Consider the following 72,089-nt stretch of genomic DNA (forward strand, 5'->3'; position numbering starts at 1 on the left):
GGATTTGAGCAGACCGTATGTCTCTGAACATCTCAGAATTCGGCTGTTTCTGTCCTGTGCCACATAATGGATAAACACTAGTGTCCCAGTGCCACTGGCAGCCATGCACTCCCAAACCATCACACTGCCTCCGCCATGTTTTACAGATGATGTGGTATGCTTTGGATCATGAGCTGTTTCACGCCTTCTCTATACTTTTTTTCTTGCCATCATTCTGGTAGAGGTTGATCTTGGTTTCATCTGTCCAAAGAATTTTTTTTCCAAAACTGTGCTGGTTTTTTAGATTTTTTTTTATTTATTTTTTAGCAAAGTCCAATCTAGCCTTTCTATTCTTGATGCTTATGAGTGGCTTGCACGTTGCAGTGCACCCACTGTATTTACTTGCAGTCTTCTCTTTATGGTAGACTTGGATATCGATACGACTACCTCCTGGAGAGTGTTATTCACTTGTTTGGCTGTTGTGAAGGGGTTTCTCTTCACCATGGAAATGATTCTAATCATCCACCACTGTTGTCTTCCGTGTACATCCAGGTCTTTTTGTATTGCTGAGTTCACCAGTGCTTTCTTTCTTTCTCGGGATGTACCAAACTGTAGATTTTGCCACTCCTAATATTTTAGCAATTTCTCAGATGGGTTTTTTCTGTTTTTGCAGCTTAAGGATGGCTTGTTTCACCTGCATGGAGAGCCCCTTTGACCACATGTTGTCTGTTCACAGCAAAATCTTCCACATACAAGCACCCCCCCCCCCTCAAATCAACTCCAGGGCTTTTATCTGCTTCATTGATACTGACATAACAAAGAAATTGCCCACACCTGCCCATGAAATAGCCTTTGAGTCAATGGTCCAATTACTTCTGAACCCATGAAATGAAGTAATTGTGTTAAAAAAGGCTTTAGTTCCTCACATTTTTATGCAATCTTTTTGTTCAACCCACTGAATTACAGCTGAAAGTCTGCATTTGTTTAATTTAAAATTCATTGTCGTAATGTAAAGAACCAAAATTAGAAAAAAGTTAGATTTATGGGCCTAACTGTATATGTATATAATACTGTATGTGGATATCATTCTCTTTTATAGAACAAACAAGATAAAAAGGAGTGAAGTGATCCTACGGAGATGACCTTTTACCAAGAAATCTACAGTCCCAGTGTATCTGTCCATGTGCTGTCACGCCGAGTACAGCAGCATGCAGCAAAACATGTTTTAGAACAATACAAGCTAGGCTAAACAACGTGTGAGCACTGCGTTATGGGGCTGGGGCGAGCAGCATGCAACCTATTCTTTCTTCCAACAGGTTATTTGTTCTAAAGAAAAGGTTTTTCCAGGAATAATAAAAAATCTCTATATCTAAGTGCAAATTGAATGCACATAGAACATCCAAAAGCTTATTACTGAGAAATTCATATCATAAAAAATAGGTTTTTCACTGTTGAGAGCAGTGTTTTTTTATGGAATAAATTAGGGTAGTTCTAGGAAAACCCATTTGTTTAAGTCCATTAATGGGAGTTTTAAATAATCTGCCCCATAATGTCCAGCAGCTACTTATGTTTATGATATGCTCTATATAAGCAAAAGTCAGTATTTATTTTAACATCTGTTTCCTTTGTTTTTTATATTTTCTGTAGTAGTTGTTTTTGTTTTTTATAGTACTGTAGGACAGGCCATAGAGGTTATGGTAAAAAGGTTCATTTTCTCTCTTTGTAATCACCATTAGTGATGAGTGAATCCATTTTGCTTTGGTGAAAAATTTGTGAAACAGCAAAAATTTTAAGAAATGTTAAGGGACGTTTTTTCATGGTGACATTTTTTGTGGCGTCTATTTGGACTTTTTTTTTCCAGACAAAAAAAAATTATTTGGTGTACAAATTTCACCTGTCACTAATCACCATTACAAATGGTAACAAAACCTTAGAAAACACAGTTGATTGCTTCTCTATAGTCAATGCTGTATTGCCAAATTTTATTGGAGCTCAAGGTCCAGCACCTTGCCAGCCTTACCACCACTCAATTTCACTGCTGCTGGAGGAGACTTGTGGCTAGCACATATTGGCACACTGAAGGGGCAAAGGAGAACAGTCTAAAGGCTTAAAGTCAGCACTTACCAGAGTTTATTTTATTAGGTGCATGTCTAAGGATGGCCATTGTAAAGCTTTTATTGAAAAAAAGACTGTAATCTGAACAGCAGCAACTTTTTAGACCTCTTAGGCCTTTTGTCAAGCTTGCCCATGCACTCTAGAATGAGGAGTAGGTTGAGGGTAGTTGGAAGAGCAGCCAGAAACTCCAATGAGGAGACCAGGAGAGTTAATACCCTGTGGTGTCGCCCACCATTATAGGAACTCAAGTTGATAGGCTCAGGAATAGGAGAGTTTTAACAGCCTCCACTAGCACTTGAAACTAGTTCACCTATAAATGAGTACTACCTCTGTTGCCAACACTGTGCCTGTGTAACATCATCAAGTGAATGAAATTGTCTGAACAAGGAAGGTTCTAGGTACAAGAGAGTACCTCACCTTCAGTGTTAAAAAATGAAAGAGGAAAAAGTTAAAATAGCGTTGCCTCTTACCTTAATCAATGTGACTGCCCAAGGACCTCTGAACCTACACTGAGGGGTGGGATGAAAAGGAGTTTATCAGGGGTAAAGGTTCTGCTTTCTCCTTAGTGTGATGACATCAAGATTTGTGATGCCGACTACTTTTAGTGTAGGGACACACTGGGCGATTTGGGGAGATTTAGTCGCCTGGCGACTAATCGCCACGACTTTCCACGACCAATCTTCCCCGAATGCCTCCCCTCACTCTGCGCCTGGATAAAATGAAAAATCGCCTGCGCTAATCACACGCGGCGATTTGTTTTCCGAAGTCGCCCGAAGTTTCCTCGTGAGGCAACTTCGGGCGATTTCGGAAAACGAATCGCCGTGTGTGATTAGCGCCGGCGACTTTTCATTTTATCCAGGCGCAGAGTGAGGGGAGGCATTCGGGGAGAAAAGTCGCTGCGATTAGTCGCCAGGCGACTAAATCTCCCCAAATCGCCCAGTGTGTCCCTACCCTTAACTTCAGAGGTCTATAACAGGAGTCGGAGATGATAGAGAGGATAAGGGCTAAGTAACGATTAGGAAGGAATTTGGAATTCATTTGACTAAAAAATTTAAAAAAAAAAATGCATTCCTATTGAAAAAAAAGTTGTTTTAATCTAAATAGAAGTTTGGGAGAACCCGGAGTTTCCCTTTAACTAACAGAAAGTTATCTGTTGCCACCATTTTGTGATGGTCTCTTTGCTGCCTCAGAGATCACCTGATCAGAAATAATGCAGATCTAACTGTAACAGGAAGAAGTGTTGAAGCAAAAGATAGAACTTTGTCTGTTAATTGGCTCATGTGACCAAACATGTATGTGTGCCCCTGGTTTGCTTGTGTGAACAGTGAATCATATGATCTCAGGGGGCGGCCCATGGTACTTAAAATGTCAATTTTCTATACATAGTTTAGAAAGTATAGTACAGGTATGAGATACATTATCCGGAGACCCATTATCCAGAAAGTTCCGCATTACGGAAAGGCCGTCGCCCATAGACGCCATTTTATCCAAATAATTCAAATTTTTAATAATTAATCATTTTTAAAAATGATTTCCTTTGTATTATTAAAACAGTACCTTGTACTTGACCCCAACTAAGATATAATTAATCCTTATTGGAAGCAATTGGGTTTATTTCTTGTTTACATGATTTTCTAGTAGACTTAAGGTATGAAGATTCACATTACAGAAAGACCTGTTATCCAGAAACCCCCAGGTCCTGTGCATTCTGGATAACAGGTCCCATACCTGTACAAGGAAGTATTGTGCCCACAGTGCTATGTTTTCTATTAAATGTCATGCAATATGCAAAGAGCAGACTGTTCTACAATTCCCCTCAGACCCAAATATTCTCTAAGCACAGCTTTGTGCCCTTTAGTGCTCTAGCACTTGCACTGTGTCCTGTGCATTCATAAATGACTCCTAAGATGTGTTCCCATTTCATCAAAGGCCTGCTGTGCTAATAACAATGTAGATTTATATTCCTGTGAGTGTTAAAATCGGTAGATGCTTTTGTGTCATGCCCTGTTTGCTTCAGGGACTGACATATTCCCAGCACATGATGCACATCTTTCCACTGAGCTCATACAAGGTCAGGAACACATGACACTATTCTATGTCTATTTTCTGTTTGTGACTTATAACACATTCTTCCCCATCAAACCTTGGAACACTAGTCATTCTACATTCAGTCAGTTGTTGCTGATTCATGTTTATTTCATAGGTCCAAATGCAGGGTTAACATGTTGAACAAATAAAAATATATATCACAAGGGATCAAGTTCTTCAATTATGGCAGGCTGGTTTTGTGACTTTAGGGTGTTGGGTCACCTGATCTAATATTTTCATGTGGGATTTGTCATTTCAGTGTAATTGCAACTACAGTGATTAAATAGAAAGCAGTCTTTTTATATACAAAAAAAAAAGCCAAAAGGAAATATTTACTTCCCAGTGGTATAACTGCATATATGGCAGGCAATGGAACTCACATACAGCTTGCAGTGGAAATCCAATTTTATTCACATTTTCCACTGCTAGATATTACACTACTCACTAAAGGCACTTGTGGCCAAACATGCTCCTTGAATGCAAATGTGCCTACCCAGACTGCTATGATACAAGTGTGCCTATTAATGGTGAGCATATTTGTTTAGATATTTTATTAAGATATTTGTGACAAAACATACTTCTGCATGTCAATGAGTTTGCCAATGGGTCCATCCTGCCTTTTCTGATGAATGGTATGCAACTGTACCTTCTGATTTTGGGACCTTGGCACTACCATCACTCAAGGGGGTAGCAGTGGCATGCACCAGGCTTGTCCCAGTGAATCAGATGCTGTTTTAAAGGTGTGCTCCAGAAGTGATGTAACCCCTGCTCTGAAGATGCCAAATGAAACTGGCAACCAATATGGGTTGTAAAAAAAAGTGCAACTGCATCTATTTTGACACAAATGCCCGGGCACAAATGCAGTGGGCATAACTCAGAGAGTGGCCACGATTGAATAATAGAGAAAGTGCTGCATTATGGGTAGAAAATATGCTGATTTGCAAGCAAAATTACACTATGTACTATGCACTTGCATTTGTAAAATGGGCCCTGATATGTTTTTTTCCTGACGACCCCCTATGATTTGCATTTGTAAAGAATGCCTGATATGTGTATAAAAAATGGCACACTTTGCCACAAACCTTTCAGCCTAGACGAATAGCTATACTTCGACCATCGAATGGGCTATTTCGACCTTCGACTACGACTTCGAATCGAACGATTCGAACTAAAAATCATTAGACTATTCGACCATTCAATAGTAGAAGTACTGTCTCTTTAAGAAAAAACTTTGACCCCCTAGTTCGCCACCTAAAAGCTACCGAAGTCAATGTTAGCCTATGGGGAAGGTCCCCATAGGCTTAGGTAGCTTTTTTAGGTTTAAGAAAAATCATTCGATCGATGGATTAAAATCCTTCGAATCGAACGATTCAAAGGATTTAATCAAACGTTTTTTCGAATAGCGCTAAATCCTTCGACTTCGATAGTCGAAGGATTTAACTTCGACAGATGTAAATTTGCCCCCAAATGTGTATAATTATGGTACAACATTACTAACCCCACTACTCTGCTTTTTCTGCACAGCTAAGGCAGTTTGGTAGGGAATCATGTAAATGCCTTTTTTTCGACTATAGGACAATAAATTAGGATTTTAATATGTATAATACAAGCACACAAAGCATTTTAAGCCCATTTAAATGTTGTCAGAGGTTGTTAAACGCTGTTGATATAAAGATTGAAGCTCTGATATTTACTAATAACTAATAACATAAGCACCTTCTCATATAACAATGACGTTTGCTATCTATACCTGTATTGTTTGGTAAGTTCCAGGATATGGTTTATTCAGCTGCCACCCATAGAAATAGTTTCCTACAAAAATCAAACACAAGGTTATATTTGCTATTGTAACAGGAAAGTGCTTAAATAAAAGTTGGGATTGCATGTTAAATATTGACAGAGTACTGGGAAAAGTTTTCTAAATTATTTTCATTGTTTTGCTATCAGGGCCAACTTGCTTGCATTAAATTTACCATTGTAGTCAGATAAAAAATACAGCTCATTACGGAGGCCTTTTTTTAATTCATGAAGTATCAATATGTATCTTGTATGAGAGAAAATAGAGTAAAAAGTCTTTCTTGTGCCAATGCTATCTGACTTTCAAGAAGATAAATAGTGGGAAATGACAAACCCGGATTTAGCAGCTGAAACACAAAATAGTTACAATTACAAATTAATAAGTAATCATAAACTGAGTTGCACAGAGATTATCATCTGAAAGTGTGTTCCTCTACCCCTTCAAGTAAAACTACAGTTTACCAGCCCTGGTGATGTCCACGCATTTCCTATGATAAGGATCAGTTTCTGAAACTAAACCCTAAAGTTAAAAAACCCCTACCCTCCTACCCTACATAGACCCCCCTCCCTCCTCCCCTCCCTCCTCCCCCCCAGCCTATTTGCCCCCGGGCAAATGCCCCTAACTCTTTACTTACCCCTCCATGCAGATTCTGTCCAGTGGAGCACATGGGCTCCATCTTCAGCCACTTTGGTAATCTTCGTAATAAGACCAGTGCTTCGGCAAGTTTCGGCGCATGTGCCGCTACACCGGTCTCATTCCAAAGATTACTGAAGAGAAGAAAATGGCTGCCGAAAACTCCGCTGGACAGAATCTGCACGGAGGGGTAAGTAAAGAGTCAGGGGCATTTGCCCGGGGTAGCAGCTAGGCTGGGGAGGCGGAGGGAGGGGGGTCTATGTAGTGTAGGGGGTAGGTGGTTTTTCACTTTAGGGCTTGCTTCACATTTAAGGAGAGTGAGTATTTTTGTTAGAAGTTACAATTAATTGCTGGTGACCATTTTTCGAATTATCTATTCGTTTTGTAATATATTCCTGGAATTGCTGAATGGAAAACAAACACAGTGTTCTCTATTAAAATAGTTTACTTCTCATTACACACAAAAGAAAAGCAGCATGCATCTGATTACATTACAGGTTATTATTTACTAATGCACTGTAAACTAAGATGCATGAATAGAATAGAATCAATTTGTTAGATGTTCAGCTAGTACAAAGATAATTTTGCAGTTACAATTGTAACAGAATTAAATCTGGATGTCAGTTTATCATGTGTATAATAACACAAAGCAACGCTACAGCAGTTAGCGTAGATGGACAAAAGTATCCAGATACTATTTCTAATCAGTGGAATTGGCTATTTAAACCACACCCATTGTTACCCATTGTTAACTGATAGCAGATCATATCACTGTACGGTATCTTACTAAGAAGTTGTACAGCCGACAAGACACCTAGAATCAGAGGGTAATCTAGTTAAATAGGCAAAGTAACAGCACAGGATAGCTAAGTAAAAGTCCCAGATCACACCTGTCCTTTAAGTAGCACCTTATAATTAGTACTATTGTTATTTGTTTTACAGCAATATTACATTCAGACAGATCCTGACTGGGATTCAAAATAGGCCTGAAGCACTCAATGACAGAATATATAATAGTTAGGTACATGGCCTACACTTTGCACTTAAACCGGAATGCTGTAAAACACTAATCACAGTTGACTATGAAGGTTTGCATTCATCCAGGTCATGGCATACCTAGTAGAAGTACATTTAGATCAACTGGATTTGTGGAGTAATCCAGTTTATATGCTGAGGACTTCCCGTACCAGTCAGTTGAACTGAAGAAGCTGATCGGATGAGATATTCAATAATTACTCCAGTCCAATTGCACTATATTTACTTCTACTAGATATACTAATCACAATAATTTACAGAGGGCAGAAAATGAAGCTCAGCTACATTTGTCCAGCAAAAGAGAAGGTGAAAGTCATGATTGAAAGAGCTCTCAATTTAGGTGAGGTAGTGGTGGGTAAAATTAAGTACGTAGGAAGGAGATGCAGTCATAATATTTAGGGGTCCGTTTACTAAAGTGCGGTAAAAATATTCGCACAAAATATAGACAAATTTGTCTCAGAATATGTTTTCGCCAGTTTACTAATCTGCGGTAAATATAAATTTTCTTGAGCAAGAATATGTTTTTGCCAGTTATCGCATTTGCAGAAAATAACGCTATGTATACATTAACGCCTGGTTTACTAAATAGCAAAATGTGCAAAAGACAAAATTTATGCAAGAATATTTGCAAAATTTTACCGCCACCTTTGTAGTGGCATAAAAGTATTTTTTTGCCAGAAAATTCTCAAGGGGCAGGAAATGTTCCAAAATACTTTTTTTTTTACCCATCATTCTTTGCTGATAGGAGAGAGATCTGTAGCTATTGCTGACAGGATGTTTTGGCTTCTCCTTCTATCTGCAGCAATTTCAGCTCAGAGGCGTATTATTATCAGATGGCATCACAGTCCAAGGCTTCGTCAGCCTCTACACTTTTTTGGTTTCATTGTGATTGGCTACATTAAACTGTGCATTTCTATGAAGCAAAGAGATTGACTGGTATGATTTCTTGTCCATATGATTCTCTTGGCAGAAGGGTTTATATGATGCATAAATGTTTGATTGGTGTTACTCTGGTGATGTTGTTGGATGGTATAATCATCAGTCAATAAAGTTTATGAGTTTTAAAGATGCATTTCTGGCCATAAATATCACAGTAAAAATTGCCATAATAACCGCCATAAAAAAAGACTATTTTATAGCATAAATATTCGCAAAAACGTAATTTGACACCAGAAAGTTTGCAACTCGCTAAAATTACCACTAACGTAAGCTGGTTCGTTAACATAGTTACTGCAAGTGATCGCTTTTTAGTAAACTTAGTCGCTGCAAATATTCTGGTGGAAAAATATTTTCAACGATAACATGCAGAAACGTAAAGTCAAATTTACCACACTTTAGTAAACGGACCTCTAAGTGCTAAAATCTTCACTTTGTCTCTATCCATATGAGGGGGTGGTAGGACAATAAAGTTTGTTTTAGGTTTAGTAACCCATAACGTTTCTAGGGTTTTGAGTAGGAAAGCACTGAATCCACTGCTTTAGGATTTGGCCGAATCCCTAAACCTCTGTAAAAGATTTGGCAGAATACTGAATCTGAACCCTAATTTGTATATGTAAATGAGGGAAATGGTGGGGGGAAAGAACCGCATGCGGTTAACACATTTTTTACTTCGCTGTTATTTGTGTGGTAAAAAGTCACGTGTTTTTTTTTAATTGGATTCTGGCCAGGCATTTGGATTAGGCCGAATACTGCTGAAAAAATATATTTTCCCAACTCCTTCATGGAATGTTAAAGGGGTAGTTCAACTTTACCTTAACTTTCAGTATCATGTAGGCAGTATATGCTGAGACAGTTTGCAACTGGTCTACATTAGTGATGGGTGAATTTGGGGCATTTCGCCTAGAAATTCACGAATTTCCCATGAAATTCGTGAAACCGCGAGAAATTTGTGAAATGGCGTTTTTTTGGATGCCGGCCCACATTCCCTTGCGAAAATCGTGGGAATTCGCTGTGAATTCGCACCTGCCGAATAAATTCGCCCATCACTAGTCTACATTTTTTATTTAAGAGAAGAATATCAGTAGCTGTTTGCTCAGGTCACTCTAGCAACCAGGCAGTGGTGTGAATGAGAGACAGAGATGAATAATTGCTGGTCTAAAAAGATAGGTTGTCTTGCGAAGAAATAATAGGTTGCCTAGCGAGGAATCTTGGTGAGGAAAAACCACTGGTGATTTACATTATTGGTTGTGAGAAAGCATTTGCATGTGATTAGTTGCCCATGGTAGTGAAGATCTATTGCGGGCAACTTATTGCCTAATGAATATTAAAGAGACAGAGAAGTAGATGCACTGAAATAAGCACTTCCTTTAAATGAACAGTTTCCGCTTGTGTGCGTCTACACCGAACCAAGCGGGGTGGAGATCCACATGACACAAAAACAGGCATTTTGAAGCTGATCTCTGCTCCATTCGTCTCTGTGTATGCACACACACGTAGAGAGTTTATTTTAAAGAAAATGCTGATGTTATCTCATCCACCTCTCTCCACCTCATTAATACTCTTTAGCTGGAGGGAAGCGGGCAATATGCTTATGTGACAAGTGGCCAATCAGATGAGCTTCTGTAAAAGTCCATACATAAAACTTGCAGATTCTATTTGACATTACAATATAGATATAATGTTTTATTATATATTATTATTATTAGCATGTATTTATAAAACACCAACATATTCCACAGCATTGTACAATAAATGGGTGTATACATACAACATTCAGGAAACATATCAAAAACACCAAAAAAACATAAAATGAGGTAAAGTGGGCCCTGCCTAAAAGAGTTTACAATCTAAAAATACATTGCTTCATTCCATTTTTAACATAATCCCAATCATTGCACTTTCTTTCACCTACTAATAGCATGGATCATTGTAGCAAGATAAACAAAATGTATAAACAGACACATACCAACACTATAGTGTAAATATTTGTTTCTATAAATAACCTCCTTTATTTACGTCAAAAAAAATAATTTGCTTTGAACTGATGTCTATAATATATAGGAATGCTGACGAAAACTACAGTAGAATGTCACTTGCTTGCTATCGAAAAAGCAACTATGTCATACTGAGAGAATGCTAATGCTATGCTTGGTTCAAATAAATGCACATACTGTAAGAGCACCTGTCTGTGAATTCATTCCACAGCTGTTGTGTTAGTTGATGAGCTAAATTTAAGCCATGCAAGTGATCATTTTCTAAAGCAAACAGTTCATTTCCTATTCGGTGGGGAGGCTCTTGCTTGCAAATTTGGGATTATTTTCAAAGAGCAGGACACAAAGCAAACTGGTAGTTTGGTAAACAGGGCCGGGCCAGGCCAGACAGGCGCCCCAGCCAATGTGGCCGGCGGCATGCGTGGATCGGCGCTCGAGGAGGAGCAATAGCCGAAGAGAGGGAGAGAAAGGGACTGGATATGGCCCTGTTGGTAAGACAGGTGAAACCATTAGGAACAAAAAACCCATTGGTATGGGATCCATTATCCAGAAACCCATTATCCATAAAGCTCTGAATTACAGAAAGGCCATCTCCCATAGACTCCATTATAAATATATATTATATTTTTAAAAATGATTCCTTTTTTCTCTGTAATAATAAAACAGTAACTTGCACTTGCACTTGATTCCAACTGAGATATAATTAATCATTATTGTAGGCAAAACAGTACTATTGGGTTTTTATATGATATTTAAATTATAAATTAGTAGAATTAAAGTATGGTGATCTAAATTACAGAAAAAATCTTTATCCAGAAAACACCAGGTCCCGAGCATTCTGCATAACAGATCCCATACCTGTACTAAACAGTTGATGTCTTTGCCTAGCTTCAGTGTACCTATTTTACCCTTTAATGTGAACAATGTAATGCACTCAACATGCATTGCACAAAGGTCCAAGGGTGCATTGTATTTTACAGTCACCACTGTCTAGGTGCAACGTAAATGCTTTCTCTGGAGATTGATTATAAAAATAATCACCTTTTCTGCATGAACTTTTTTTTACCTTCAAGAGTAAATAAAAATATATAAATACACACACACACACACACACATATACACATACATTTATATATATATATATATAAAAATCTCTAAGTGCCTGTACTCTAATGAGAACAAAAAACTGGGTGCACAGTCAAATCTTGTATACTCCAAATAAGGAATCACTAATTCCAGGACCAGCACTCCCTATGTGATTCTATTATGCACATTTTACATGAGTACGACGTTCAGAACTTTATCAAGGATAATGTATATAATGTTCTTTGGTGCACATTATCATAAAAAACGTATGCAAAGTTATCTTACCCCCAATAGAGGTAACCAACATATTGCTAATGATTCTCAACCAATAAAGTCCATCTCAAACTCTTGTAAAATATGTTCATAATAAAATCACTAAATTGCATAGCGAGTGCTGGTCCTGGAACTGGTGATTTTTTATTTGATATATATATATATATATATATATATTTTTTTTTTTTATTTATTTATTTATTTTTTTCCACAGAGCTGATTCCATGTTTGAAAGTAAACCTTGGGTTGGATTTCTCATGTAAGTCCACTACATACCGATTAAAATCACTGGTCCCAGACATGCAATACGTAGTATTTTTGACTTAAAATAAGTAAATTGTAACAGTGTTTGAAAGACGCGTAGATTGATCTGCTTCAGAAGCTACTGTATGTTACTGTATTTTAATATCATGTATATTCCTGTAGTATATATTTATATATGCATACCTATTTAAGATCTATATATTTATTCCAGGAATATACCTGTATTTCTCCAACTATTTTCAGGCATCCCAAACCAAGTCAGGCTCCACATTATAGTGATCACATTTCCTGTAAGTACATCCATTTAATCATATTTAACATTATGTAAGTGCTTTTCACACGATTCACTTCTGGGATCCCCCTCACCTCCCCATTCCTGTCAGGTTAAGATATAGAATATATCAGCTTCCATTCCTCCCCTGACTTTGGGTGGGAGAGTAAAAGGCACAACTTATCCCTCTCAAATATTTCAAGTATCTGTAACAACTGCTAAATGTGGGATATTAATCACTGCTGAACCAGAGAGATTGTGGATCTGGTCCACATGCCTATGCTTTGACTTCTTGTCAGCCCTACAAAAAGATAATTTGCATTTCTGAAGTGCTCAAGAGGAGGCTCATCTTACCCGGCCTAGAACATAACAGTGCTACATTGCTAGCGTCTGCCCTTTAAATCTAGACTTATATGGCTCAACAGACTATAAGAATGGCTGTTTTAAAACATATGGCATGTGGAGAACAAGAATCTTCCAATCAGAAACTATAGCTATTTGTTTAAATATGTATATGTATTTATACATGTAATTTTATTTCATTTCAGAACAAGCCTTTACAGGATGCCAGGATGGCTGCAAAGGAAAAGTAAACATCCTGTATAGGTATAAATGAAAAGGATCTTTGCAGTGAAACAGTAGAACAGATTTCTTGTAAAATTGCATAGAGCATTAAAGGAGTTGTTCACCTTCAAACACTTTTTCCAGTTCGGTTGGTTTCAGATAGTTCACCAGAATTTTTTTTCCAATTACTTTCTATTTTCTCAGATAGTTCACCAGAATTTTTTTTTCCAATTACTTTCTATTTTCTATTTGTGACCGTGTATCTAATATTGAAGTGTAAAGTTTCATTTTTCTTCAATAGCAGATCTGGAAGAGCGGGGGGGGGGGGTCGCCGTCTCTTCGCTAAATTGATACATTTAGTTGATACATTTGTTATCTTTGTCCCCGCTGAGCAGAATCCCTGAGTTTCATTACAGGCAGCTTTTAGAATTGATACAATAGTTGCTAATATTCCACAGCTATTGCTGAGAAATGTATCAATTAATTGTATCAACTAAATATAGCAAAATTGTAACAGTTAAATTATGGGAAAACAAAAAATAAAAGATGGAAATCAATTGAAAAAAGTCTTTGTTAATGGAAAACAATCTGAAAACAACTGAACTGAATAAAGTTTTGGAAGCAGCAATAGTTTGGAAGGACTAACTAGCCAACACCGGTGTGAGACGTGAGATCTGCTCCCTTGGCAAGCTTTATGCCTTGGATAAGCTGTTTTATCCTATTTCTTAAGGGGACCTGTCACCTTAAGAAATAATTCCAAATAATATATTTTTTAGTCTTGGAATTCACAATCACAGCAAGCAGGCAGGTGCCATTTTGTAGACACTGTTATTAAGACAAGCTTTGCATCTTGCCAAAATCTCGTTTATGTGCCAGAATGGGGGACCTGATACCCCTTTACATGCACTCAGGGCCGCCATCAGAAAACTCTGGGCACCATACGATAAAATTTCCTGGGCCCCCTGGGCTTGCGCCCACCACAAGCCCCACCTACAGGTCTGCCCTCCCCGCCCCACAGGTCCACCCCCCACCAAATTAAAAAAAAACATTGGTGGCTAGGGCCCCACCACACAATAGGGACCGCAAAGGGTTACCTTTAGGGGGGCCCTGCAAAGTTACACTTACTTCATTAGTGTGGCCCACCTGCTGTAAGTGAGCAGCCAACTAGAGAAGGGAGGAGGGGAGCACATGTGGCTGCATCTTCTTCCAGTGACAGCATTTCTTCCCTTATTGGTCACAGAAGTCCCAGGAAAGCTGCATGGTGATTGGATGAGCTGGAGGGGAAGTTCAAACCTCAGCTATCCAATCCCCGAGCAGCTAAACCGGGACTTAAACTCAGTGACCAATAAGGGGAAGTAATGGACAGAAGATACCTCCCCCTGTGCTCCTGCCCTGCCTTCCCAAAGTCGGCAGCTCTCAGAAAGCAGGGGGGCCCGGCTAATCAAGTAAGTGTGGTGTGGCCGGGCCCCCTTAAACTTGGGCCCCCTACAACTCTCCCCCCTGTCCCCCCTTGATGGCGGCCCTGCATGCACTGGCTACACAAATAGGTGGTTAGACGGGAATGGGAATGCGAGGAGTGCAGCGGCATCTAGGAAGTGCTGAATGGAAAGTGAAAGTAATTGCCTGCACCATCCCATGCCTAAGGCATAGAGGAGAAACAGGAAATATATGACTGATTGACTTATATATGATTGACAGCTGAGACTTTTAAATTAGTTTGTAACAGGCATGGATGATTTAAAAAAAAAAATTGGGTTTCATGTTTATTATAGAACTTTTTATGTCTGGGTGACAGGTCCCCTTTAAATCACAAACATATAGTCCATATATAAAAAACTATCATAGGTATGTGGATGATATTTTCTTTACTTGGCATGGGGATAAAAAGACATTGGAAGATATGAGTAAAATTATTAACACCTTGCATCCTACATTGAAATTCACGTTGACATTCCATGATGAGAGCATCAGCTTTTTGGATGTATTGGTATCCAAAAGTGATGGAATACTTAAAACTGATTTATTTCGTAAAGAAACAGATAGGAATAACCTGATGTTAAATTCCAGCTTTCACCCTAGAAGTGTAAGTAAAGGTCTTCCCTATAGTCAATTCTTGAGGGTGAGGAGGATTGTTTCTGATGACCGACTGTGTCACAAGAGAATGATGGAAATGGTACAGAGATTTGAGGATAGAGGGTACTCACGGGATTTTCTGGTCAAACAGATGCAGAAGGCGATGGGAGTAGAAAGGGTAAATCTTTTGGTGAGTACAGAGAACAAAAAGAAACGGAATACGGGGAAGAGATTACCATTCGTTAGTACGTACAATGCACACTCTGATAGAATAAAATCTATTGTATATAGACACTGGGGAATCCTAGAGAAGGATAGACACTATGGGACCCTATTTAGGGAGAAACCGTTGTTTTCATATAAAAGGGCTAGAAGCGTGGGAGATCAACTCACTAGGACAGATATAGGGGTGAGGTGTAGTCGCCAGCCCACATTTTTTGGTACACCACAAAAAGGTACATACCCCTGCTTAACATGTCAATGCTGTAGTAGCATTATAAAGGGCAATAAGTTTAACCACCCGTCTAAGGGGTATGAAATTGGTTTGAAAGATTTTGCCACATGTACAACTATGGGTGTGATATACATGATAAAATGTCCTTGTGGTAAAGCCTACGTTGGAAAGACAAAGAGACAGATTAGAGTGCGTATTGGTGAACACAAAAGGTCGATTGATAACTGTGATTTGGATAGAATGAAATATGTCACTCCGGTTAGTAGACATTTTAAAACCCATGGACATAACAGCAAACAACTGCGATGGTTGGTACTCCAGGTAGTTAATTTCCCTATGAGGGGCGGTAACCAAGACAAAATACTATTGCAACAAGAGGTTCTGTGGATAGAAAGATTGAACACACTAGCTCCCATGGGACTCAATGAGGATTTAAATTATTCCTGTTTCTATTAGTGGGGGAATATGTTTGTGCCTGTTTTTGTAAAATTGAGATTTTTTAGTGCATTTTTTGACTCTTTATATAAAATCTTTTGTATATTTTTATCTACAGTCTTAACACAAAGGGATCACGTGATTGTATGGATTATGAGCACCAAAGGACTATCAATAGTATTGAAAAATCACCTTATTAAGGTATTACGGATCCTTTTTTTATAATATATTTATATATGAAAAGAAGTTTTTTCTATCACTATGTTAATTAACTTGATGATGTCAAATGTGTGGTTAAGGAAGGTGGGGCTTGCAGTTCACCTCCCTTTAAAAGTCTTGTTTGCACAGTTTGTAAGTAGCACTGGCTGAAGGGGCACGTCCCCGAAACGTTTGCTGGGATCTCATAAATAAAAGAAGTTTTCTTCAAAAGATTGTCTGCAGAAGCATTATGTGGAGTGTGCCCATGTTCTACGCATTTTGGAATTTGAGGAGGCTTTTTGTTTGCAGCAGGGCCTACGTGGAGCACCACCTGTGAGTAATTAAACAGTTTTGCATACGAAACAAGTAATTACAGGGAATGAGTTTACAAGTTTGGACCCCTTTAAATCACACCTATGGGACTAATGCACTGAAACATAACACATTATTATTTTAACTTTTAACCCTTTAACCGCCAAGCACGTACGGCGTACGTGCTGGCGGTTCAGGGCTCAGGCTGCCAAGAACGTACCTCGTACGTTCTTTTGCAGCTGAGCCCTTCTCTCTGCATCGGCGGCTTTTGCCGCCTCTGCAGAGAGTCAGGAGGGTAGACAGCCCCCTGGGCAACGTGGCTGGGGGGCTGTCAAGTCGGATCTGCGACGCGATTGTCGCAGATCCGACTTCAAAGTAGCAGAAGCGCAATGTAAGCGCTGCTGCTGCTGGCTTACCTCCTCCTCGTCGCACCACGCGCCCAGTCACTTCCTGCTGCGCAGTAACTCTGCAGACACGCTGCCAGGAGTCGTCCTTCGGTTCCAGCGATCCTCCTGCTACAAAAACGGTAAGTGCACTTTTTTTACACACTTACCTGCACTTACACATACCTACAGTACATTTATACACTTACATGAACATTTTAGTAAAAATTTGTGTTTTTTTATTTTTTATTTTTTTATTTTAGCACACTTAGTCGATTTTGTACACTTATTTACACTTAATTACATGTATTTGCACACTCAGACAACTTTTATTAGTGCACAAATATGTATACACAAAAACTCACAAACAGGGTTTTTTTTTTTTTTTTTACTTATTCATTGTACTGTTTGTTTTGCCTAAAAGCATGTTATTTTGACAGCGTGACTATTGGATAATCGATTTCGGCCACTAATTACGCTGCCGGATCAATTATTTTGTTATTTCATTGATTTACGCTATTTTTGTGGTTTTATTGCAATTTTATCCATGCATTATTGTTCCTTATGTATCTTTAGTATAGTTTTGCTGTTTGGTGCTTTGGTATAGAAAGATTTATTTTACTTAGTTTGATTCGCCAGAATATATGCTTTCCAAAAATATATGGGTTTCTGGGGGTCTTTTTACAGTTTTGGGGTCTTATGGCACATAACGCACAGTTGGGGCTCTCTTTTCTGCAGCTTAGTTGGCTAGCGTGAAAATTCATAGGCATGTTTTTCATTTGGGGTCTGTACACGCCACATACTTTGGTAAATCTATGCATATTGGGCATCAAACTATTTAGTAGACCTCTGACGTCCATATTTAGGGTGATTTTTCTTTATACGTAAAACAGTGTGTGTGATAAATGCGGCAAACTGCAACAATTTTAGGCGATTTTCAGAAATGTAAAAACCTCTGCGTTTATAAAAGCTTTGCAGTTTGGTGTAGAAAGACGTCTTTATCTTTTTTGGATTCGTCAGAATGTGTACTTTCCAAAAATATATGGTTTTGGGGGGGTCTTTGCTGTTAGGAGGGTCTTGAGGCATATAATATGAAGTCAAGGGTCTATGTTCACAGAAGGCGAATCGGCAGCAGAGAAAAATCATATGCACTATTTTCATTTTGGGTCCGCACATGCCAGCTGCCTTGGTATATCAATGCATATTGGGCATCAAACGGTTCAATTGACCCTTGGCATCAGTATTTATGGTGTTTTAGAATTGTATGTAAGAAATTGGGTGAGATAAATGCGGCCAATTGCAATATTTTTAGGCAATTTTCAAAAATGTAAAAACTGTTGCTTTTATCGCCAAATTTAGGAAAGGCTTGCGGCTTGGTACTTTGGAGTACAAGGACATGCATACCCAATTTGGATTCGTGGGAATGTGTACTTTCCGAAAATATATGGTTTTCTGGGGTGAATGCACTTTTTTTTACCTTTGCTCCCCCCAAAACTATGTATATGTGTTGATTTTGCAGTACCTGAAATTACAGACCATATGGGGGTCTTCCTTTTGGGGCCCCTATATGCCACGTGCTTGGGTACATCTATACATATTGGGCATCAAACTGTTCAGAGGACCCTAGGCTTTCATATTTGGGGTGATTTGTCTTGATACCTAAAAGTATGTGGGTAATACGATGCTGCAGGTTAGATATTTTGAGGTGATTTTTGGAAATGTCACCTAAATCACCAAATTTAGGAATGATTTGTGGCTTGGTACTTTGGCGTAGAAAGACATGCATACCCAATTTGGATTCGTTGGAATGTGTACTTTCCGAAAATATATGGTTTTCTGGGGTGAACTTACTGTTTTCTACTTTTGCCCCCCCCAAAACGATGTAAATGTGTTGATTTTGCAGTACCTGAAATGACAACTATATGGGGGTCTTCCTTTTGGGGCCCCTGTATGCCACGTGCTTGGGTACACCTATACATATCGGGCATCAAACTGTTCAGAGCACCCTAGGCTTTCATATTTGGGGTGATTTCTCTTGATACCTAAAAGTATGTGGGTAATACGATGCTTCAGGGTAGATATTTTGAGGTGATTTTTGGAAATGTCACCTAAATCACCAAATTTAGGAATGATTTGCGGCTTGGTACTTTGGTGTAGAAAGACATGCATACCCAATTTGAATTCGTGGGAATGTGTACTTTCCAAAAATATATGGTTTTCTGGGGTGAACTTACTTTTTTCTACATTTGCCCCCCTCAAAACAATGTAAATGTGTTGATTTTGCAGTACCTGAAATGACAGACCATATGGGGGTCTTCGTTTTGCGGCCCCTATACGCCACGTGCTTGGGTACACCTATACATATTGGGCATCAAACTGTTCAGAGGACCCCAGGCTTTCATATTTGGGGTGATTTGTCTTGATACCTAAAAGTATGTGGGTAATACGATGCTGCAGGGTCGAAATTTTGAAGTCATTTTTGGAAATGTCCCCAAAATCACCAAATTTAGGAATGGTTTGCGGCTTGGTACTTTGTAGTAGAAAGACATGCATACCCAATTTAGATTTGTGGGAATGTGTACTTTCCGAAAATATATGGTTTTCTGGGGTGAACTTACTTTTTTCTACCTTTGCCCCCCCCCAAAACGATGTAAATGTGTTGATTTTGCAGTACCTGAAATGACAGAACATACAAGGAGGGGTCTTCATTTTAGGGCCCCTATATGCCACGTGCTTGGGTACACCTATACATATCGGGCATCAAACTGTTCAGAGGACCCTAGGCTTTCATATTTGGGGTGATTTGTCTTGATACCTAAAAGTATGTGGGTAATACGATGCTGCAGAGTAGATATTTTGAGGTCATTTTTGGAAATGTCACCAAAATCACCAGATTTAGGAATGATTTGCGGCTTGGTACTTTGGCGTAGAAAGACATGCATACCCAATTTGGATTCGTTGGAATGTGTACTTTCCGAAAATATATGGTTTTCTGGGGTGAACTTACTGTTTTCTACTTTTGCCCCCCCCCCCAAAACGATGTAAATGTGTTGATTTTGCAGTACCTGAAATGACAGACTATATGGGGGTCTTCCTTTTGGGGCCCCTGTATGCCACGTGCTGGGGTACACCTATACATATCGGGCATCAAACTGTTCAGAGGACCCTAGGCTTTCATATTTGGGGTGATTTCTCTTGATACCTAAAAGTATGTGGGTAATACGATGCTGCAGGGTAGATATTTTGAGGTGATTTTTGGAAATGTCACCTAAATCACCAAATTTAGGAATGATTTGCGGCTTGGTACTTTGGCGTAGAAAGACATGCATACCCAATTTGGATTCGTTGGAATGTGTACTTTCCGAAAATATATGGTTTTCTGGGGTGAACTTACTGTTTTCTACTTTTGCCCCCCCCAAAACGATGTAAATGTGTTGATTTTGCAGTACCTGAAATGACAGACTATATGGGGTCTTCCTTTTGGGGCCCCTGTATGCCACGTGCTTGGGTACAACTATACATATCGGGCATCAAACTGTTCAGAGGACCCTAGGCTTTCATATTTGGGGTGATTTCTCTTGATACCTAAAAGTATGTGGGTAATACGATGCTGCAGGGTAGATATTTTGAGGTGATTTTTGGAAATGTCACCTAAATCACCAAATTTAGGAATGATTTGCGGCTTGGTACTTTGGCGTAGAAAGACATGCATACCCAATTTGGATTCGTTGGAATGTGTACTTTCCGAAAATATATGGTTTTCTGGGGTGAACTTACTGTTTTCTACTTTTGCCCCCCCCCAAAACGATGTAAATGTGTTGATTTTGCAGTACCTGAAATGACAGACTATATGGGGTCTTCCTTTTGGGGCCCCTGTATGCCACGTGCTTGGGTACACCTATACATATCGGGCATCAAACTGTTCAGAGGACCCTAGGCTTTCATATTTGGGGTGATTTGTCTTGATACCTAAAAGTATGTGGGTAGTACGATGCTGCAGGGTAGATATTTTGAGGTGATTTTTGGAAATGTCACCTAAATCACCAAATTTAGGAATGATTTGCGGCTTGGTACTTTGGCGTAGAAAGACATGCATACCCAATTTGGATTCGTTGGAATGTGTACTTTCCGAAAATATATGGTTTTCTGGGGTGAACTTACTGTTTTCTACTTTTGCCCCCCCCAAAACGATGTAAATGTGTTGATTTTGCAGTATCTGAAATGACAGACTATATGGGGGTCTTCCTTTTGGGGCCCCTGTATGCCACGTGCTTGGGTACACCTATACATATCGGGCATCAAACTGTTCAGAGGACCCTAGGCTTTCATATTTGGGGTGATTTGTCTTGATACCTAAAAGTATGTGGGTAATACGATGCTGCAGGGTAGATATTTTGAGGTGATTTTTGGAAATGTCACCTAAATCACCAAATTTAGGAATGATTTGCGGCTTGGTACTTTGGCGTAGAAAGACATGCATACCCAATTTGAATTCGTGGGAATGTGTACTTTCCGAAAATATATGGTTTTCTGGGGTGAACTTACTGTTTTCTACTTTTGCCCCCCCAAAACAATGTAAATGTGTTGATTTTGCAGTACCTGAAATGTCAGACTATATGGGGGTCTTCCTTTTAGGGCCCCTATATGCCACATGCTTCGGTACACCTATACATATTGGGCATCAAACTGTTCAGAGGACCCTAGGCTTTCATATTTGGGGTGATTTGTCTTGATACCTAAAAGTATGTGGGTAATACGATGCTGCAGGGTAGATATTTTGAGGTGATTTTTGGAAATGTCACCTAAATCACCAAATTTAGGAATGATTTGCGGCTTGGTACTTTGGCGTAGAAAGACATGCATACCCAATTTGGATTCGTTGGAATGTGTACTTTCCGAAAATATATGGTTTTCTGGGGTGAACTTACTGTTTTCTACTTTTGCCCCCCCCCCAAAACGATGTAAATGTGTTGATTTTGCAGTACCTCAAATGACAGACCATATGGGAGTCTTCCTTTTGGGGCCCCTATATGCCACGTGCTTGGGTACACCTATATATATTGGGCATCAAACTGTTCAGAGGACCCTAGGCTTTCATATTTGGGGTGATTTCTCTTGATACCTAAAAGTATGTGGGAAATACGATGCTGCAGGGTAGACATTTTTAAGTGATTTTTGGAAATGTCACCAAAATCACCAAATTTAGGAATGATTTGCGGCTTGGTACTTTGTAGTACAAAGACATGCATACCCAATTTAGATTCGTGGCAATGTGTACTTTCCGAAAATATATGGTTTTCTGGGGTGAACTTACTTTTTTCTACCTTTGCCGCCCCCCAAAACGATGTAAATGTGTTGATTTTGCAGTATCTGAAATGACAGACCATATGGGGTCTTCCTTTTCAGGCCTCTATATGCCACTTGCTTGGGTACACCTATACATATTGGGCATCAAACTGTTCAGAGGACCCTAGGCTTTCATATTTGGGGTGATTTGTCTTGATACCTAAAAGTATGTGGGTAATACGATGCTGCAGGGTAGAAATTTTTAAGTGATTTTTGGAAATGTCGCCAAAATCACCAACTTTAGTAATGGTTTGCCGCTTGGTGCTTTGGTGTAGAAAGACATGCATACCCAATTTGGATTCAGGGGAATGTGTACTTTCCGAAAATATATGGTTTTCTGGGGTGAACATACTTTTTTCTACCTTTGCCGCCCCCCAAAACGATGTAAATGTGTTGATTTTGCAGTATCTGAAATGACAGAACAAATGGGGGGTCTTCCTTTTGGGGCCTCCTATGCCACGTGCTTGGGTACATCTATTCATATTGGGCATCAAACTGTTCAGTGGACCCAGGATTTTATATTTGGGGTGTTTTACATTGATACCTAATGATGTGTGGGAGATATGTTGCTGTAGAGTGGAAGCTTTGAGGTCATTTTTCAAAAAATTCACCAATTTCTATAAAACATTATAACTTTAGGAAACAATTGCAACTTGGTGGTTTGGAGTACAAAGATATTTCTACCCATTTTTGATTCACCAGAATCTGTTCTTTCTAGTAATGGGTAGTTTTCTAGGGTAAACCTACTGTTAGCGGAATGTTTGGCCTTGAAATCAAAAGTATGCCGTTTGGGAAGTGTTGCTTTGGAAATTTGGTTGTGTACTGCTTGTAGATTTTGAGCTATACAAGTGAGAAATCTCCATAAAACTATATATATTTGGTATTGTCGCGTTCAGGAGACATAGACCTTTCTAAATCGGCTGTGTTCTCGTACATAAAATGAATGATGTTTCTGATATATGTGATTGTTCTTCGTGCAACATGATTTTTTTCATTTTATTTGACACTTAGAATCCAATATTTTATTAGAGAAGTAGAATTACACCAAAATTCTTGCATATTGTGAAAGTTCAGGTTGTCCTGAAAAAAACAATACATTGTTTTCCTGGGTTAACTAAAAGACCACCCCAGGAAAGGCCCTTAAAGTGAAAGAGTGCAAAATATCTAAAAACTGCTTGGCAGTAGATGTTCGCATCTAGGACAAAACGGCTGGCAGGGAAAGGGTTAATTCATGATGTTTTGATTTTAAATACATTTTAAAAACTCTATAAATTCCTTTATTCACCCCACATTCACATTATTTTCTATAGAGTCTAAAGAGTTTAAAAGGTAATTTCTATTCCATTTTCTTAGCAGGAGAAAGCTGTAAGTTGATAACTATTGCTAGATGCACCTGCCCCTTGGATTTTTATTTGAATGCCGATTTCTAAATATGATTTTGTTCAGTGAGCAGATCCCTGAAATCTTACACAAACCTGGCAGGGATATATCTTCTGACATTGCATCTGCTTAACCTTGCAATGAATAACATCCCATAAATGTTGTGTACATGCCAACTGTGGGTTTAAGATTCTGACTATATAAACCCTCATCAGCATGATGGATTCCATATTAAATACCTGTACAGAACACCTAGGGGAACATTTACTTAGGGTCAAACATCGAGGGTTAATTAACCCTCGATATTCGACTGTCTAAGTAAAATCCTTCGACTTTGAATATCGAAGTCGAAGGATTTACCGCAATTCGTTCGATCGAACGATTCGAAGGATTTTAATCCATCGATTGAACGATTTTTCTTCAAACAGAAATTTGTTAGAAAGCCTATGGGGACCAATGCTAACATTGAGGTTCGGTAGGTTTTACTTGGCGAAGTAGGGGGTCGAAGTTTTTTTTAAAGAGACAGTACTTTGACTATTGAATGGTCGAAATAGTCTAACAATTTTTAGTTCGAATCGTTCGATTCGAAGTCGAAGGTCGTAGTAGCCAATTCGATGGTCGAAGTAGCCAAAAAAATACTTCGAAATTCAAACTATTTTTTCTTCTATTCCTTCACTCGAGCTAAGTAAATGTGCCCCTTATTGTCTCTTAAATCACACTGCCATCTTCATAACTATTTAGTAGTCACGCAGTTACACATTTACACAAACCAGTGGTGTGATCTGACAGCGTCTTCCCCCAGTCATAAAAATTGGCCTGTTTTTAAATGAGAAATAAAACTTTATATTTTTAACCTTTTTAAAAAAAAATCCCAGTGTGCACCTATTTTTTTGAATAACAAGTAATACAGCCTAATAAGGTAGCACTTGGGTATTCCTTAGTGAACAGTGTGCGGAAGGCTTTTGGACTGCGCATCTACTAATATATAGGCACAAACTTGCACAAGTGCAATTACCCACAGCAAGTAGTTTTATGTTGCAGATGATAAAGCTCAGTGATGAGTCAGCACTCCTACTGGTCTTTCTTCCTATTGTATAGAGCTGGTATGTAAGTTAGCCGTTATAACCTCTGGCAGAGCGCTGAAACATTGTATGTACTCCTTTATAAGCATGGCTGCATGCCTTCTTCTTCATTTGGATGGCCTAATGTTCCATTTCACTTTTCTTGTTATAAAGTTATAGATCTTTTGCTGTTAAGGAGGGCATTACAAGAAACAAATAAAGCTGGCCATACACTGCCATATATACACTGGGCCAACTGTGACACCAAGACTGAATCAACATGCCAGTGCTATTTGGGTTTTAAAAATCTGTCCATTTTGTATATGGCTGATATCAGACAGGCCCATTGGTGAGTCCCATAAGGCTAGTGGCACATGGTGAGCATTGTCGGACACAATTTTTTTGACGTGGCTGCTGGCGACAAATCTCCTGAAAATGCCTTTCCATTGGCAGTAATTGAAATTGCTGGCATTATGTCCAACGTATCGCTAAATCGACAAAGTTCCTCATTTCGGTGGATTTAGCGATACGTTGGACATACCCCCAGCAATTGCAATTACCAGCAATGGAGAGGCATTTTCTGGAGATTTGTCAAAAAAATTGTGGGTGCCAAATTTTCCCATGTGCCACTACCCTAAACAGGCCAAGTGAGCAGCTAAAGGTATTTTAGACCAATGGAACATCAGGTTGTTTCACCACCAGCTAGAAACACAGGAGAGAAGTGGGTCTAGTCCCATCACGCCTTGCTGTAATTGCACTGGCAGGCATGCCATTGGTCTGTGTGTACTCCCGGGACAGATTTTGACACATAAATGTGAAACTATGTATTCACTTATTTGCCCAAATCTACTGCTTTTGTGCACACAGGCTGACACTATGCCAGTCAGTGCAGCTTACGGCCACGAGCTGATGGGGGTGGATTGGCTTGAAATCAACTTTTTCTGTCCCTACATTTCTAAGCAGGCCAAGAAACAGCCTGGCATGCCTTTAGTCTAAAGGTGGCAATACATAGAATACTGTAATTTAAGATGCCTATTCAGCCCCTTCAGAATGAGTCTGAAAGGTTTAAAAACTCTTTCAGGGTGAGAACTGCATCTGTTTGCTGATGCGGCCCTCTCCCAATTGACCATATAGGTGTCTACTATGATCCAATCTTTCAACCCGTATTGTCTGATATGCTGGCACAAAATACCCATATATTTGCTCATTTGCCGACCTTGCCAAACAAGCATATCTTCGTGTGTGTGGCCAGCTTTAGAGCGGTGTTTACACAAGTAACAGAGCAGATCATCATATGTATGGCCAGATTTAGGTCAATGGCACACCGGATTTGTCTACAGTTAAATATTTGCTACCGCAGGCAACAAATCTTGTGAAAAAGACTTTCCATAGCATAACATTACGAATGATCCACTTAATTGCGGGATACTGCTTCCCTTCACATTTTCCTGTGGTTAAGCTCGATCACTAGGATTAATAGGTTTTACTTATGGCAATCATAAGGGGGGAAATGCAATAAAAAAATTTGCACACAAAAAAGAATAAAAGTTTGCATGTCGCATTGTAATATTCTTCATTAGGCTTTTATTGCATTGTGAATCTTAATTGCGCATTGCAAACCTTTGACACCTGCTTGAAGGTGGCATAAACTTTTGGAGCAAACTTTTTTGTTAAGAAGTTTTATTACATACACTGTGTACTATCGCAAACTATAAAATTCACAATCGCTACGGTACTGTATGTATGGTACTGAGGGGCAAAGTGTAAGCATAGGCAAAATGATTCACTTATTCACATTGAGAATGTTTTTTGCATTAGTGACCATTATTACATTCCCCTACTAATGGTATACTATAAAATGTAATTTCCGGAAGATTTGTTGCACATGGTATCGATGATTTACCTGTGTATGACAGCATTGGACTGGAAGGTCCGGGGCCCACAGGGGCTGCCGCCTCAGGGGCCCCCCACAGCCGGATCAGTTGTGATTCCACCCAATATAGAACTGGGGATTACCAGAAAACCTTAGGTTGAAGGCCCACTATCCAAACTATTATACCTCCTCTCCTCACTCAACCTCTTTATTCTCCTAGTCTCTTTTCACTTCATACTATACTCTATTATTCCTTTATTATGCCTTTGTTCCCATAAGGAAATAGGGAATGACCATGAAAAAGGCCAAATGGTTAGAAGTAAGAAGGCCCACTGACATCTGGGCCCACTGGAAGTTTTCCTGGTATCCCGGTGGGCCAGTCCGACACTGGTGTATACGACAAATCTCTCTGTGTACCAGACATTGCGGACCTCAGTCTGCGGAGAAGAGCAAAATCTTGTGTCGAGCCTGTTTGCACCAGAATCAGCATTTTGCTACAGGCTGAGATCCGCAATATCTGGCACTACCCTTTAATTGACACCTACATAAGTAGCCATTTTTTATGTAAGGAAGCTTTTTCTGCAGTACATTGTTTGGTAAAGCAGATAAATGCAAGGGGCTTGTCTGCTTACAACCTACACTGTGCACCCAATTCAGAATTTTCTGAGAATCTACAGGCACATCTCCTGCACATATTTATCAGATCATTGAGCTCTTTATGTTCACTGCAATCTGCATCACTTTTACATGAGAAAAAAAAGTCTTTCTTTGTAGCAAAATGTCAAGTACTGATGAATGTGCCCATAGACTGGAGAACACTAATTTACCATATACCAACTCATAGCATAGTACCACAAGTTGTACTTTAGGATGATCCAGTTCATTGTTCAGTGGAATGGATGTTATTGAACAGCTTCAGCTGGTGCTGTGAACAAGGCACCATAACTGGCAGGCGTACCTCCAACAAAAGGACAAAGAGGCGTTTTTGCACATCATACTGACTCAGGGAGCTTAAGAACATCCAAGCATGAACTGTCATATTTATTTCAAGTAGGCACAGTTTGCTTGGATTAAAGAAAATATAAACAAAACATAAGCTTTTGCCTTCTGCCAGTATCGTAAGAATCTGTTAAATCTGTGGCTGCTTTGCAATTATTTGTGACGTCTTTATCTTTACTACCACCCCCTCAAGAAATTTATCAGAAATCATCCCCTCCTACTGCCTCATTGAATCCTTCATGAAAGCGCCTCTTTGTTATAAACCACACACTTTTCACTATAACTTTGCGTAAAAGCAGATTTTCTACCTGGCAGTAAGCTTAATGAAACAAAAAAAAAAGAGAATGTTTTTGTGTATAGTACGTATACTTGCTCTTGTCAAGGATCTTGACAATGACTATTCTGTAGCATTGATTTGCGTTCACAAAGCTGAGTGTAGGAGATGACAGGTTAGAGGTACTCGGGATAAATCTTCAAATTACTAGGTACACCATGACCAACTGTGAATGTTCATTCTGCCTTTTGGAAGTAAAAACTTTGCTGATGAGTTCAGTTTATTATTGACTTTTTACTAATCACTGAATCTGTTCTCTTTCTACACGCTTGATTCCAATATATCATTGAGATATCACTTTGCCCCAAATATGTGCCCCAGACCAGAGTTCAATGCCCAACTGAAGGCCTTACATAGTTTAAATTCCAGTGCTATATTTTGCATTGTCTTACTGGTGAAATGCATTGACATCAGGAAGTTCAAAACAGAAAGTGAAAGTAATTTACTGTCCAGCCTCTATGCAAGCAATATACGATTGACATCTCATATTTTTAAATACATTTATAACAGGTATGTATGTTTTAATTAAAAAGAGGATTTTAGATTTCATGTTTTATTTGCAAAGGACTTTAATTACACAGCTTTTTATGTATAGGTGGCAGGTCCCCTGTAATAGCAATTACATTTACACATACCTTTTTATGTTTAAGTAATGTATATTGATAAGTTGCTTAGAATTGCATTTTCTGTCATTATCCAAAGAACAGTTATGGGTAACTGGACCTTTTTAAACATTATTTTAGTTTAAGTTTATGTTAATATCAATGCCAGTTCCTCTTCAGCCATACTGTATATTCTAAAATTTCCCATATTTACAATGCGGAATGCTGTACACCTTTCCAGGCATCTGCCAAAGCATGAAAGTGTGCTTCTTATTTTATCCTGGCTGAACTATCGTTTTTTTTTTGTAACTTGCCTTGAAGCTTTGCAGCTTTATATTTCTAATGCTGAGTTATGTTAAAGAAAAAATGAATTACAAGCTGGCTTCTAATCATAATCAAAAGGCACAACACTTTGCTATTAAATGATATGAATTGCACATATGAAAATGAATTCAGAGTGCAAGGGTAGGGTAAGTGAGAAGTTATTCCATGTATTGTAGGGAGCTGAAAGACAACAGGGACATTCTCTTAATCCTGCACATGGGAACTGGTGCATCAAGTAAAAGTTCCAAAACTATTAAACATATTCTTCTATACAAATACTTCAGTCTACAGGTAGCATAACATAGCGACCATTATTACATTCCCCTACTAATGGTATACTATAAAATGTAATTTCCGGAAGATTTGTTGCACATGGTATCGATGATTTACCTGTGTATGACAGCATTGGACTGGAAGGTCCGGGGCCCACAGGGGCTGCCGCCTCAGGGGCCCCCCACAGCCGGATCAGTTGTGATTCCACCCAATATAGAACTGGGGATTACCAGAAAACCTTAGGTTGAAGGCCCACTATCCAAACTATTATACCTCCTCTCCTCACTCAACCTCTTTATTCTCCTAGTCTCTTTTCACTTCATACTATACTCTATTATTCCTTTATTATGCCTTTGTTCCCATAAGGAAATAGGGAAAGACCATGAAAAAGGCCATATGGTTAGAAGTAAGAAGGCCCACTGACATCTGGGCCCACTGGAAGTTTTCCTGGTATCCCGGTGGGCCAGTCCGACACTGGTGTATACGACAAATCTCTCCGTGTGCCAGACATTGCGGACCTCAGTCTGCGGACCTCAGTCTGCAATATTGTTCTGACAATGCATACACCATATAGTAATCATAGTAATATATGAATATAAAACAGTTTGACTTTTATAAAATAGTAAACTTGCAGCATCTGTAATCAGCATTAACTACTGATTCTGCAGGTGTAACTGTCTGGCTGCTGAAGCTCACTGTAGGCTGTTTGTGGTGACAGAATAAAACTAGTGTGCGACAGTTTTCAATAATTTCACAAAACATTTTACTTAGTATTTCAACCTGAAAGACATCAGGAACATTCTCTTCTTAGTATTTTAACCTGAAAGACATCAGGAACATTCTCTAAACCCTGCACATGAGAACTGGTGCATCAGGTAAAAGTTCAGTATAAATTAGTTGCTGAAAAATATAGACATACAGGAAACAAAATGTAAGTGCTGAACTGTTGTACAAACTTTATTGGGGGGGGGGGGTTAGATAATAACTGTATACCTCTTACATATGTAGGGACCCTGAGGCCCCTTTTCATTCAGAGCCTCATGGTGGATACAGGATCTCCTAGAGTTTCCAGGGGCAGAGCTCTTGGATTAGTGCAGCATGGCTGATCCCAAAAGCAGCCACAAGGTGTTGCTGTGCCCTATAAAAGGAGATTGTCATGTGCTCAGTCAGCCATTACTGCTGGAGAATTCTGCTGAGTTGTACTTCACTAAGGAGTAGTGAGTTCAGCTGCCACTATGTAGAGGCAGGAAGGCCTCTGAGGATGGGTTAGCGACCCCATGCCTGGGAGCTCGGTCAAGAGGATCAGAAGCTCCGGATTTTCCCAACTGAATGGGAAATGCTCGCACTATAAACTGTGCTGGCAGCTACAGTTCGGCTATGGATTCAGAAACAGTATGTTTGCGCTATAGACAGTGCTGGGAGCTATGTCTGAAGGATAATACAAGCTGCATATGTTTATGGAATGGATTCATCGCTGTGGATGCCTGATCCAGCTCTAGGTGAGCCTGCCAGCTCTGGGTGTGAGCCCTCGTGTGAGTGATGCCAGGGTAGGGTGGAAAAAGAGAGGATCCAGCATATTCCATTAGTGACCGAGGCTTTGTTTATGCCTGCCACGAGGGAGCCCGTACCTTACTGGAGGGAAAGGTATTTTGGGCTGATAGTGCTACTTGGGACCTATTGTACTCATTTGGGATAAGGGACTGAAACTTTAATCTGAAAATGAGTAGTGCGGGATTTTGCCTGGCATAGAGGGCCAGGAAATGGACTGGCACAGGATTCCCAGGGCAGTTGGTCATGCCAGTTAACTGCATATTGTATGACGTAAATGTGTTTTTACTAACCCTTTAAATTACACTTTCTTTATATAAAGTTGTGTGTTATATAAAGCAAAGTGTGTGTTACATGTTATTCCTAATAAGGCCACCCGCAGGTGTATTCCCGGATTCCATTAGGTGGAGGCACTGCCAGAGAACAGAATTCCCAGTACCCTTTCACCTAGCAAAGGGGACTCAGGACCTGTAAGTGGTAAATATTGTGATGTACCACCTTGGCACCATGGGGGTGGCCAAAAATGGGTTACACATATGTCATGAGATAGAAAATAATGTCTTTCATCATATTTCCGCCAGACCTACAAGATTCACTCTACAATTGGATCAATGCATTGGGGTGAAGAAAATAATCCACTGTTTCACACAAGAAGCCAATGGTTTTCTGCATACTACAAGACTCTGAAAGTAGGACCAGAGCTCACTTCATCTATCAGAATTTGACAGCAATGTGTATAACCAATATTATTGTTTGGGATTTGATGTTCTCTTAGAAACACCACCTTTCCTTTTAGATAAATATCCGGATGACAGCTTCTAAACTGTGTAAGCTTGATGCTGTTTTCGCGACTGGCTTACTTCTACTCTCTTATTGAGAATGTACTGATTAGATATCCATGTTTAGTGTGGTGGCTCCATCTGCTGGTCGTTTCTATGTTTACCAAACAGTCAAGCCTAGTAAAATTTATTAGAATTAGACAGTAAAAACAGGAGTAGGTTGGCCAGCCACAGTAGCAGAGGCTCTCCTGGTGGACCCCAGATGGACAGTGTTTTTGGCTTCTATATCAGCCCAAGGCAACAACAACCCTTTAGCAGGGGAGCTCTATGCCCCTGAAGATGCCCCAGTAGCTCCCCATCTTCTTTTATGCTGATTCACTGCACATGCTCTGTGCTGCTGGCACTGACTGAGCTTAGGGACCCACTCAAATTATACAGTAATACACATATAATATAAATGTCACAATATAAGCCTGATTAGTAATTACAGATAATTACTACATGGCATGGCAGCACAGAAACCAGTGCAACGAGCGTCAGAATTTAAAAATCAGCCTTGTAGCATGAGCTTGTATGACAGACAAACCTCATTTTTTCTGCTTGATAATATTTGATGACGCCTAATCTCAGATTCTCAACAACTGCTCAAAGTCCACTGAGCATGTGAGTGCCACAGACACTTTCCAAGATGGTGACCCCCTGTGACAAGTTTGAAGTCCTGGATCATTGCTGCTATTGACAAGCTGAAACTTTAGGCTGGTGCAATAAGTTCAGTGTATAGCATTTCTAGTCATATTCATTTTTAGGTTTTAGTTTTCCTTTAATATTTAACATATTGTATTAATCTGATGGGCCTTGCTTTGTTTGCAGTGCCCTCAAGCATGCATTATTTTTAGGTCTATCTCTCTGCCTGTATACAGAAAGGACTGATTGATGGACATTCCCTAGTACCCATTAGTAATTTATTATCTGTGCATAATGCCATATATTTATTCAGTGTCTTGGCAAGAATAAACAACCCTTTTCTCATAAATTGTTTTGTAAGCAACATGGACAATCTCACATGAAATCATGAAATCAAGTGTAGAATAGGAGAAAGTACCACATTAAAAAAAACTGACCAGTGGACTCATTTTATCACTACCCTGCCATCTTCATAAACCCTTCTTCCTTTTTGCCCCTCACTGGGAGGGAGCTCTAAGTGTGGGTGGTCATGTTGGAACACATGCATGAGCACTGTGAGCAAGTGATCCAACTCACTGATTATGCTCATGAATGGGAGGTAGGATTGGGGGGTGTTGACCGATCTATGTCAGATGCATGTACATAAGAAGCAATCCTGGGGCACTCTTTCATTATGCATATTTGTGTGCCCCAACATTGTTATTATTATCACAAACCAGGCGGCACTCCAGGCTAAAAATCATGGCCCCAACATTGCCACCCACACTTGGATCTCGGTCCTGGTGCAGGGACAAGATAGCTTGATTGAGGGCTCTTCTCTGATAGATAGATGCACCCAAATTATAATATATGTAAGTCAATCTTTTTTTGCAAACAGACTTAATTACTTTTCTTTACTTCCTCACTTTACTTTAGAATTTGAGATACAAACAGCTAATTAGTTTGGGCAGGTAGTGCCTCCCCATGGGGCCTGTCTGAGGGACAAATCCAACCACCAAACTGTCAAAGTTTTTAGCTTAGTTTTGGCATAATGTGCTTTCTGTGTAGGCATCACTATGTTAAGGGCAATGTTGGAAAGTTACAGTCTAGCAACTTGTAGAGCCACCAGAATTCCAGTTATATAAGCCACATCAGTGTGACTTCCAGAAAATGGCCTGTCAAGAGACATATTCCAGTTATCTTGAACTACCAGGGAAAATACTTCTAATTTGCAGAAATTAACTGACATATTGTTATAGACATGCTGGGTGTTTCGGATCACAGCTTAAACAACGTGCTGAAAAAACTGCACATGACTCAGGTTTCTTGTGCTTGCAGCTATTCCCAGCAGGAGCAATTACATTTACAGTCACTGCATTGGAAGAGCAGCATAGAAGGACGAGCTTCCCCAGCACATGAATTCATTTTATGTTTTATTCAGATGTTTGGTAAAGCACCTTACAGCTTGAAATGCACTTCTTGGTGATAGCTTTTATCCACACATCACCCAGCAGCACTGAATAATTACGGGATCTCACGTGATTTCCTAGGCTAAAGAACACAACATTCTCTTTTACTGAAAATGAGATAAGAAGCAAAGTCATTCAGTGCTTATTTCACTAGCCGTAAGCCTCAGCCAATACTTATTGTGCCACCTTCTGCTGCATTATTACCATTGTTATAAAGACAGCTTGACAATTTCTATAATCTAGAAAACAGTATGAAGCTTTTATACAAAATCTGTTCATAAGAGCATCCGGCGACCATGTAGAGATTTGTATCTGTAGACCCAGTGCAGTCTCCATATTCTGTTTATTAATAAGTCTTGCTGTATCAGCTTCTATGGCAGACATTATATGACTTGTGCTGCTTTGATAATTTATTACGATCCCTAAGCTTTACCTCCCAACAGAAGCCCAGACTACACTGAGCTTGTGCGTAGTCTTGGTCTTGCAAATATGTTCAACATAGTTACAGGATGATGACCCCCTGTGCCCAACTTTGAAAGCATAAATCATTTGTTTTATTAGGCTTCTGGTGCAGTAAGTTCATGTTTATATTTAGTTTACAAAATAAAATATAGCATTTCTAGAATTATTACATTTTAGAATTTAGTTCCCCTTTAAATCTGCTAAAAATTACTTCAAAATTAAATAAACCCAATAGGATTGTTTTGCCACCAGTTATGGATTCACACAGTTTAACATCAAGTACAAGGTGCTGATTTATTATTACAGAGAAAAAGGAAATTATATTTTGGATTCGGCCGAACCCCCGAATCCTTAGCGAAAGATTCAGCCGAATACCAAACTGAATCCTAATTTGCATATGCAAATTTGATGGTGGGAAGGGGATTTACAAAAACGAGGTGATTTTCCTCCTCACCCCTAATTTGCATATGCAAATTAGGATTCGGTTCAGCCGAGCAGAAGGATTCCAAATCCGATTCCTGCTGAAAAAGGTTGAATCCTGGCCGAATCCCGAATCGAATCCTGGATTTGAAAGGAGAGTAGATGATGGTCAGACAAAGGGTAGGGAGAATTAATTAAGTTGGATGGGCAGCATGACGGTGGGGTTAGGGCAGTGATCCCCAACCAGTGGCTCGTGAACAACATGTTGCTCACCAACCTACTAGATGTTGCTCCCAGTGGCCGCAAAGCGGGAGCTTATTTTTGAATTCCAGGCTTGGAGGCAAGTTTTGGTTGTATAAAAACCAGGTGTTCTGTCAAACAGAGCTTCCATTAGACCACCAGCTAATAAAGAACCTACTAAATAGCTAACCAAAGCCTTTATTTTTCACCCCAAGGAACTTTTTTCATGCTTGTGTTGCTCCCCAACTCTTTTTACAATTGAATGTGGCTCACGGGTAAAAAAGGTTGGGGGCCCCTGGGTTAGGACAATAAAAATATATTTTGATTTCTTTTTACTTAACCACTAGGAGGCAGTGTAAAAAGGGGAATGTAAATGTTTTGCAAACAAGGAGGAACTCTGTAATGCAGTGCTGTCCTACTGGCAGCCCTTGTGTGGCCCATAGCCTCCTATTAAAGTCTGACTATTGTGACTGCTTAGCTTGTGTAAACTTTAAAGGGTTTCAATACTGAGATTAACTGTATTGTTCACACTACACTTTGAGGTATAGCTAGTATAGTATACTAGGAGGGTTAGATTCTAAAACAGATGTTGTTTTTAGGCCCATGGTGGCCTCAAAATTCTCATAAGTGAATGTAATTATAGTCAAAACTGTTACTGATCCTTAATTTAATTGATGAGTTTAATTGACAGTTGTAGGATTAAGTAATTCAATTATTGTCTTAGATATTCTTGGAGCTACAACAATATGACTCCTATGACAAAGTCTTTATAATCTGTACTCCTATTAATGGGCAGTAAGTCCCTGACCAAATGTTAGACCACAAAGAGAGACTTGAATGCAAAAGCCTGAAAACATTGAGGGAAGCCTCTATTGACCAGTGTTGCACTGGACTTTGATGTACAGTAGACCCTGACATTTTAAGAACACAGAGGCCCAAACATCCCCCCACCAGCCCACTAAATAGTCACTGTTTATGGCATCCTACAGAAGCATATGTTGCCAGTCAAGGCCTGAGCACCTCCAAGTTTGCACTGGCAGTTTTAGTAACTAAACATGAATTTGAAATGAAGGGTAGTGATGGGTGAATCTGTGGCGTTTCGCCGAATAACTCGCAAATTTCCCGCAAATTTGCAAAACAGTGTAAAATACGCGAATCGGCGCTGGTGTCTTGTTTTTGACAGCGGCGTCCGTTTTTTTGACAGCAGCGCACATTTGCCGGCGAATTCTTGCACCGGTTTCACGAATCCCGGGAATTTGCGCCTAACGAATAAATTCACCCATTACTAATGAAGGGTTAGTTTGAAAAGTATGTGTAGTTTTTTTTAATCCAATTCATCCAAATCACCTCTTCATATATGTTGCCCTTTGTTGCCCTCTACTGCTGTCTTTGATAATGGCAATGCATTTTTTTTGTTGTGTACTTACTGCATTTTATTTATGAATTCACTGGGAATTTACATTAAAATCAGTGAAAAAGGTACATTTGCTAACATCTACTGTACAAAGAACGACAAGAAATGCAACTTTTAATTTCAGTGCGCAGCCTTAAGTTTTTTTTCCAGCATTTAGATAAATATTTCTTAGGGTATCTACTTAATCATGCAGAAGGTGTGAGTTGGGTTATAATGCCATACTGCAATAAGGAGAAACACAGGCAAGAAGTGATGGGGCATGTAATGGTATTCTGCTTTTCTAAGCAGTATTATGGCACCTAATATTCACCCTTGCCCTTTTTATGCTAGAAATCATTTAGTCATTAAGTTTTAATGTTGGGTCACTATTTACAGAATAAAATATAGGAAACACTGAAAATGAGATATGCTGGTATTCATTTTTTAAATATAACTTACTTTTACCATTCATTAGTAAAAACTGTCTGCATCATAAGCTCCAAGGGCAATGTCACACTGGGAGATAATGTTTTGCCACCAGTGTGATTGCCAGCTCAGTGGGCAAGAGGAAATAATTGGGAATTCTCCTTCTACTCAACCGGCTTGCAACATTGCTTATGGAGTCAGAGCCTTTGTGCGAAGAATGTAAACAGTCAGACAGATACTGCTTTCAGCTGCTGTTACATTTATAAATAACTATACTACCAATGAAAAGTTGTGAATGTTTATTGGAAAATTGCACAATATTACATTTTCTTTTATTATGCAAAACATAGTTTTTTGGTCTAGGACCCTTTAATGCACTGACACAAGTGCCAAGACTGAAGCAGAATAGCAGATGCTGTTTTATTGCTCCAGTCGGTAGAATTTGAGTTTAGTTTTGAAAAGATGGAGGGTTGCTCTGGGAGGAATGGAAGAGATGAGGATTTGACATTTTCAGCAGATAGTCTCTGAGTATAGTTGATGAAAATCTCTTTGGAAAATTTTGGAGACAAAATACTCCATGCTTCGTTACCAAAAACTGCTGTGGATTTTAGGGAGCTGAGAGAGTGTATTGCAGAAACGGTGGGGTGAGTACAACTGGCATGGAGCAGTGCTAAGGCACGATGGGGATCTGCAGCTGAAATGTATACTGAAAGAGACCAAAATTGAAATCCTGATCACAACTCAAAGGCAGTATTATTAAAAAGAAAGATTATCAAACAGCAGATAACATTCACAAAATGAAACGTTGACTCCTAGGGGGTTATTTACTAAAAACTTGAAAAATTCTCATTATTTTAGTAAAACTACTTCGACCAAACTCCCATCCACATTTTTACCTTATTTATAAATAAATGAACTGAAATATCTGGTGTGGGAAAAATCGTGAAAAAAAATTAAAATCATACAATTATTTCGAATTTGACACCAAAAAACTCAGACCTTTGGCTTCCCCGAAAATGAAAAATTATTTGGATTATTGAATGAAATGCAGATCATGATGTCTTCCAATTGTAAAAGCGACATCTGCCATTGACTTCTACATGACATCAGCAGTTTTGAGATGGGGTACTTTTTTATTCAGACTTTTAGCAGCCTCTGGGTTTAATAAATCCCAAAAACATTGTGTTTTTTTTCTATGAAAAAAAATTTGTTTTTCACCTTTAAAACTCCGACCAGAAAAGTTGGAGTTTAGAAAGTAACCCCCCTAGACTCAGCCCTGTATTCTGAAAATAATTGCAATTTCTGATAGTGGTGTCTGTGTACCACCAATGGCCATATTAATTTAAAAAAAATCATCACACAGCTTAAAGGCAGGGATTTAAACTACAATGTGGGTTTATTATAAAATGTTATTATAAAATAATAAACCCATATTGCAGTTTAAATCGCTGCCTTTAAACTGTCTGATGATTTTTTAAAATTGATATGAGCAGATAACTAGTGATGGGTGAATTTCTCCAATTTCGATTCGCCGGAAAATTAGTGAATTTCCCGCGAAAAATTTGTGAAACTTTAAAATTGACGCCCGCGTCCATTTTGACACCAGGGTCAATTTTGACACCGGCATTAAAGTCAATGGGCGTCCGAATAGTGTTGACGCGCTGCGATTTTGATACACATGACTTTTCAGTGCGTTCTAAATTTTTTGCCACCAGTAAATTTTTGCTGGAGTTTCGCAAATTTATTCACCGCCGGCAAATGTGGAAATTCGCTGTGAAGTTGCGGCAGGCTAATTTATTCTCCCATCACTACAGATAACATTCCTTACTACTAGACATGCAAAGTATCTAAACCATGGTTTCTGTCTAGGCCCCCAATACCAGCAGCTTCTACTACTCCCAAATCACAAGTGCCCTGGAATTGATTGAACCATCTGCTTTAATGAACAGGTTGGGGGGTGCATTGTAATTTTGAAAGGCCAATCTGCTCGTGCCAAGGATATAGATGACCTCTAGTTTGCTTCATTTGAGAGTTATAATTCAAGAATATGTTAATGTTAATATTAATATATTTATAATACTGAGGAAACAATTCAATGTAATTAATTTTCTAAAGAACATAGTAACTACTGTAGATAAGATAACACAAACATACATACCTTTTTTGTGCTGGAGAGAGAAGCTATCTCCTTTTAGCAACTGCCCAGAGCCTGCCTGTGTTTATGGAGAGCAAGAGGCTACTTTAATTCAATACAAGAAGATACTGTATATAGCACAATTGTGTTAGGGCACTAGAGCAACATATTTATAGGCAGACAAAATATCCATTTATTTCACTTTCATCAAAGCTGCATAATATTAGACAGCAGCTTATTATGTACTAAGCATTCACCAACTTCAGATGGTGCTTCCATACAACTGACCTCAGCTAGAAGCTTTCCTGATAAACTTTAAACAACAGTCCTAGTTATTTTATTATATCAAAGGAATTGGGATTCCATAAAATCTCTGCACCAACCTATTTACAGACAGCTGTATACAATTTCTAACTGTTCTCAGAAAACAGGACCCATGCCAGGGGACACTTCATTTGTATAAATCATAAAGAACAGCCATAGTGATCATATGCTTTAGACAAAACATAGCATACTGCACCACCAAAAGGCATGTTGCATATATGAAAATAAATTCAGAGTGTGAGGTAGGGTAAGAAGTAATTCCATTTATTGCAGGGAGCTGAAAGACAACAGGAACATTCTCTTAATCCTACACATGGGAACTGGTGCATCATGTGAAAGTTCCTACCTCAGCTGTGCACATTGGTTCCCTCTGCTATAGCAGAGCAGAAAGTGTTCTTGGAAAATACAGTCTTACAGGAAACAAATTATAAGTAAATGCTGAACTCATTCTCTTGCACAAATTTTATTAGGAGGTGCTTGTACCTCTTACACTCTGCCCCCACAAAATTTGTCATCACGACATATACAAAATTGGTATTCTCAATTAGAGTCCTGCATGGGTCCATTTTTTGAAACTTGTACCCGCAACCCGCAATTTGACCCACATATTCCCGCTACCTGAACTGCAATAGGCAAACTAACCTTCCGACCCAGGGGACACACAAAATCGGAAGTGACGTCACATTTGCCCGATGCCGAATCTTCCCAAAATTTGTTAAACAGAACATTCTAAAGATGTTCCCTGTGTCACACTAACATATAATGACTGTATTATGTATTAACAAGCAAATAACATATCAATCCCTTCTATTTCCCATCTGATTAATATAGCAATGTCCTCATCGCTAGCTATAAATACATATCCATGCTTAATACTTCTTTAAAGGAATTGTTCAGTATAAAAATAAAAACTGGGTAAATAGATAGGCTGTGCAAAATAAAAATGTTTCTAATACGGTTAGTAACATAATAGCCAGAACACTACTTCCTGCTTTTCAGCTCTCTTGGCTTCCACTGACTGGTTACCCCCAGGCAGTTACCAATCAGTGACTTGAGGGGGGGTCATATGGGTCATAACTGTTGCTTTTGAATCTGAGCTGAATGCTGAGGATCAATTGCAAACTCACTGAACAGTTATGTACCATGTGGCCCCCTTCAAGTTGCTGACTAGCTCAGAGTTATAGACCTGAAAAGCAGGAAGTAGTGTTCTGGCTATTATATTAGACATCCAGCCACTCCAGCCTTTATAGATGAAATTTTTGGCTAACTGACTATATTAGAAACTTTATTTTGCACAGCCTTACTATTTACCCAGTTTTTATTTTTACACTGAACTGTTCCTTTAATGCCCAATGAATAATATAATCCACAATGCTTATTTTATAAATTTAATAAATACCTCACCAACATAAATTCAAATTATATTCGAACGGGACGGCAGATAAATTCAGATTGACAGAAAAATTGACTGGAGAATTTTGTTTAACATCACAGGGGCAAACATTTCACAACCACTAATTTACTTAATATAAAGTGTAAATGATTGCAAAATAAAAAAAATGTTTCACTTTCAGCCCTGTATTCTTTATCCAATTGTGTAATTTTCTGTATGGTCACTGGGCGGCAGTAGTAATCCTTAATGCGATATAAATAGGTTTAGATAATGATGACCATGTGATAAATTGTGATAAAAGTTTTTACCAAAGTTGTGTAGCAAGATTTTTTTATTTGTGGTCTCTAAACTCAAAAAAGTCACTTCTCTAGCTGTGACTATGCTGCCTTAAAAGTTTCATTTTCAGTACTGCATATATCTTAAAAGTTGCAGTATCAAAATTATTACTGGCCAAACCCAAAATTCTGAAATGTTCCAAAGTGTCAGCTGTTGCTAGGTTGGTGAAAAGTCAGGTGCCCTAGAGATGCAGTAATTGGCATTTGTACAGTATATTGAAGAATGTTGCTTGCCCCTCACCCAGTGAGCACAGAGGAACTTCTAATGTGATAAAAGTGTATAAGTGCAGCTACAACTCTGCATTACTTTTGAACCCTAAAACTGGAGGTCACAGCCTTAGTGTGTGTGTGTGTGTGTGTATATATAGATATATATATATGCGCATAATACCGAATGCACGCATGCGAGAAAAAAACTGAATGCACGCATGCGAGAAAAAAACTGAATGCGCACATGTGCGAAAAGCCAACACACATGCGGAAAAATAGAAAGCTGAAAGCAGCAGTGCGCATGTGCTAAAAAGCACAGGTGCGCCGGATACATCTGAAAGCGGGGACCGGACTAGGCGGTAGGAGAAGCAGAGAAGGCGCGTGCTGTACAATTATAGTGATACTGACACTAAAAATTTTCCTTTCAAAAAGCATTAAAAGTTACCTATGTTGATCGTTTTTTGCTGATAGTTCTGCTTTTGTAAGTAATTGTCACTAGTGATGGGCGAATTTGGGCTGTTTCCCGCGAAATTCGTGAAACGGTGGAAAATTTGCGAAATGGCGCCGGTGTCTCGTTTTTGACGCCACCGTCCGTTTTTGGACGCCGCCGTCTGTTTTTGGGTACCGGTGCACATTCACCGGTGAAATTGCGCCAGTGTCCAAAAAAACAGACGCTGGCGAATTTGCGCCTGCCGAATAAATTCGCCCATCACTAATTGTCACTTGAAGTTCCTAAACCTGACTGTTTTGCCACCCTTCTTAACCTGTCAGTTAGAGTTTCTAATGCTAACGGACTTCTGCTGCACAAATATGGCAGCCCCCTCATAGAGGAACAGGGTAGTAAGAAAGGCTATAGCTATAGATATATACTGTATATTCTCATTGTAGATCCACGGTAATTGCTCACTTTCTTCAGCTGAGTGGGGGATCCAACTGAGTGCACAATAGGAATTGAGCTGTTAGATCAGTGATATCTAATTTTGTATTTAATCAAATTACTGCATGTGTCCTAATATACAACAGCTTCATCATAAAGAATAATATATGAAAGGACTGCTCCAGGCATCAAATGGCAGCTTTTGTTTATAGACATAGCATGGTAATGAATAGGAGTTTACTGCAATTAGGCTATAATTTATTGAATAGATTATTTATGTAGGAGGAAGACGTAATAGTGAGTTGCTACAGGACAGATATCTATGTGAGCCCAAGAGCCGTTGTACTCTTGAAAAAAAACCTTATTATATGTCAACTGCCTGCTCTCTCATTAATAAGTCCAACCAATGTATTTTCCTTTCCTCTTCTTATAAATAGCTTTGAAGGTTGCATCTTATTTTACTGTATAGACTGTACATGTGTTTTGCATTGCTAATACAAAACTTCCCCAGTGGTCTCTTCTACGGTGGGATTGTATGTCAACTTTATAAAGGACTATAAGGCTGCACCTTGCTTGGCCCCTCTGGTGTGGGTGATGATGTTCTTGCACCCTACCATCATTCCTGTGCTGGAAGATTAAGTGTTCCACAGGGGTGACAACTGCATGGCAATGACATTGTACTTAACATGAATTCTCCTTTTTGAAAACATCTCCGCTCCCAAAGCATATTACCTTTTTTAGGTCCTTGTTTCTGCACTGAACACTGCTTGATTCCTGTGCTGAATTCTCCATATAACCAATGCCTGCATTTAGACAATGAAATTATTTAACTATATGCTACTTTGACGTTTTCATTGCATGACTTGACTTGTTACATATTCCAGCAGTACTTACTGTCCCGGTATCCTGCCTGTCCATTCCTTTAATAGTCTGCCAACACCAGTCTTCTCTGTCCTGCCTGTTTCCCAGTACCAACTTTCTTGTCAATTCTTTCATCACATATTTTGGCCAGTGGCCCTAACACTTACCTCTTACATGTTTATGGTCTCGCAAACCTGGTAACACAGTAGTAGTGTGAAAATAGAAAATTTGGTACATAAATGCTCAGTTCCTGTACCTAATGGTTCCAATTGATACCCTGCAACTAGTCTCTTTAGGAATAAAATACCAACACACCAGAATAAACTTTCACAATAACTTTTAGATGAGAAAAGGGAGAAGAAAGGTATTGCATGCAATAGAGCATGTGGAAACACAGCTCCTATTCAGCTCAGCCTGAACTGTCTGTTGCAGTCTTTATAAAGAAGCAGTCACCTTAAACAATGTTTGCAATATTAAAATCAATGTTCCAGCCTTGCACAGATTCTCACAATAAGAAATCTTATTAGCGTTATGATTTATCTGCTAAGAGTTGAAACTCTGGGTCTTTCATCTGGTCAAAGTCATCAAGTGGATGTTACTTGTTGAATGGCTTGGATGTCTATACAGGACTTTGTGAACTAACTTTTGCTTTCAGTAGTGATGGGCGAATTTGTCCCGTTCGCCAAATGGGAATTTTGACGCCGGTGTTAAAGTCAAAGAGCGTCCGAATAATGTTGACGTGCGATGGTTTTGATGCAAGCGACTTTTTTCTTTCCAAAATTTTTTGATGCCAGCAAATTTTTGCAAATTTATTCACTGGCGGCAAAACGGGGAAGTTCGCTGAAAATTCACGCCTGACAAATTTATTCGCCAATCACTAGCAATCCTCAATCTGGGTTCCAAGTTCATCAGAGCACTACCTGGCTGGAGGGCAAAGAAACTAACAGAGGGTGGTAATGATTACCCTTGACATTAACACACAGAGAAGTGATTTGAAGAAGGCTATAGCAAGAACAGAATGTGTCTTCACAGTTCAACAAAACATATAGCAGACAAAAGAGCCCCACAGAGATGCACATCTATCTTTTCTAAAACATAGGCTAAACACATATAGGCTTTTGAATGGATAGCCCTACCTTCAACAACATGCCAGCCCACACCGTTCCCATACACCTGGATTCTCACAGCACCCAACAGAAGCCAAACTATAATTAAAATACCTTTATTTAGAGTAGTTGTTTTTGAGCACAAAATGCAACGTTTTAAGCCTTCATGCTTCTTCATCAAAAACCTTTAATTTACTGCTAGAAGAACCTTAATATTAACTTGCAATAAACAGACAAAAATATATATCTCTAGTAATGTTCTCTCTAAACTGTGATTTTGTGCACCCTCACTCATCAGATTGGGATTGGGCACAGAGACTGTTGTGCGAAAGACAACACATCATTTAGTACGTTTTTGGTCACCCCATCTCTCTGCCCACACAAAAGATGTGGGCTGTGCAAAAAGATCATTTTTACAGGCACTTAGATTTGATTTTTCTATATACAAACTAGCAACCCATGTTTGGTAAAAAAATAAGTGGCCTATATTTATGATACAGTAGTGAGCACAGGGATTTGATTAGCAAAAATGAATTATTTATGGTTTCCATCTTTCTGTAGCTTGCAAACCAAAGGATCTTCTTAAGTCAATTGATTTTCATATCACACTTCTCTGTTTTTACACAATTACACTAGAGCAAATAACTTTTTCTTATCAGCTTTTCATGCATACATAGTGGGTGTTGTCATAATAGATGATATGAAAATGCATGTTACCAAAAACTGAACAAAAGCTTTTTATGTATGCGCTGCCAGTGGCTTAACTTGCCTTTACTGAAGATGTATTCTTCCATATCTCTGTGTCTGTATCTACTTGAAAACCTGGATGTATCCACTTACTGGACGTGACATCAGTAAGTTTGAATGTGCCATCTGAATCAGTGAAGGCAGCATATGGGGGTAATAGTCACAACATTGCACTTTTCCTTCCCAATGGATACTTCCTCAGGGATCTTCTTGACCTTTTTGGTTTTACAGCACTAACCAAACTGGAATCTCTGTGGTGGCAGGATGCTAACTAGGGTGCTGACTCCTCTAACCTTCAAAGAGGAGCAGCAACTGCCAAAATAGTTGTTCTACCTCTCATCCTATAAACTATGAGTGGGACTAGCCTACAACCAACTATGAATCCCCTAGGCCAGGGATCCCCAACCTTTTGAAAACCTGAGCAACATTCAGAACTAAAGGGAGTTGGGGAGAAATACTAGCATTATAAATGTTCTTGGGTTGCCAAATAAGTGCTGTGATTGGTCATTTGGCAGCCCCTATGTGGATTGCCAATCTGCACTGAGGCTCTGTTTGGCAGTGCACCTGATTTTTATACAACCAAAACTTGACTCCAAGCCTGGAATTACAAAATAAGCCCCTGCTTTAAGGCCACTGGGAGCAACATCCAAGGGGTTGGAGAGCAACATGTCGCTCACGAGCTACTGGTTGGGGATCACTGCCCTAGGCTAATGCTATCTATCTTATTACATCTAGTGAGCTGATTTCTCATACATCGTGTTTGAGAGCCTGATTATATTAAAATGATCATGTCATAAAATAAAGTCAATGGAGCCCTTGAGCAGACCAACGGCCATAAAAACCCTTTTTAGGGCTATATCTGGCCAATGGACCTCCACAAGTCCTTGGAGACTCACTCATTTAGGCCTTTCACCATAGGCTTTTGTCACAGCGCCTCTTTTCTTCTCTGTGTACCCAAAAGGTTCAAACAGCCCCTTCCTGATATACTCTAAGGGAAAGTCTCTCAACGGACTTCCAATTTTTAGAACCATCCCAGCTAATTTTGGTCCACATGAGGCACCATCTTATATAACTAGAACTTGACCATAAAGTGGGCCCTTCCATTGGGAAGGATAATCCCTCAAACTTTGTACTTTATCCCACTTACACAGGCAAATTCCTTTATTTTTTTTTATTGCTGGAATTGTATCAGTAGGCACGTGTAGTACCACCTCCATTCACATTCTTGTAGTTTAGTCTTATCTTCATGCCCATGCTACCAGCATTATTAAGATGAGGCTGTTCAATATATTTTATCATTACATAAAAATGTTGTTTCGAGTGAATGTGTTTTACATTCTCCTGCAATGGAATCTCTTCTTTTAAAATCATTAATATTAATGTTTAGCCTGTGTCCAAATATTTTATTTTACACAGATTGCTGTATAATAGCAAGATGACTCGGTTGAGGCATGTTTTACTCCATATTCAGGGCATGCAGTATTTTCAGTAAGCTGCCAGCTAAGCAATATGACCCTATGTGATGAGCTAATAAGCAAATGTATTTATTAAAAGGGGATGAAAGAATTAGGCTGAAAGAATTCTAAACTTTGTCTCTCAATCCGCACAGAAGACAAGGCAGAAACAATTTACATATCTAAATTTAGCTATTTTAAACAACATACTTTTACTGCTAACTTATTTATTCATTTTCATTTTAGTGTGGATTCTAATTAAAACATTTATCTTTCTACATAACAAAAAAAAAGTAATTTTGTGTCACCCACATACATTCACAGAGAAAAAGCCCTCAAGAAAAATTGCTGGGTTACCATAGCAACACTTTCCTGCCTGAAATCTCATACAGCTATTCTTTTGCCAGTTGGAAATGCCATTTCTTTCTGCTGCACAACTGCCGAAAAAAACTCTCTTTAAAGATATTGTGCTTAAAACTATTTCTAAGTTAAATGACATTTAAGGTCTATCCCACATTTGAACATAGAGGTCAGCAATTCCTGGTCCCAAGGGCTGTGACAAACCACTTATTACATTAGCCTTCAATATAAGCAGACAAGTCAGTAAAACAAACCATTAATGACATTCCATGTATTCAAGCAAGGATATGCTGGCCTTTTATGCCCCTAGAGGCCTGTAGTTGTATGCATCTGATCCGACACTTTTTAAATGTCACTGGGTACCTGGAAATTTAAACTAATAGGAGCTCTATGTGGAAAATTAGGGAATGAGTGCAGATTTCCCTATTGCTTCTCTATGAGATGCTATTAAATAGATAATAAAAAAAACTCCCAATAATTTTGGCTTTCATCCCTATTAATAACATTGGTCTCAAAATCAATTCTACCAGTCTGGTGGCAACTCTATTCCCATACTCCTTTGTACTTCTTGTGCTGACTTCCATCTACCAATGCTAATACTTTTTGATATGTCAACAAGGCCTCTGCTGATAACAGTATTCAGCTCCTTGCGATTAAAGGGTAGATTTACTAAAGGGCGAAGTGGCTAATGCTTGCGACAATTTGCCAGCTTTACTACCCGCAGGGATATTGCGAATTTACTAATAGGCACAGGCAACCAATTCACTACTGAAAAAGACAGGCACTAGCGGTCATTCGCACTATATCGACAGGGGACATTCTGGCGAATGGACGTTACTCCACAAATTCACTAAAATGCGGATTTTACTGAACGTTACAACGACCAGCTCAGACCAGGCAAAGTGCAATGGAGTACATAAATCTACTGTCACTTACATCATATTCTGAGTGAAAAATGCATCAAAGTTAAAAAAAACGCTAGCAACTTTTCCTTCTTTCAAAGTGATAGGCAGCAAAAGTCCTTAAAAAAATTTATTTTTGTAACCGGTTTTCTCCATACATTTTCTAACATATGGAACATTAACTTTACAGTGGGCTCATGTGTAGGGCATTATATTAACTTTATTGTCTTTATTAAGGTTCCCTGGACATGTGTAAATGTAAAGTATTTGCTGCAACATATAACATAAAGGAGTCCATACAACTTTCAATTTCGCACCATATGCAAATTAACTTGAGTGCAAGATCTCTAGCGACTTTTCGCTAGGCAGAAATAAACGATAGCGTATCTTCGCTTTGAAATGCTCCAGCGAAAAAGTCACCAGCTTTTGACGCCCGGGACAAAACTCTGCATTTTTGTGAATTAGCATTGTCTGAGTGAATTTCGCTGGGTGCGAAGTGGATGCCCCCATGTCTTTAGCTTAGGGTTAATTCTGTATTTCTCAAACATTTCCAACAAGCACAAGTAGTAGTACCTCGGTTCAGTATTATTTATTACTGAAGAGGACTGTTTGTTACAAAATCAAAAGACGAAAAATTGATTCAGCATGATGAATTGTTTTCTGGAAAGTTACACAAAAGTTACATAAATCTAAATCTCTTACAAACATTTTTCTTTCTGACTCTTGCATGGCAATTTGGATTCTTCACTGATATGTGTATATATATATGGTACTTACCTTAAAGGAGAAGGAAACCTCCCCCCCTCCCGTGTGTTGCCCACCATCCCTCCTCCCCCCTGGCCTACCTGTCTCGCTGGGCCCTAACTTGTTAATCCCTTCTGCCCCTAACTTGTTACTTACCCTTCTGCGCAGGTCCAGTCTACGGAGTTCACCAACGCCATCTTCTTTCAAGCAATCTTCTTCCTGCTTTGACCGGCACATGCGCAGTAGGAGCATTTCGCTGGTACGAACTTCTGCGCATGCGCCAAAAGTCACAAAGTGAAATCGGAAAACTTCGTGACTTTCGGCGCATGTGCAGTAGATCCGTACCGGGGAAATGCTCCTACAGCACATGCGCCAAAATGCCGGTCAAAGCAGGAAGAAGATCGCATGGAAGAAGATGGTGCCTGTGAACTCCGTGGACTGGACCTGCGCAGAAGGGTAAGTAACAAGTTAGGGGCATTTGTGGGACAGGTAGGGAGGAGGGAGGGTGGGCAACACACGGGAGGGGGGAGGGTTTTTGCGCCGACTGGGTTTCCTTCTCCTTTAAGGGAAATGGGAAACAGAAACAGTATATAGTATGACTAAAACTCATACAGTATGACTGGAGGCAGTTATACAGGAGAAGTGTGAAAATGTGGTTTTTTGAAATCTGGTTTCAAGTTAGGGTGACAAGGGCACTTATTCTGGCCCCCATAAACAGGGGGACCCTTTGGGCGCAAAACACAATTAAACATATAACATATATATTATATTGTGTATAAAGCAAGTTTCAGTTATTTTCAGTTTGATGAGACATATCAATAATGTAGCCTTCCAGCTGCAACTTTTGCCCTGACAGGTAAAGGCACCTTGGATCCCGTATTGTTTTTCTGTAGACAGTCTAGTTCCAGAATAGCAGCGGCCAGAGAACCATCTGTTCCAATTTAAGATAGTCATACATGGGCAAATGTAAACTACTGATTGACCCTTTCAAACTAAGTCAGTAGCTGCCCTGTTCTTGTATGGGGCCTTTCCAATGACTTTGCCAAATGAGGATAGACCAGTTGGAAATGGGGGCATGGTTTTAATATTGAGAAAATTAATAATTTATGTTATTTTTCGTATCCAATAAATGTGAAAGGCTAAGCTTTACGTATGGAAAGAGATTAGATAATGTAATCGCTACCTGTTGCTTTTACACCAGTGATTTAGAGGTTTCCATATAAAATTTCCTAATGCTCATTTTTGTGTTACCCACAAGAGTAAGCATTGTTATTTTATGAAAAGTAAGGAAATAAATAATGTGTTGGATCAGCACAATTACTTATACAGAAGATACTTTCCCAAATCCCCTAATCTGTTTCTGCTGTTTGCAAATCCACAACATGATTTTCAGAAAAGAAAAACATATCACGTGGGAAAAGTTACAAGGGTGTAACTTGAAATTCCTGGTTCCACCTGCAAAAATATTTCTGCATTTGTGCCCATTGGCCTGCTCCCTCCTCATTGCTAAGAACCTTTGTGAATTTCTAATATGGAGGAAGGCTTTATCATGCACTTTTCACCCAATTTATTCTTTACTTCATATGACTTTATGTTGTGTATCTTTGTCCAAACCATATTTTTCGCCTAAAAAATTATATATAGATCAGGTGGTATTCTAACCGAAGGATCATTTTGCATTTTAGTGCATTGAAAGTTCTGGGAAGCTGAGCAGCTTTACTAACTGCTTTGAGAATACAACCCGGATATTGTTGGAATACAACTTCCAGCCTTATTCAACCCTTGTTAATATGTTATATGTTTGCTTGTTCGGAATGATATGCAAGCTAGTGGAGTTCTAGAAATCACCTCTGTGCTTCTGACCATCCACAACTCTACTTTGCAGCCAAATGCAGGTAGTGCTGCATACAGATTCAACACTCCATTTATAGAAGCACAAGGAATTACGCCTTAGGAATGGGTTTTATTCTCAATATGTAATATTTTATGTTTTATTAAATGCCTTACTTTAATAGCAACCCAGAAACCACTTACCCTTCACAGCTGCCCAGATATATAATTATAAGAAAAATAGCACCTGTATAGAAAGCTTTGAGGAATGTGTGTTCAGCTAATAGGTTTTGAATGGATTTACTGTAAGAGCTGCTGGACAGAGAATCAAATTTGTTTTCCAGACCTGCAAGATTTCTCATGTTGTAATAGGTTACTCAGCGTGCTGTGCAGCTTGGTGCCACACTTACACGACTGGACATCCGCTGCTGGCGCACTTTATACTTTCAAGGATTTCAAGAGAGCAATTTCAAGCTTAATTTAACTTTTTTCTGTTGCTAAAGCATTTACTCTCAGATACAAGAATTTTAAACATTTCAGTGGATTACTTTGGAAATAGATGGATCTGATAACAGTTGATGAGCAGCCTATGTAAGAAAAAAAAAGTATAATTTTTTTAAATTTTTACTTCCTTTCTAATCAATTACTAAAATCAATTGAAGAGGTTAATGAAAGGATAATAGCAAGGCGGTAACCTGGTAAATGAACACAAATTCCTAATTTTATACTAACATTATAATAAATGTCAACTGAGAACAGTGAATAGTTATTTTGTTGTTGTTATGTTTCCCCTTCCTTTTTAAAAAGACGTTACAAAATTTTCTTTTACATTTTGTCTTGTCTAACCCACTATTGTCTGAACACAGGGTTATCATGTTCCTTACACCGATTAATACCTACTACAGGTATTACGAAGCTCAGTGAGACTAGGGGGCCCATTACTTAGCTCGAGTGAAGGAATAGAGGAAAAAAACTTTGAATTACGAATATTTTTTTTGGCTACTTCGACCTTCGAATACGACTTCGACTTCGAATCGAACGATTCGAACTAAAAATCGTTCGACTATTCGACGATTCGATAGTAGAAGTACTGTCTCTTTAAAAAAAAACTTTGACCCCCTAGTTTGCCACCTAAAAGCTACTGAAGTCAATGTTAGCCTATGGGGAAGGTCCCCATAGGCTTCCTAAGCATTTTTTGGTCAAACAAAAATCGTTCAATCGATGGATTAAAATCCTTCGAATCGAACGATTCCAAGGATTTAATCGTTCGATCGAACGAATAGCGCTAAATCCTTCGACTTTGATATTCAAAGTCGAAGGATTTAACTTTGACAGTCGAATATTGAGGGTTAATTAACCCTCGATATTCGACCACAAGTAAATCTGCCCCTACGTCTAGTAAAAATTAACACACATCTTTATAAACAGGTCGATTAGGTATTTGCAATATTTATAAATTCCATGATTAAAAAAACATGTGTTAATTCATGTATAAAAACTACTGATTTTCATTTATACACTATACCTTTAATTAGTGTAAATATTTTAAATAGACCCCTTGATGTTCAAGATGTACTTCTTTGGACATAATAGTACAGAGTGGTCTGTGTGTGTATCTGGGTTAAGGTGTGTTGGATTGCTAGTGCTCAGTAAAACAAAATGAATTTATTTCTTACAGATTTGAAGCCCTAAATGGTAGAATGAAGGCTATTTTTCTAATCAGAACACTGTATATACAAGAAAATAAGATGCTTGAGAGCACCATCTGTTCTGATGAAACAGATATAAAAGATTCCATTTCATTGGAATGTTCCTTGGATGCATAATTCATTAGAGCAGCTTTAGAGCAAACACCAATTGTAGTGAGCTTTTTATTATGTATTTTGCAATAAAATAATAGGTCCTTCATAGAGATACAGTCATAATTAGCCAGCCATGGATGCCATCAAAGTCTGGCTTGGTGTCCCCTGTGGATACACCCTTTCCTTCATAAAGAGCCACAATTACAATTGTTTCTTATGATAACTCACATCTAGAACTCACGTTCAGTTTAGGTGCTTCATGCTACACAAAACTTCCCAAAAATTAATTAGTAAGATGGCAAAGTTAAAGGGGACCTGTCACCCTAAGAAATAATTTCAAATTCTTTTCTATCATGTTAGCTGAGCAAAATAAACTTTACTTACACTGTACTCATTATTTAAATTTTGTTTCCTTCTGTTTTGGAATTATACAATCACAGCAAGCAGGCAGCTGCCATTTTGTGGACACGGTTATTAAGGGAAATTGTGTATCACCCCAAAATCTTGTCTATGCACCAGAATGGGGGACCTAATGTCCATGTGCAGTGCCCTACACAAATATAGAGCCTGAGGAGGAAAGGGGGAATGTGTGGAGAGCAGTGATATCTAGGAAGTGCTGAATGTAAAGTGAAAGTAATTGACTGCCCCGCCTCTATGCCACGGGCATAGAGGCGGGGCAGGTAATATTTGATTGACTGTTTAGATATTTAAACACCTTTGTAACAGGTATGGATGTTTTAATGAAAAACATTTTTGGGGTTCCATATTTAATTTGGAAAGGACTTTCATTATGCAGTTTTTTATGTGTAGGTGACAGGTCCACTTTAATACTGCCACCAGAATGCAATAGATTTAATTTCTATATACCCATATATATACCCATGTAGATATTTGTTGCAGGAGTAGAAGGCGTCAAAAAAACGGGCGCCGGTGTCAAAAACGGGCGATGGCGTTTCATGAATTTCGCGCGAAATTCGCACATTTTTTCGGCGAAACGAAACGGCGCAAATTCGCCCATCACTAATGAACAATAGAATAGCCCATTATTTATTTATAGCCAAAACCAGCCTAGAAAGCTACTTGTAGAAAATAATATAGCTTCATTGTATAGTCTGTCCAACAACCCCCAGGATGGGCTGAAGGGCTAGGTCATGGTTGCTGGGCCAACAAGGCTGGCAATCTGTCTGGCATAAGATGTTTAACTGCTTTTATGGTATTTATATTTATTTAATAAAGCTTTGGTCGGTAATTTCCACTATACAAGGCCAAGTTGTTATTTATAATTTGTTTTGCCCTTCACTGTATAAGTAAACACATCAAGCATACCTTCTAAGTATGAACTTCAAGTTGTTTTAGTCAGTTTTGATGGTCATGAAGCAAACCTTACAGATGGACACCCCACAAACTAAGACCAAAAGTAGTGTAAAATTAGAGCATATATAAACTATTTTCCTCTGCACATGAAATGTATCTGTTTGTCTTTTGATTAAAAAAACACATTGGGGATTTGCCATTATGCTTTCATTTGCTTCTAAGAATATTTACATACTCATAAGGCTTGCTGTCAGTAATGATTGTGAAACTCATTACTCTCATAGGTTTCAGATGGGCTGGTGTAGTTGAGAATGAGAATGATGCTGACATCTTGTTTGCCTGATGTTTTAAGCAGTCAATCTAAACTGGGTTTGCTAACATTACGAACACATATACATGAATAAAATAGAGAATGTGCTTAATCTTCTACTCCAAAGTGAATAATGAGTTCATTTATCAACATGATGCCTCCAGTGCTACAGCATTTCCTGTGCTTTAATGTCAACCGGTTGGAATTAGTGTTACAAAACATATGCAATTGTCTCTATGCTTTGTAATTCCTGTTAGTAAAAGTTAACTACAACAGACAATATTGTGTGTGCTTCAACCACATTATTTAACCTTGTAGGTTAGGTGCAAAGCAGTCTGGAAACCCTTGGCAGGTGTTTGCATAGACATACAGGAAAAAAGTACCGCTGCAGCACCTCTTCGTTGCAAAAAGTGAAAACTTGAATTTATTAGGTCAAAAAAAAACAGGCAATGTTTCGGGCTTACTCTTGCCCTTTCTCAAGGCTTGTTTATTATTTTTTGAGATGTAGAATAGAGACATGTAAGTCATGTCTAGGCTTTAGTGGCATTGCTTGTCTCCACACCTTTGTGCCTTCAGTAAAGTAATGAGAAAACATTATTCCAAACCACAATTGTATCCATTGTGTCCCCAGCTGAACTGATTCTCACAGCTAGATTTCCTTTTCTGCATATCCTGTAGCCAATAAAATGCCAAGTGTAGCAAAGCCCGAAGCTTGAAGTGTAGCAAAGCTCGACATTTGACATTGCTTTGTGTCTCTTATCAATTCTGCAATGAAAACTTTAAACATTTTCTTTGTACAGGAAAAAGAATTCTTGTTTAGAAAATAATGGACTTCCTAGATTCTGATCTATAGTTTTTCCCTCAACGTACCTATCAGCACTTGTACCAAATCTGATTTTGAAATATGAATTTGGTATGACATTCTAAGAAAAACAGAAACACCTGCAGGACATTTTATGCTGAATCTTGAAATTGCAACAAAACCAATAGCAGACACAAGTCCCTCTCAGATATCTTTTTAATTTTTACGTCAATATTTTATTTACCATTCATGCATGCGAACAAAAAAAATTGTCACAAATTGTTTTGCATATTCTCTATATCAAATTTTAGAAGATGCCCCAAAAAGAAAAATATTTCACAAATATAACAATTCTAATTCATGCAATTTGTTCAGCTACTGAAATAGTTGTACTCTAATAATTGGTCTCTTTTATTTTAAATAGACTCTAAAGTCCCTAAATTTCTGATAAAAAAAAAAGTCTTAAAGGGGAAGCATATCTGCTTGTTAAACAGTGAATACGGCTTGTAGTGAACATATTTAAGGGTAAGGGCAAACCTGGCGATTCAGGAAGATTTAGACGCCTGTAACTAATCGCCTCTTCTTTGGGGCGACTAATCTCCCCAAACGGCTTCCCCCTGTCTTCCGCCAGCTATAATGAAAAATTGCCTGCGACATGGCACATACGTCCTTTCATTTTCCGAGGTCGCCTCACGAGGAAACTTTTTCATTATAGCCAGCAGAAGATGGGGGGAAGCCGTTCAGGGAGATAAGTCGCCAGGCAACTAAATCTCCCCGAATCGCCAGGTGTACCCTTACCCTATGTCTAGTGTTTTAATCACAAAAACATCTATGATTTTTTCTTTCTTGAACAAAACAGGCTAAGGAGGGACACTGAAGCTTCTCCATGTTTGGTAATTATGAGGTAAACAATTAGCTTTCACCCAGACAGCCCTTCCAAAAACCGGACAGGTGGCAACACTATAGAAGGATGTGATGTCAGGGGAAGAAGCAGTTCACTTCCTTATCTTCTGAGCAGGTAAAACATGAAGTGGCCTGGTACTATGGATCCTGCAAATGTTACATGGATCCTGCATATGTTATAGTGGGACATTGTTGGATGTTTCCTTTCCAAGTGTGTGGGGTCTCTGGCAGGTGTTAGGCTACACTGAGATACCTTGGTCAAAGCATACAATCCAGTGTATCCACTATACTGGAGGGCACAAGCGGCTGGTGGCCTGCTACTATGGATCCTGCAGATGTTACCCTGGATAAAATAAAGTAACAGTATTGCTTCTAACACATTTAGAGACAGCAACTAAAGTAAAGCTAATGCATAGTCGGTAACTTGTTAAAATGATCATGCAACTAGCAAGAGAATGCGTTTGCACATGGGGGGGGCAACTAGGAGTAAGGGTACCTGCAAGTGAGACCCCATCCCAGTCATGACAAGGTTATCAGTTATTCTTTATGGCTAGTTGTCACTACAGTGACCATAATTAGTGATGGGCGAATTTATTCGGCAGGCGCGAAACGTCCGCGAAAATTCGCAGCAAAAATTCACCGGCGTCAAAAAATTTTTTTAGAAAAAACGGGCGCCGGCGTCAAAAACGGGCGCCGGCATCAAAAACTAGACGCCGGCGCTGTTTCGCAAATTTTTCGCCGTTTCGCGAATTTCGCAAATTTTTCGTCGAAGCGAAACGGCGCAAATTCGCCCATCACTAACCATAATATCAAAACTTTAGGCAAAGTGGTTGACCTTACCCTCTATGCTGGGCCCTCTGAGCTGGTCACTTGCAGTTGGAGGGAGGCCACTACATAATGGAGAGGCTTCTAAGGAAGTAGCATGGCAAGATGGTTGGGTGACTTTACCCTCTGATCTGGGCATGTGCAGTTGAGGGCCTCAGAGCAGATGGGCAAGTCACTCCATTATTAATAAAAGAAGGTACATTTGGTTTCCAGGATGGAATAAAATTGCTAAGTCAAGTTTCCTGGCCAATGGAATGTTTTAGTTGCTTTGTATTTTCATACTTTTCCAGTTCTCTAGCAGTGAACTGTTTGGTCCGGCATTGCAGGCAACCTTACTGGTAAGTTTGCATTGCTTAACTTGTCCAACTAATATACATTCACAGGAGGGTGGATGGCATTGCAGGCAGTTGCACACATTCTTTTACGTTATTTAAAACGTATTTTAACAAAGGAATCTATGATTTTTGCATTCATTGGTAATGTTTAAAATATTTATATCATAAGGCTATTGGCCAACTTTATTCCATCCTGAGGTAAAATATGTTAGATACAAAGAAAATGTTTTTGTATATTTTATGCCTATTTGTGTTTTTAATTAATTTTCCATGTTTTTATCGATTAAGCAATAATTATAAAGGTATGGTGGGGACGAGCCCAGCTGAAGGTTTTCAGTTGGGCTTGTTATGGTGGTAGGACCTTGCACAGGTAAATTGAGAAGGTTGAGAAAGTTGGTTCTCTCCTGTGACTGCATGGTGGATTAACACTACTACTGCTTGTGCTAGATGACAGCCTCCTTGGATTTCCTATTATCGAGACACTGCAGATTTGGTTCCTAAGTACACATAGAATATAAATGTCACAATATAAGGCTGATTAGTAATTAATACAGATAATTACTACATGAGAGCACAGGAACCAGTGCAACTAGCATCATAATTTAATAATCAGCCTTGTAGCATCAGCTTATATTACAGACAAACCATTTTCTGCTTGATAATTTGTGACTACCCCTAAGCTTAGCTTCTCAACAGCTGCTCAGAGCGCACTGAGCATGTGAGTGTCACAGACACTTTCCAACTGTGACAAGTTTGAAGTTCTGGATCATTGCTGCTATTGACAAGCTGAAACTTTAGGCTGGTGCAATATGTTCAGTATATAAAATATGGCATTTTTAACCATATTAATTATAGGGCTTTAGATCTTTTTTTAATTACTTTAAAATGCTTTTAATTTTGGTGTTACTGTTGCTTAAGGTATGGAGATCCACATTACGGAAATATCCCTTATGCAGAAAACCCCAGGATTCAGAATAATAGGTCACCGGATAAACCCAGTTTATAGAATACATTCAATTTATGCTGTTTGATCAAAACATATTTGAACATTTTGCTCAGCGTATGTTTGGTTGGTATGGGCACATGACCCTAAAAATGATCCGTATGTTTTAAATTAGATTAAATATTGCAATTCCTGCATGTTAGCAGGATTTTAAACCTTAAGATGATTTTTGTATTCTGCTATTAAATTGCCCTACATAGAGTAAAGACTTCCATTCAAGGGATTTCACCTTAATCAGTATATACTGTATCATTTCTCTGATTTATGTTAGCTCTGGAAGATTAATTTGCACCTCTGCCTTATTACCTCAGGATTAGAGGATTCTGTGTTTGCTGCAATGTATACTTATGTGATGGGGGTTTTTTAGGAACCTTACAAGGCCTATGCACTGAAATCTTTTTTTTTTGTAATATAAATGTTTTAGTTATACTACATTATTTAGGAGAGCAGTTCTTTGGAGTATTACTAAGCATATGCTACCAAATGACAAACTGTGCAAGGCAGCAGAGACAGAACTTCAAGCAGTAACACAGATAAATGATTTAGTGTTCCTTTTCGCTTATTTGGAGAGCTTCATAAATTGCTGAAAGAGAAACATTTGTAAACATGGTTAAAGGACAGTCATACAAGTAGCCACCAAAGCAAATGAGGGTGATGGCAGACGGGGAGATTTGTTGTCTGTGGTTAAATCTGTGCTACCATGGGTGATAAAAAATGCTTTCCCACTGGCAATGTAAATTGCAAGTGGGAAAATATATGCAGCAGAAGTCATGAAATTTAAAACTAGTTATTCCTTAAGAATTCCAAGCAGTTCGAATTTTAGCCCATTCTCAATCCCAAATGGAATCCATTATCCAGAAAACCATTATTCAGAAAACTCCAACTTAAGGAAAGGCAGTCTCCCATAGAAAGAAAACGTCTATTTTTCTGGCTTGTAAATTCACAAATTCAATGTTTTCGTGTTTTTGTTTTTTTTACGATTGTATTTAGTCAAGGTTTTTTATATTCTGATTTTCTAATAAATAAGCAAACGTTGAAAATTTGTGGTTTTCTTATATTTCTAAAAATCTGAAATTTATTAAATGTAGAAAAAAAAAAAAACACGAAAACCTCTAAGGCAATACTTTGCCAAGAAAAAGTTGTCCAGGTGTTATAGAAGTCAATTGAAGCTGCACTGGACCAATTTAAATAAATTTGGACTTTTAGAGGTTTTTAAATTTTCTTCTCTACTAGAAATTGGCTGAAAAACTTGAGGTTTTTTACTACATATAAAATAAATTCAATGGCATTCGTGGTTTTAGACTTTATTTTGGTTACTTATTCAAGTCTGAATGCTGAAAACTTGAAACTTCTAGTTCTATAGCTATAAAATCTGAATTTTTAGTGGGGGAAAAAACTAAAATTTTTTGAGTTTTTTATGCAAAAATCAGAATCCAAAGATACTCCATCTTTAACCTGTCAAGGTCCTATAGAAGTCAATGGCAGAGGTCCTATTTGCAATTTGAAAATATTATGGACTGTGCTGGGTTTTGTACAATAATCTGAACATTTTGGGCTTTTTCGCCGATTTCACAAAAAAGATCTGGGCCTCAGATCTGAAAAATTCTGATTTTTTTTGCTTGGCAATCCGAAAAAGTTGCAGTTTTTCCCAATGCGATTTTTTCAGGGTTTTTAAATGAGGGTAAATCATGGATTCTAGTTTGGTCTGACTTTTTTTGTTTAAAACATCAGAAAAATTAAGATTTTGATAAATAATCCCCTAAGAGTTTAGTAGCGGTTTCACAAACATCTAAAACCACAGACCTTTAATAAATAAGCTTCCACCACTAATTTACAAAACCCAAGAAGTCATAAAAATCATTATCACTTATATAGTGTTGATTAGGTTTTGCTCTGTTTAATTAACAGGGTACCACTTACATTCAGGTGATAGAATAACATGAAAAAGATCTGAATTCATGTTCTTAAAATAGAACCATTAACAACTATAGAATTTCAGAGCATTTTTCCGATTAAGTGGTATTTTTTTTTTAGCAGAAGGTGAGATTTGCAAGTTTCATTAAAATGTATTTCTGGTTGAAGAACTGCCATTTTGGTAAATGATTTAAGTTATAAGTTGGTGCATTATAAAAGAATGACACTGCATATGTGGGAGTTTTACAGCAATAAACTTGTATTTCATAGATCAGTTGTGCTTTCTCTCTAACCCGTGCATTTGTTGACTGTAATTACACGCAGCCCTTGTGATCTGGCAGACGTTTATGGTTCTGCTCAATTCAAATTATTCCTTAGCTCTTTTATTGTGTGCAAATGGCCTCTGGTTTCCACAATATAGTTAGTATTGGTAGAGGTTGGTCAGAGCTATGTATAGTACGTCCCCTCTTCTTGCTTTGCTATGGACCTCTTGCTATGGACCTTCCCACTTCCCTTTTGTGTTGTTTGTAGTCTGGTGTACTATATTACACAGTATCCCAGTATCTTTCATATGCAAAGAGAATTCAGGGCCCTGGATTGTTTAACATTTAAGAGAGTGTACCAAAATAGGGTTACAGCTTCATATGGCTAGCTTATTGATGTTAATTTCATATGTTAAAACAGAGAAGCCACTCTTTCATGATGGTGATTTCCTATCCTCCGAGTCTTCCTATAGATTTTCAGATTTTTTTTTACTTTGAACCCTTCCTTGTCAAGTATTCTGCCTGGTTCATGATTTAATGCACTAGTCTACCTGCCCACCTTTGCTATTCTATTAGTTAGTTAGGTTTTCTTAAATAAGCTGTCAAAAATGATGTGCACAGGGGATTTAATCAGAAATTATTGGCGTTTCAGATAGTTCATCTTAAATTTTGTACAGAAGTCAGGGACTTCAACTCTGGGTTGAATTTAGGTAAAACTACGTTATTAGAGTGTTGTTATTGGAATGAATATATCAGACATACAGGGGGGTTTCTTTGATTATGTTTTAATAAATAAATATCATAATAATATCCAGAGTTGAGGGGGGGGGTAAACATTGTAGCAAAACACTTTATTGCCTTTCGTGCTGGTATCTTGGTTCAATGTCTTTTGTATAGAAGTCATTTTTATTTTACCAAGTTCTTTTTCTAACCTAAAATATGTGTTAATGTTCATGCTTTGTTTATGGACAGCTATTTTCTAAATATAGCACAATATAATGGATTGTCTCCCTTAGGCACCATTTTAGAAGCTGTATGGTTGGAACTTGTATGCAATTATTTATGGGTGATTCAGTAGCATAATATTTATTTATAGAGGGGGATATGATTATGTTTATGATTAATTTTTGATTTAGTACATACAGTACAGTAGATCAATTTTGGTAAATTGCCTTATCTATGAAATTGTAACATTTCATAAAGTGCAGGGCCTACAGGGGGGATTTTATTGATATTTTTATATTACAGGAGTATGGAAAATATGTTATATTTGATTGCTTTTTCAGAAACTGAAGCTTAGTTATTGTAACATTTTAAATGTAAGAACGTTATTTGATTAACCCACCACTAGAGGGTAATTTGAGTTTTGAAAAATAGTTTTTTCAGTAATTTGTAATTTCTGTAATTTTTACCAGAGGGCAGTAGAGACACAAAAGAATAAAAGCAGCAACACCATCCAAGCTCCAGGTCCTGACACGAGGTTGTGGACAAGTCACCATCAGACGGCAGTGTGTGAGTCAAGGCCTACTCAAAACCTATTCAAAAGGGTTTAAAAAACACAGAACAAGAAAAAAGTAACAAAATTATTTCTCGTCTCCCACTTGCTTGGTTAAGGGTGATGGGGATATTCCCATCTGCTCAATGTTTTCTTCCTGCAGTATGTGTGGGTGATATTGTATTGCAAATGAGTAAAAGCTAATGTAAGTAAGTGATTAAATTTTCCAAAAAAAAAAAGAGCAAGTAGAACAAAAAAATAATTGGTCTGTTTTTAGTACAGCTCTGAAGCACTTTACCACTGTTTTACTGAGAAGTTAAAGAAAGAAAGGAGGAGAGAACCTGCATAACCACAGAGAATCTAGGCTGGATTTGGACATAAGGACCAAAAAATGTTTATTAACCTACAACATATGATCATTTGAGTCATGGACAGCTTGTCATGAATGGTACCACTGACCCAGTTACATATTTAATGTATTAACAGCTAAACAAAAGTAATTACATGTGCAAAGGCGGCAAACATATCTATATATAGGCCATGTACTGATGCCAGGCCAACTTCCCTGCTTACTGTATGTGAAATGTATTTTGTAAAAATAAATTACTGATAATAGTCCAAGTGGGAACTAACTAAGCAAATCTCTCCTTATCAGCTGTGGTTTGGATTCAGTGGCGTTTCAGCAAAGGCTTTTTTGTTCCTTAGCAATGAGAAGATCAAAGGAGGGATGAAGATAACATTCATAAACTGAATATAACAAAAACAACAATAAATGATGCACAAACACACAAACTAAGTCTTTATATATAATCAAATGAGCAGCAGTCTCATTTAATATTGCCACATGTTCCATCCTACAAATATGTACAGAGCCATGACTGACATTTGTCCTGTTTGTCACCATTTATTTGCTGAAATGATTAGAAGGCGGCTTCCTCGTCTACACATCATTTATCAATAAATGGAATTAGGTTTTATGAAACAAATACATCACTTATAAAAGTACACTCTGGGAATAAATTATAGTTAACTGTTGGTTGAACCTTTCAGACTTATTCATTCTTTGCCATTTAATATTACATTGTCAGGGGTATTCATTTCACTAAAAGCCCATTTACAACATCAATGCAGTCCAAATTAGTGCCCAATGAAATATATGTGTGTTTGTCTTTTGTGTTTTTGAAGAAAGGGGGCATTGCTGATAAAGAAAAGTCCTGGAGCTATAAACACAGGGGCTGCATGACAAGGGATCCGAATGACCAGCAGCCAAATTACACTGGTTTATTTTTTAAAGATTGGCAGAATCAGAGGTATCTGGACAGAAGTATCTCTGATTGGGTGAGAAGGAATGAGTTAAGGCAGGGGAAAGCTGGGCTGGGGAAAGAGAGGCAAGTGATGTCAGGGGAAGAAACAGTTCACTTCCTTATCTTCTGAGCAGGTAGAAACATCCCACCCACCCATCACATTTTGTGAAATATTATGAGTTTCTCTTCTTTATGTTCTCCTATTATTGTAGGGATCCATAAGTATAATAGCCCTTATGGCTTCATTCCCTAGCAGTGCCTCAGTTCCCTGTTGTTGGGTTAAATCCCATGTAACATTTGGTACCTATTTTTCATATCCATTTCATTGGCCCTTAAGTTGATGACCATATCCTGCATCACTGTAACAAAGTGCTTTGCAGGGGGTGGTCCTTCCTCTTTGGCCTGCAGCAAGTGTCAATAAGGCCCCAGAAGTGTTAGGCCTTACAGGGACAACCCCTTTAGTGAAGTCGGGGTACAGGGACCCCATGAACGAGGTGAAGCTTGTGTGCAGGATAGCTCCTGTAATAGCACTCTATAGAGAGAGTGAGACAGTGATGCTTAGTTAGTAAGATCAGCTCAAGCTCCAACAAGGAAGATAGAAGGGAGTAGCTCTCCCCCAGGCTTTGCTTTCCTGTAGTGAAGGGACCACAGTACTGACAAGGGAATCAGGTTATTGTTCTATCCCTGTTCCACATATACTGTAGGGGATCTGGGCCACATGAGGTACTGACAACCTGAAAGGTGATACTTTCAACTCCCTGTGCTATTCCTTCAGTGGTGTCTTTCTATGCTGTGACTACTACACCCTTGATGTACCTGGCAATGTACTTTGAATACCTCATGTGTGGGTATGATAACCCTGTGGTGTTTTATAATAGAATAAAGCCCGTTCTACTGTTTTTGCAAAGAACCCCTGGCGTCCAACTCTATTCTTTTACATCTTGCTGGTAGCAGAGTTTGGGGCCATCCCCTCTGTAGGTAGAGGCAGCCTAATAGTGCTAATAGTGCTGATCTTGAGCCTTCAGTGAGGAATGGCAGAGCATAGTAGTAATCTCTTGTGGAATTCTGGCTTTGAATATTGCCTTGGGGTGAGGATGGCAAGGTCCTGGTAAAATGTGAAAAAATGCTGTGGCCATTTTACGCCATTTCTGGCTCCTGATGTTTCATTAAGGCATGTAACAATGGGGTTCAGTGGGATGGCTGAAAGCGAAGGGTAAATTGAGAAGTCTCCTTGTCAAGTACTATGCAGACTTTTGCTTAATAATGCTCTCTCTCACTTGCTCTGTATTTTAGGAATTAAATATATACAGTAGTCCAGAGGCTTAACAAGTTTGTGCTGCCCCCCCCCCCCACATCAAATCTTTTGAGTGGCTTGGCACTCTCCAAGGACTCCAAGGAACCCTGGAGCGTCTGTGCGATTCAGCCAGTTTGCATCTATCCAAAGGCAGGTGCCTTTCTTCATGTAGGGTGGCTATGGAGGAAGCTGACTCAGTGGTATGCCACCGGCTACCGAGAACCATAGGGTCTGCTTACTATATAGTTACACCACTACAGAAATCAGATCTTCTGTACTACATATTGGCTAGGGGTTATGTTATCCCTTCTCCTATAAGGATGATTGTTTATGTCAAATTATTTTATAAAATACTTTGTTGGGGATCATCCGTTTGTAAGAAAGTATTTTTTGGTAGTATCTTCTATTTTCAAGTAATTTCAGGTGAACTGTATATCTCCTTTCTGCTAGTAATATCTGCAAGAATATTTCTCCCCAAATCTGATGATTAAATATCAATGCCTGGTGCCTCAGTTTTCAACAACATGAAATTACCTTGAAGTCTAGTGGGTTGATTTGGAAGCAGTTCACACACAGAGTCAGTAACCCATGGCTAGATGTTTTCTTGCAGTTATAATATCTCCCAGCTGTTTACCTAAGGGAATCCTATAAATATGATCCTTCTGCTTAATAGGTTACTCTGTTCTGCAAGCGTAACACTAACAGAATTCGACGGCAAACGTGTAATATACATTAACAGTTTAAAAAGGCGGCTTTTAGCATTTAGAGCTTCGGGGCACAAGTGTCATGTTCTTGCAAAGGCTGAGGTTCTTTTGTGACTGCAGTATGTGTCTGAACTGCTATCAGTTAAAAAAAATCAACCTACCAAAAATCAACCTCCTTGGCTACAATAATTAGTACTTTAGTATACCACTAAGTTCTAGTATTTGTGAAAACAACTTTTTTGTTGTTGTAACTAACTTTGTATATTCTATCAATCATACGGATAATGCCTCTCCTACTTAATGGAATGCACTGACTCTATGAGCATGGTTGAACCAGGTAAACTGCCAAACAGAGACTCCTATAGGCTCACAGTCCACATAGGGGCTACCAAATGGCCAATCACAGCCCACATTTGGCACCCCAGAAATTTTTTTCTCTTTGTACAAGCTATGAGCAAAGGTAAAAATAGGCACAAGAATCTGCAGCAGGTGTTAAGAACAGCTTTCCTGATGCATCAAGCTCCAAATTTTTAATCCAATGCTTGGTGCAGAGTGCACACTAGGAATATGTAAATACTGTAGCCCTTGCCACCTTTAAGCAAATCATGCAAATTGTTATTCTTATTTATGCCAATACAGGTACAGGGCCTCTAGAAACCCATTAGCCAGAGTGCTCTGAACCATTGAAAGGCCTATAGAGTCTGTTTTTCTTCTGTAATAATAAAATAGTGCCTTGTACTTGATGGTAATTAAGCTGCATGAATCCATGTTGGTGGCCAAATAATCCTATTGGATTTATTTAATGTTTAAATCATTTTAGCTTGCTCAATGAATGCTGAAAATCACTTCAAAATCACTGAAACAAACAAGGGAAAGTTGTGTTCTCCACTAATTTTTAAAACCATTAAGCGAGGGTGCAATGAGGCTGTGACCACAAACTTAACATAGACAAATACAAGAGTCCTCTGCACTCAACCCATTATCAATATATTTAAGACAGAGACATTTTGTGCATACTGCTACTGAAAAATGCCTTACCTTTTAAGCAAAACAGGGATTGTTTGTCCATATATTGCAATCTATTTAAGATGGCCAACTACGTCAAAGTCATCCCCGGTATGGCCAGTCCTACACTCAACTTTCATCTGATGTTACAGTTTATATAGGAGCAGTGGCCAGCTCCATGTTGTAGCTCCCACTCTTCCCAGCTATAGTCAGATAATCCCAGTGATGGGATAAAAGGGCAGCCAAGTTTGGGAGTTTTAACCTTGAAAGCAGCAAGTAAGTTGCAGGTAAAACTTAGTCCCTGTGTAAAATGTATAATGAAGCAATAGAATTCTTAATAAATCAGATGTAAGTTTAGTGCAGGACTGGTCATACCAGGGATACTTTGACATAGTTGGCAGTTTAAATATATTGCAATTTATGAACAAACAATCCCTGTTTAAGGGTAAGGCATTTTTCGGTCGCTTAAGGCACAAAGTGTCTCAATGTCCTAAATATACCGATAATGGGCTGAGTGCAGAGGACCTCTTGTATTTGTCTGAACAAAGTCACTTAAAAATCCCTTATTGAGAAAACCCCAGGCCCAAATTAGTCAATTTTTTTTCTCTGTACCAGATAATATACCCACAGGCCATAAGTCCAGTGGCAGAACTACCAGGGGTGCAAAGGGTGCGGCCACCCCAGGGCCCATACCCCTGCACCCCCGATGGGGCCCGCAACCCAGGAGAGGAGTACCGGGTAACAGAAATATCAGTTCCTGGCTCCTGCAGACAAGCGCCAGTGACGTCACAAGCAGCGCACCGTTGACAACTGCGGCCGCTTTGTACCCTAACTTTACTCACAACACTAGTAGTTGCACCTGTCTTGAAGTAAGTTCGAGCCTCCCTGCAGACTCAAGCAGGACACCCTCCCTGTGGCTTCTCCTCCATATCCCCGGGAACAGATAAGCCTGTGCCAGTCACACCCACCCCAAGGTGGGAAGGAACAACGCGTGTATTTGCTTGAGAAGCACCGGTTATGCGACACCTACTGCAACTGAAGCACCAACTGCTGCCAGGACTACTGGAGACAATGCAGGGGCAGCGGTACACACAGCAATCTTTCATTCTCTCTTAGCTACACTCCTCAATTTGAAGCACACATCCAGGGGCAGATCTATTACCCTCTTCCCCCCTCACTCTTTGCTGGATTTATAGCTAACAAATATAACAGTGGCAGACTGAGGGGGGGGGGGGTTTGAGAGAGTGTGCAGGACAGATGACAGCCAATTGCAGCAGGGGGAAAAGGCGCCAGTAATATTTCATATTGTCCAGGACTGTAACAGGCAGGCTGGATGGCAGACAGTGGTGCTGCTGCAGATTCTTTCTCTCCACCCACCCCCCAGAAGAAAGAAAGAAGGTGGGCTGGTAAGAATACAAATCACATTTATTACACTGCCTTGTGGTTTTTAACCCTTTCCTTGCTTTCAATAGCAAAAATTGCAGTTGTGCCCTCCTATTATGACATTTGGGGTATTTGTACATGGAATTGACTGTGCCGCCCTGATGTGATTTCTGGTGTTCTTTATTCATGAAATTGCCACTGTATAATCCTATTATGAGTACTGGGGTATTATACATGGAACTGCAACTGTGTTTATTCTGCTAAATGTTTTAATAATCAATTAAATTGCATCAGTGTCTTTTATCTCAGAATGATGAGATTTGTGCTTTAGGTACAGCTAAAGGAAATGTTTAGCTATGAATATATTTAATATTTCTACCATAGTGTGCATGGTCTAAATTCAGCAGGAACAGCCCCTAAGTTTGCTCATAGTCTGTACAGAGAGATCCCATAAAACTATGGCAGCATAGGTATTCCCCTGTACCAAGCACAATTCAGCAGGAACAGTCCCTAAGTTTGCTCATAGTCTGTACAGAGAGATCCCATAAAACTATGACAGCAGAAACAGCCCCTAAGTTTGCTCATAGCCTGTACAAAGAGAAAGCATAAAACTATGGCAGCATAGGTATTCCCTTTACTAAGCACAATTCAGCAGGAATAGCCCCCTAAGTTTGCTCATAGTCTGTATAGAGAGATTCAAGTAGGGGGTACATTATCCCATATATCATTATAATACAGCGAAACCTCAATTTTACATGTCCTTTTTACGTGTGACTTTTACATTAACTGTAGTTGCTAATTTTTAATGACTCATGTGTATTTAGGCCCTCTCCTTTTCATATTTCAGTCTCTTATTAAAATCAGTACATGGTTGCTAGGGGAATTTGGACCCTAGCAACCAGACTGCTGAAATTGCAAACTGGAAAGCTGTTGAATAAAAAGCTAAATAACTTAAAAACCACAAATAAAATATAATGAAAAACAATTGCAAATAGTCTCAGAATATCACTCTTTATACAGTATCATGCTAAAAGTAAACTCCTAGGTGAACAATCCCTTTGGGGGCCCCGTTGTAAATTTCTGTACCGGGGCCCTTAGGGGTCTAGTTACGCCACTGAATAAGTCTCAGAACTCAAACTTCACAATTTCAAATTAATCAATGTCAAAATAGCCTCATTATAAGTCATTTTTGCTATATTGACCTATATTTGCAAATCCCTGCCACCCAGTATTCATAAGCATTATTCATCATTCACCAGTATTCATCTCAGTGATATCAACATAAAACCTTTTGTTTCTATCTTCACATCAGCTAGTTATTACTCTTTAGAATAATATTACCCTGCTTGCCTACTGATAATTTCTCTATGGGAAAGATGTAAATTGCTTTCTAACTGGAAAGCTTAAGGGCTTTAGCACAATATTGGTTAAGTATTATCCACAACAGTTCTAATCACCTATCTGGCATTTATTCTCAAAGTTCACGTATTACTTACGTTTTATACCACAGCAGGGAATCAGTTGTCACTTTTATCAGCCACAAACAGATAATATTTACTCTGACTGTATTTCAGAGGCTGGGTTAGTCTGTAGAAAACATTTCTCCAGCACAGAAAATGAAAATATGCTACTAGCAGTGCCTTTCTCTGCCAACATTTCCAATACAATTATATTCATATGGTATGGTAATATGCATTTGATAGGAATTATTGACATGGGAGTTTATGCCCCAGTAAACTATAGCAACCAAATATTTTTAATAACACTCAACAGGAGAAACTTTAAATTATTTTGCATTTAAAAATTACAAATATTTTTTTCTCATTTATATAGCTAGGGATGAAATGTTCGATCATCTCAGATTAGGGTTGACATTTAAATTCTGCACACCATAGAAAAGGTTTGGACTTAATTGCTCATAAGACTGAAACCAACTATGATGAATCGGCTCATTTAAAAAAGACAAAAATGTGCCGGTTATAATGCCACTTTCCTGGTTATAAGGAAAATGTTCCTTATTGTTAGATAATTGTTAATAACATTGATTAAGGGAATCCATTTATAACTCACAGTTCAAATTTGAATACATCTAATCCTGAATGTTTCCCCCGATTTTTTATCAAAGGTAGAATATTAGAGTAATGTGAATTTTTAAATGCTAATAAATTCAATTTTATTCACAATTCAAATGGTATGTTATTTATGAAAAAATTTGTATGTCTAACACTCGATCCAATAATACCGACCTAAAAACTCAAATCTAATCAAGTATGGAAAGATCTATTATCTGTAAAATCCCAGGTCCTGATTATTCTAGATAACAGTCCCATATGTGTATTATTAGAAATGAATTGCTTGTAAATGAAAAACTAAGCATACTGTAACCTTGAATCACCAACTTTTGCTCTTGTTTTGCCATAACACATAAACAGGCCAAGTTTAATCTTTTACTACTCTGATTTTGAGATTTATTCTTTGCACAGTGTGAAGGGGATAAAAACCGCCTGCATCTCAACACTGATCAAGGGGCAGAGCAGCTACAGTGGAAGCAACAAGCTCAAGTGTCAGAAAATGATCAGAATGAAATTACTGTGGCATTTAAAGACAGGCATTGTGACCAAAATGTATATTTGAACCAAATTATTCAGAATAATAGCCTGTTATTGAGTTGTTGTTTGCTGTAAGATGGTCATAGTACACAGAAGTTATAACTACCTCTAGGGGGAGAGAAAAATTTTGATAGGGGCCAATCTAAAACTTAACTAAGCTCTCTTAGAACCCGGGGGTGTATGCTATCTGCCCCATGCGCCTTGTTTACATTAATTTTTATTAAAGCTTTATGAATCATATTCTGAGTCAGTCACTGACTAGATTGAGCTGAGCCATCAGTGCAGCTATGAAGTGAGCCTGGGAACTCTGACTCCTCTATTGTATACACTGAACAAAAAAACTGATATAGCCCATTTGCCTTTTCTGTATCTGTTACAATCATACTGGTACCATTATTTAAAGGAGCAGCACTCTAAACCCACATTTTTTTACTATTAATATACTTAAAAAAACCTATTGGGGTTAGTCTTAGCCTCAGCCAAAATGTGCTCCTCATTTCCTTTTTTTACCTTATTAAAAAATGTATTATAGTGTTTATATTCATTAAATGCAGCTTCTGTCCCCACAGACTTGTAGTTTTTAAATGCCTATGATTCAATTTATTCCAAGCCGTGAGATAAGCACTGAAAAGATATGCCAAACAACAATCTGTTGCATTACAGTGCACTAGTTTCATATAGTATAACGGTACAGTTTTTTGTTATTGGCTGGTACACCCCTCTGCACCTTTATGCTTGTTAACCCAAAAAAAAACAACAGACGTACACACCATACAGCTCAGTCAGGTGAGCAAAAAAGCCTTTTCTGGGACACTCAGATGAGAATACTACTGACCACTCTTAGCCCTTTATTACAAACAGGAAGCTTCTTAAAGAGATTGTGAAGAGTCAATGTGAATTTCAAGACTAAAGAAAATAAGATCTAAATCTCGTTCCCAGGAGTTCCCAAATTTTTGTAACCATGAGCAACATTCAAATATAAAGAAATTTGGAGAGCAACACAAGCATGCAAAAAGTTTCTGGGGGTGCTAAATTTGGACTATGATTGGCTCTTAATAGCTCCTATATGGGCTGGCAGCTTACACAAGGCTCTGTTTGGCAGTACTTATAGTTTTTATGCAACTAAAGTTTGCCTTCAAGCCAAGAATGTAAAAAAAAGCACCTGCTTTGAGACCACTGACCAGCACAAAAGAAAAGGGTTTAGAAAATGTATATAGTGTCAGCAAGTTACGCACCTCTTTATAACAAACTTATAATAATTTAATAAACAAGGGTTACAGAGTAAAAATATGATTAGAGAGCTCTGCTTACAAGAGCTAAAAGGGTAACTATCACGAAAATGCAAATCTAATATAAGCTTCATCATACTGAAATAGGAAACTTTCTAAATGCAATTAATTAAATATTCTGCAAGTCAAGTTTATCTTCACTATCCCTCTCTCAACATCTGTTTAACTTCATTCTGTCTTCTTGCAGCAGTTGGGTGTCAGATATTCATTGACAGTTAGATCCAATTTATCTTATAGGGGGTGCTTCCTTTCCTAGCAGACTTATTAGAGCGCACTCAAATAACTGATTCCAGTACAAACAAAATCTAACAAAATAACTGCCTAATGCACAAATCCTGCATGTAGAGAGACATGATTTCTGGTAATTTTAATAGTGAGCTCTAATAAATCTTCTAAGCAAAAGGAGTCCCCTATAAGATATATTAGATCTTACTGTCATATTTGGGACATGGATGGAAATACACGCGCATATGCATATACACACAGGTGCTAACACACTCTAAGACGAGATTGTTATTTCTCCCCTTCTTTTCAGGATGGAAATTACAGTGATCAAGAGAGGCAACTTGATTACAGGTTAGGCTTGTAAACTTGCGATAATAATGTAATTAAGTTAATGATAGTTATTTGCATCTTCTTGGGATATTATGTATTCAATTTGCATTATTTACATTAGCAAAGTGAATGTACAAACAATAAATTTGAAATACTCAACACTCAATAAATGCATAACATGTTACCAGTGCAGTCAATGAAAATACACGTTTCTAGATTTAAAGGGATTCTGTCATGTTATTTAGTGTAGCTTTTATTACTAACTTACACTTTATACATTACATCACAAATAATTAATTCCATAATTTAAAATGTTATTATTGAATAAATAATTAGTTGAATTAGTTTAACCAAATAATTATTTTTTAGTTATAATATTGGTGTGTAGGCAGCCATCTCAGGTCATTGTGCCTGATCCTGTGCTTTCAGAAAGAGCCAGCCCACTATAATGGAACTGCTTTCAGATGAACTTTTGTTTTTCCTACTCAATGTAACTGGAGTGGAGATTTAGATGTTTTACTTGTGCGTGCTATTCTAATATCTACTATGAGGTGGACGTTTTTAGCAATGAAGGTGTCAGGGAGCTGTTACCTTCCCATTGTTCTGAGGATAGGCTTATGTGGGTAAATGAGAGTGATTTGATACCAACTTGTAGTGCAGCAGTAAAGAGTGACTGAATTGACTGAAGGCACATGGCTGAGGGCACCTGGGAAATTAAGAACATGTCTAGCTACACATCAGATTTCAAAATTATTATTAAAAAAAACGGTGTGCTGTTTTGAAAAACAGATCTCAATGCAGGATTCTGCTGGAAGAGTGCAATTAACTGGTACATTTTGTAAATATAATCCCTTTAAAGGAAGGATAAGAGAATTTGCCAAAACAAATGTACATTGTGACATGAAGTAACAAAAAATGGTTGCATACTCTATAATATTAATAATTATAGATAAATATCGCATGTTTGTTAAAGAAAATACCTATTTAAGCAAAATATACTAAAGTGAATGAAAATGTGAAATATTAGGGATGGGTGAATTTTTTCACCTTGTTTCACTGTGAAAATGATGGCCATAGACTTATATGGCGTTTCACATCCAAAAAAAAATGATGCGTGTCAAAAAAATTTTGCCGCACGTCAAAAAACAATTTTGGCAAAGCGAAACGGGTCAAATTCGTCCAAGCCTAGAAATGATTTTTAAAATATGCTACTTTTAAAT

Source organism: Xenopus laevis, chromosome 1S (genome assembly GCF_017654675.1).
Source record: "Xenopus laevis strain J_2021 chromosome 1S, Xenopus_laevis_v10.1, whole genome shotgun sequence".
In the NCBI taxonomy this organism is placed as follows: domain Eukaryota; kingdom Metazoa; phylum Chordata; class Amphibia; order Anura; family Pipidae; genus Xenopus; species Xenopus laevis.